The sequence below is a fragment of the Manihot esculenta genome, chromosome 8 (assembly GCF_001659605.2).
Source record: "Manihot esculenta cultivar AM560-2 chromosome 8, M.esculenta_v8, whole genome shotgun sequence".
In the NCBI taxonomy this organism is placed as follows: domain Eukaryota; kingdom Viridiplantae; phylum Streptophyta; class Magnoliopsida; order Malpighiales; family Euphorbiaceae; genus Manihot; species Manihot esculenta.
In genome coordinates, this window is record NC_035168.2 from 9,522,900 (window position 1) to 9,594,988 (window position 72,089).

The following is a 72,089-nucleotide window of genomic DNA, read 5'->3' on the forward strand; positions in this document are numbered from 1 at the left end:
TAAACCCCAACTACAACACACAGCAACAACACAAATCCAACATACATTGCTCAAAACATAATATTAACTCAAAAACCTAACTATGAGCTAAACATGCATTCTACCCCATAGATCTTGCATAAAACTTACTTTAAACATGAAATGAGCTTAAGATCGGCTCTTACCTCTTGAAGATCAAGAGAGAGACGTCCTAAACTCGGAGGTGGGAGATTTTTGAGTTCTTGAACCTCAAAGCTCCAAAACTTGCTTAAAACTCGAAAATCTTCAAAACAAAGTAAAAACTTGTGAAAATCTTGAAAGATTTGAAGGAAAGGACTCAAAATCGGTGAGGGACGGCGGAGAGCTCACCTTGGCCGGAAATGGGGAAAAAGCTCGCCCGTTTTCGGTTAAGGGACCCTTTTATAGTGGCTGGCCAGGCCACGTTCGGGGGCCGAACGTGCCTCCGCATGCATGCCATGTTCGGCGGCCGAACCTGGACTTTCCTCACTTATGCTTTCGGGGGCCTAAAGGCGCTCCCGAAGGCATGCATGTTCGGCGGCCGAACTTGAGGTTCGGCGGCCGAACCTGAGTTTTCCTTCAAGGTTGTTTTTATGCAAAAACTCATTTCCATTTTACTTAAAACCATGAAATACCTTAAAACATTTTATGAAAATATGTTTCTACCCTACTAGAGGCTTCCGACATCCGAGGTTCCACCGGACGGTAGGAATTCCGATACCGGAGTCTAGCTGGGTATTACATTCTCCCCCCCTTAAGAACATTCGTCCCCGAATGTTCCTCAACTAGCACATAGCATGGCATAAAACATAGCATACATACATAGCACATAAACACATAGAGATCTAACCTTAGAAGAGATGAGGGTACTGCTGGAGTATAGACTCCCGTGTCTCCCAAGTGCATTCTTCCAAATTGTGGTGGTTCCACAGGACTTTCACCATCGGGATTTCCTTGTTTCTTAGCTTTTTGATCTGGGTGTCTATGATCCGTACTGGCTGTTCAACATAAGTGAGATCCTCTTGGACCTCCACATCAGGCTCACTAAGAACCTTGCTCGGATCTGACACAAACTTCCTCAACATCGAAACATGGAAAACCGGATGGATTCTTTCCATTGAAGAAGGTAAATCCAGCTTGTACGACGCATTCCCAATCTTTTGCAAGATTTCAAAGGGTCCGATGTATCGTGGGGCTAGTTTACCTTTCTTCCCGAAGCGAACCACTCCTTTCATAGGAGACACCTTGAGCAATACCAGATCCCCCTCCTGAAACTCTAACTGTCTTCTGCAGATGTCTGCATAACTCTTCTGTCTGCTTGCAGCAGTCTTGATCCTTTCTCTGATTATGGGTACCACCCTGCTGGTGATCTCAACAAGCTCAGGCCCTGCCAAGGCCTTTTCTCCAACTTCCTCCCAGCAAACAGGTGACCTGCACTTCCTCCCATATAAAGCTTCATATGGAGCCATCCCGATGCTAGCATGATGGCTGTTATTGTGGGCAAACTCCACCAAAGGTAGATGCTGCCTCCAAGAACTGCCAAAATCCAGCACACACATTCTGAGCATATCCTCTATGATCTGGATGGTCCTTTCTAATTGTCCGTCCGTCTGGGGGTGGAAGGCAGTACTGAAATCCAACCTGGTACCCATGGCATTCTGCAGACTCCGCCAAAACCTGGAGGTGAACTGGGGCCCTCTATCTGACACTATCGAAACAGGAACCCCATGCAGCCTGACGATCTCATCCACATATACCTGCACCAACTTGTCCACAGAGTAGCCACTCCTGACAGGAATAAAGTGAGCAGATTTGGTGAGTCTGTCCACAATCACCCATATGGAGTCCACTCTGTTGGACGCCGCCGGTAACCCCACTACGAAGTCCATAGCTATATTCTCCCATTTCCACTCTGGAATAGGTAGCGGGTTAAGCATTCCAGCCGGCTTCTGATGTTCCAGCTTCACCCTCTGACACACTTCGCAGGCTGACACAAACTGTGCCACTTCTTTCTTCATCGTTGGCCACCAATAAACCTTCTTCAGATCTTGATACATCTTGGTGGTTCCGGGGTGAACGCTGTATCTTGCATTATGAGCCTCCCTCATAATGTCTCCTTTTAGCCCTATGTCATCTGGTACACACAATCGACTCCCATAGCGGAGGATCCCCTTACTACCAAATCTGAACTCACTGTCTTTGCCTGACTGAACAGTCCTGGCAATCTTCACTAACTCTGGGTCCTCATGCTGTTTCTGAGCCACTTGCTCTAGAAACACAGGTGTCACTCTCATCTGGGCCACTAAAGCACCTGTACCAAACAACTCCATCTGTAGACCTTCATCAATGAGCTTGTAAAACTCCTTCACCACTGGTCTCCTCTCTGCCGTGATGTGGGATAGACTGCCTAGTGACTTCCGGCTTAGGGCGTCTGCCACGACATTTGCCTTACCCGGATGATACTGAATCTTGCAATCATAGTCACTCAGCAGCTCTACCCATCTCCTCTGTCTCAAGTTCAAATCTCTTTGACTCAGGATGTACTGCAGGCTTTTATGATCTGTGAAGATCTCACATTTTACCCCATAGAGGTAGTGCCTCCACATCTTGAGTGCAAAGATTACTGCTGCCATCTCAAGGTCATGCGTGGGGTAATTCAACTCATGCTTCTTCAGCTGCCTAGAAGCATAAGCAATCACCCTCTCATTCTGCATCAGTACACAACCCAGTCCCACACGGGACGCATCACAAAAGACTGTAAAGTCCTCATCACTAGATGGCAGAGCTAAAACTGGTGCTGAAGTCAACCTCTTCTTAAGCTCTTCAAAACTCTCTTCGCACTGGTCGGTCCACAGAAACTTCTGATTCTTCTTGGTTAGTCTGGTCAGAGGAGCTGCTATTTTCGAGAAGTCCTGAATGAACCTCCTGTAGTAACCTGCCAAACCCAAGAAACTCCTGATCTCCGTCACTGAAGTGGGTCTAGGCCAGTTAGCCACAGTTTCTGTCTTCTTGGGGTCCACCTCAATCCCATTCTCTGACACTACATGCCCCAAGAACGAAATGCTCCTCAGCCAGAACTCACATTTAGAGAACTTGGCATACAAGCCATGTTTCCTCAAGGTCTGCAAGACCAACCGCAGATGATGGGCATGCTCCTCTGCATTCCTGGAATACACTAAGATATCATCTATGAAGACAATAACGAAGTGATCCAGGTACTGGCTAAACACTCTGTTCATGAGATCCATGAATGCTGCAGGGGCGTTGGTTAACCCGAACGGCATCACAAGGAACTCAAAATGCCCATATCTGGTCCTGAAGGCTGTCTTCGGCACAACCTCATCCCTTATCCTTAGCTGATGGTACCCCGATGTCAGATCTATTTTGGAGAAACAACCTGCTCCAGCTAGCTGGTCGAATAGATCGTCGATCCTTGGCAATGGGTACTTATTCTTGGTAGTGACTTTGTTCAACTGCCTGTAGTCGATACAAAGTCTAAGGGATCCATCCTTCTTTTTCACTAACAAAACTGGTGCACCCCAAGGTGAGGTACTCTGTCGGATGAAGCCCCTTTCTACCAGCTCCTGCAATTGCTCTTTCAACTCCTTCAACTCGGCTGGGGCCATCCTGTAGGGAGGGATAGAGATCGGTCTAGTTCCAGGCACCAACTCTATCTCGAACTCTATCTCCCTAGCAGGTGGTAAACCTGGAAGCTCATCTGGAAAGACATCCTGAAACTCTCTGACAACTGGCACCGAGGCTGGCTCCCTGACCTGACTACTAAGCTCTCTCACATGAGCCAAATACCCCTGACATCCCTTCCTAAGCAACCTTCGAGCCTGAAGAGCTGATATCAGACCTCTAGGTGTACCCCCTTGTCTCCTCTGAAGACGACCTCTGACCCGTTCTGATCTCTGAACCTGACTACCTTGTCCCTGCAGTCCAAGGTAGCACCATGGGTAGATAGCCAATCCATCCCTAGAATGACGTCAAAGTCTGTCAAATCTAGAACCACAAGGTCGGCGGAGAGACATCTTCCCTCAACAAAAACTGGACTGTACTGGCAGACTGACTCTGCCACTGACGGGTCACACTTGGGTCCACTGACCCATAGGGGACACTCTAACCCAGAGACTATCAGACCCAACCTCTCAACGGTTCTCGGAGCAATAAATGAATGAGATGCACCCGGGTCCATTAATGCATACACATCAGAACACCCAATGACGAGATTACCTGACACCACGGTGTTGGATGTGTTAGCCTCCTGCTGAGTCATGGTGAAGATCCTGGCTGGAGCTGATGGACCTTCACCTCGGGAACCAGAAGAAGAGGCTGCCCCACTCCCTCTACCTCTGCCACTACCCTGAGTTGTGGCTGGAGCTGCTGGCTGTGCCACACTACCAGAAGCTGTCTGCTGGGGCTGGCCCATAAAAGGTGCTCTAGGAAACTCCCGAGCCATGTGTCCCTCCTGTCCACATCTGAAACATGAATTGGTCCCAGCTCGACACACTCCTCTGTGCGGCCTCCCACACTTTTGGCATTCTGAACCGTCTGAACCTGAGCTCGAGCCACCGCCGAATCCCAGACCGGATTTCAACTTACTCCATTCTTCGGTTTCTTAGTGGTGTTATTCCACCTCTTGCTACTTGATCCCTGAGAAGAGAGACCTGGCCCTCCTCTGCCTGGGGTCTTAACCCCTGAAGACTGGGTCACTGACTGCTTCACTGACCCCTCAACTATAGCACTCGCCTCCATCCTTCGAGCCATATCCACCACAGTGTGGAAACTTTCTCTCTCAACTGACTGAATCAACGAGGAGTACCTGGAATGCAGCTTCATAACATATCTCTTGGCTTTCTTCGAATCGGTATCTAGAGCTTGCCCTGAAAAAGGCAATAGCTCTAAGAATTTATCCGTGAACTCCTCCACACTCATGTGTTCTGTCTGCGTCAGCTGTTCAAATTCAATCATCTTCAGTTCTCTGGAACTGTCTGGAAAAGCCCATCCCGCGAACTCATTCTCAAATTCCTCCCATGTCATGCCGTCTAGTCTCGGGTCCACATAACACTTGAACCATTCCCGTGCCTTCTTGCACTTCAAGGTGAACCCTGCCATCTGAATGGCCCTGCTATCATCCGCCCCTAGCTCATCAGTTATTGTCTTCACTACTCTTAGATACTCAAAGGGGTCATCCCCTGACTTGTATTTGGGAGCATCCAGCTTAAGGTAATCTGTCATCTTTACCTTGCTCCCACTGGCTGAGCTAGGTCTGGGAGGTTGAGTAACTGGGGCTGCTGGTTCTGTAGGTGGTGGAGGTGGGGGTGCAGCATTCCCCGAGGTGGGGTTTGCCAGGTTTGGATAGAAGGGTGAGGGTGGATAAGCTGGGTACTGTGTGTAAGGTGGATAGAAAGGTGGATAAGGCATGTAGGTAGGATAGGGGTTAAAACTGGAATAATCCGATGTACCTCCCATCGGATACCCTGAACCCTGTGGGAAGGGTGGATAATGGGGTGGAAAACCATACCCCGAGGCCTGAACGCCTCCCTACGACTCCCCTGTCCCCTCTTCCTCCATGCTAACATCCAGATTCCCATCCCTCCTCTGATCCTCTTCCATAACTTCCCTCACATCTGAAGAACTTCCTCCTCTATCTGTCCCCCTTTTGCTAGCATCAAAAGACCTTCTAGGGTCCCTTGACACTCTTTCTCTGTTTGCTCTACAAGACATTGCCCTAGGCAATGTAGGAGGACAGGCGCTCGTGCCCTCATCCTCAGGTGGCACTCCAGTCAATCGTGCAGATCGACGAGTTCCTCTCATCCTATTTTCTGAAAAACAGTACACACCACACAAACATTAGCATCATATGGTTCATGTGGGCACACATGAACCCTCATCACATATACATCATTTAAATCATAGCATCAATGCACATGTATATAATCATGGCATTTCACATCATTAGACAAGACAGGACTCCACATCCTATCCTAGTGGACATGATCTTTCCTATTGTGCTTGACCTTCTATAACATCTATAAGCCCGATACTCTAGGTCCGACCCTATGAACCTAGAGCTCTGATACCATTCTGTAACGACCCGAAAATCGGACCGCTACCGGCGCTAGGATCCAGGTCGACTTAAGGCCGCAGGGACCCGTAGCAAGCCTAACATTCAACCTGAAAACCTGATTAATCCCATACATGATCAAGAAAATACATAAAAATTTAAAACTTTTCTTTCGTTCATATACCAAACTCAACCTGTGCATGCACTATACATAAGCATAATCATAATCATGACCCCTCAGTGGGATCTCATCAATGCCCCAATGGGCGATACATCATAAGTTGAGTTGGTTTGCATAATCATCATAAAATATCTAAAATCATGTTTTAAAAGGGATATCTTATACATATAGTCAAGCACAACCTCTAATCCTCAAAGTCATTACATGATTAAAACTGTACTTCATAACATTAATACATTTATCATGTCCACACTATCTATTACATACACATGACTTCATTACTCTTACGGACCTCCTGGTCTACCCTGTACCTGCAATCCTGGGGAAAATGGGAGAGGGGTGAGCTACTAGAGCCCAGTGAGCAGAATAATAAAAACATTTAAATCATATGGCATCATGGAATGCATCACATCACAGCTAATCACATCAAGGATGAACTTGTCACCAATAGCCCTCTACATAGTCCAACTGTGCCAGAACGTAGAATGGGTCCTGGTCTTTCTCTTACATGGTGCCAGCGAACGTAGAATGGGTTCCACTGGTCTTACATTCCGTACCGTACATATCACATCGTCACATCATGGATCGAGGGCTATGGATCATCCAACATTCATCCACATCAACATTAAAATGTGCAATGCAACATATTCATGGATTCTAATGCAAACAACCTAAACATCACATGGCATTCATGATGCATGAACATGCTCAAAACTGTATAATCGATTTACTTAAAAACATAAAGGTTTATTCCACTCACCTCTGGCTAGCTCTGACAAAGACTGATGCAGCTAACTTACTGCTGGGGTCCTCGGTTCCTCGGGTCCGAACCTACACAGGTGGACTCAAATGAGGGACCAAACAACTAGAACATAACTCTAAAAACATCCCCCAAAACCCCCCTAAAACACCTCAAAACAATCATGCAAAAACATGCAAAGGAAGGCAGAACAGGGCAGGTTCGGCGGCACCTTCGGCGGCTGAAAGTCCCAGACAGAGACGAAAGTCTCTTTTCGGGGGCAAATTCGGCAGCCGAAAGGCCTGCCTCCCCAGCCATGTTCGGCGGCCGAAAGTTCCTTCGGCTGCCGAACCTGGTTTCTGCCAAAGGGCAGAAACTTGGCTCCTTTAAGCACATTTGCCTCCAAAACTTCCAATCATGCATTTAGCTCAACCAAAACATGCAAATATACATACATTGGCTCCTAGGGGCTTCAAACTAACTTAAACCTCAACTACAACACACAGCAACAACACAAATCCAACATACATTGCTCAAAACATAATATTAACTCAAAAACCTAACTATGAGCTAAACATGCATTCTACCCCATAGATCTTGCATAAAACTTACTTTAAACATGAAATGAGCTTAAGATCGGCTCTTACCTCTTGAAGATCGAGAGAGAGACGTCCTAAACTCGGAGGTGGGAGATTTTTGAGTTCTTGAACCTCAAAGCTCCAAAACTTGCTTAAAACTCAAAAATCTTCAAAACAAAGTAAAAACTTGTGAAAATCTTGAAAGATTTGAAGGAAAGGACTCAAGATCGGTGAGGGACGGCGGAGAGCTCACCTTGGCCGGAAATGGGGAAAAAGCTCGCCCGTTTTCGGCTAAGGGACCCTTTTATAGTGGCTGGCCAGGCCACGTTCGGGGGCCGAACGTGCCTCCGCATGCATGCCATGTTCGGCGACCGAACTTGAGGTTCGGCGGCCGAACCTGGACTTTCCTCACTTATGCTTTCGGGGGCCTAAAGGCGCTCCCGAAGGCATGCATGTTCGGCGACCGAACTTGAGGTTCGGCGGCCGAACCTGAGTTTTCCTTCAAGGTTGTTTTTATGCAAAAACTCATTTCCATTTTACTTAAAACCATGAAATACCTTAAAACATTTTATGAAAACATGTTTCTACCCTACTAGAGGCTTCCGACATCCGAGGTTCCACCGGACGGTAGGAATTCCGATACCGGAGTCTAGCCGGGTATTACAATAATTCTTTGTATATAAATAGTCATATAAACCAATTGTAAAGATTAAGAGTGAAATACAAAAATTCTCTAAATTTTCCCAAAATTCTTCAAAAATCAAACCCCTGTATAAGATAATTTGACAAAAATGCTCCTCCTTGTTTCTCATCTCTCGAGCATAAATCATTAAAGTCTCCTGAACAAAGCCACGGAAGAAAGTTTCTACGAGATAAAGCTCGAATAAGGTTCCAAGACTGACGTCGTCGTTGTGATTTCGAAAACCCATAATAACTAGCAAACCTCCATTGAGCATTACCTTCCGAAACAATTGAATCAATAAAATTTGAAGGAAAGCCAACCCCAGAAACAGACATATGACTTTTCCACATTAACAAAAAATCTCCTCCCAATCCTTGTCTATTGACTGAGAAGCAGCCATCAAAATGTAAAAAATTATGAAAAAATTCCATACGAGAACTAAGAGCTTTTGTTTCCATCAAAAATAAAATGTCCGGCTTGTAATTAGTAGCCAAATCCTTCAATGCATTAACTGTCCAAGGATTACCGAGTCCTCAGCAATTCCAACACAGGACAATCATTACTTTCTGTTATCCCAATCTTTGACGGATGAACCGCTTCACTATTGCCTGTCAAATTAACATTCGCAGAGGTATTGTTAGAGGCATCCTGTTGAGAGGAATGAAAACATGTAACAACGTTATGTTTAGTGTTTCTTAGCCTTTTTTTAGCATCATCAGTTATTCGGGCTGCACTCTCCTCATCAAGCTCAAAATCGTCGATCAATTTAGCCAACGTCTCGTTATAATAACCAGAAGGGAGGTCTTTAATCAGAACCCAAAAATTAGAATGAGTTAGAGAGATATGGAGATGGTTTTCATTACCTTGTATCTCCTTCCAAACAAGGAGGAATAGATTATACAACCAAGGGTCCACATTCACTATATTTTCAAAATCAATATTATTAAAAAACCGAAACAGATATCTTTTTACCTCTAATTTCATAATAGATACCCCTGTAAATGATGCCATAAATCTGCCAAAGAGGTCTGCATATTCTGAAAATTGATTGGATTGTATGTGATAAACATCCCCACCATACAGAAATCATAAGTGATTATCGGAATATTTTTGGAGCTCTTAATAGGAACAACAACATTTTCTTCTTCATCGATAGTCAATTGACGCAGATCGTCTTCCATGAAGAAGGGGAAAGAAAAAGTTAGATTTAAGGAAGAGGAAAAAGCGAAAGTATCGAGTCACAGAAGGAAACCAGTTCTTATATTCTTAAAACTGAATCCTTAAATTTCTATATTTAATTCGGCTAAATTTATAATTCTTACGCCAATTAAAGACATTAATTCAAAATTAGTGGATGGTCAAACTTTTAAAAATACAATTTTTGCTAAAATATTTTTTTATAAAAGCTTACAACTTTCTTAAATATTATTTAGTACCACTTAAAAATCATTAAAATTATAAGTATTTTTTAAAAATTTTGAAACTATAAATATTAAAGTATTTTAATTAATAGAAGTTAAAAAATAAAAAATATTAAAAATTAATTAAAGGAGATATTATAGATAAAAATTAATGGAGATTTAAATATTTTTTTAAATAAAAAATAAAATATTTAAATATTTACATTAACTGAGGACGAATTAATTTTAAAAAAATTTAAAATTATAATTTTTAAAAAATATAAAAATTGATTTATTAATTATATTAAAATTTAAAAACTCAACTCTAATTTATCTATTTTATAAAGATAATAAAAATATCTCCACATTTATAACTATAAAAATAAATAAAAATTTTTAATTTAAACAAACTGATTATTGAGAAATTTAAATTTTTAATTTTTAAAAATATAAAAATTAAATTATAGTTAGAAATTTTTAATTTAGACGAATGGAGATATTTAAAGTTTTAATTTTTAAAAATATAAAAATTAATTTATTAATTATATTAAAATACAAAAATTAAAATATAATTTACCTAAATAAAATGGGTATGATACCTCCCTGCTTAAGCAAGCAGCGGAAGAGACTTAGGGATATGGACGGCAATATAAAAGGCCGAATCAGCGTATTGTCCTCTCACATTATGGCTTCCGAGAAAGAGGCTGCTCTCGCAGCTGTTCCCTCCGATTCTCCCACCATGTAAGCCAAACACCGTTTTCTGTCGTTCTCTTTCGCTTTTTTATTTGCTTTTAGCCTGTGTGGATAATTTTCTCCTAATCACCTAAATTGAATGTGGGAGCGTTTTCTTGACTCTTGTGAATTGAATTGGAGGGTTTGTGTACTATTTTTAATCCTTTGATGGTTCAAATAGTTTTCTGTTTCTTTATAATCTTTTCTGGCTATTTACTCTCATTCACTTGTTATTTGTGCTAATCGAACTATTTTTCTTCCTCTTGATATTTTTGGACTGCTAAACCACATGTTAACTGAAGAATAGAAATGCGTGTAAACCTTTTGAAACATATGTATTTAAGTTTTCGAAGGAATAACATGATAAGTAATTTATACTCTGCCTTTTGAACATCACACGATGATTTCTTGGGTAGAATGAGTGTTTGAGTACCCTTTGGTGTTCCTGTTTTAGTGGCATTGTCCGCTTTTGTACCAAGACTTTGTATGTGCTCTGTGAGTGAAGAACAGTATTTTGAATCAGAAAGAAATGCAATGTGGGAAAAAGGGTTTAAAGAAATGGATAGACAAGTAGACATAATGGGATCATTACTATCAAAACCACTATCGGAATTTTGATAGGTGCTTTGGAAGAAGACTATAGTTGAGTTTATTCAGCTTTTCTACCCCACCCCAAGATTTGTAGCCTTTTATATATCCCATGAGACCTAGCTAGGATTTTTATTTTTTTTTGGGAACAAACAGAAGTACTATCTAGGATATATTAATGTTTTCAATTTATGGTTCACTTCCTGATTGAGTGAAGTCTGGTAATGCCTAGTGTTTATGCTTAAATTTGTACTTCAAATTTGTCAAACTAGAGTAAATTTTTTATTGATTTAGGAGTGCTGACTGGTGAATGCATTTTTGGTCTTTTTTCCCCCATTTAGCCTGCAATTTATGTTTGAATGGTTTTATGACTAGGCTTATTACTCTTTTCTTAATTTTTTTGTTGAATACTCTTTTCTTTGAACCACAACCAGAATTGCTCTGTTGTTGTGTCTGTGTTACAAATTTCAAGTAGTAAATAGATCCCATACTTATTATAATATTTGTTTGACCTGCAGTTTTGACAAAATTATCAACAAGGAAATCCCATCAAATGTTGTTTATGAGGATGATAAGGTACTTGGATGTTGTTTGATTTGTTGCTGAAAGTTCATTCATAGGAAAATGTTTAATTGGTGACTAACAGAAATATACCATTTTGAATGGTATTTATGAAAACCTTGATTTTTCTTTTTCGATTTCTTGATTTGAAATTTTTTTCCTTTTGTATGATTTTGGTGGATTATTAGTTCTTCAGTAAAATGCGAATAATAGAGTAAAAAAAGAGGTGAAAGAAGTGTTTAATCAAAATATTAGTTAGTAAAATTTTTTACTGAAAAATTGCTTAAGGTTATTGTAATTTTCCTTTTTTTTTATCGGCAACGTGTTTCAACTGTTTGTCAACTTTGGATCCTATCAACTCAAAACCAATTCTATGTTTATTGCCTTTTCTTTTTTGTCTTAAATATTTTTCTAATTGAGATACTGCTTTAATGCTTTTGCTGTTTGGTCCTTTTTTATTTGTTTTCTCTTGTCAGGTCCTAGCTTTTAGGGACATATCTCCTCAAGCTCCTACACACATTTTGATCATTCCCAAAGTCAAGGATGGCTTAACTGGGCTGTCTAAGGTAGGTTGCATAGCTTTAATTTCGTAACCCCTTTGGAACATTAACAACTCTAGCTCTTTGGAAATTTGCATGAAAATGCTTCCTTAGTTAATTACTTTTATTTTGCTTAGTTTTGAAATTTGAGTGGAGTGACCTATTATAACAATGCTTGGTCAACAACATATTGAATGCGTGGATTATGTTTTGCCCATTGGCTATTGGTGGCACTCACAATTTAGGAACCAACTGAAGTATATATGATGTACTAATTTATTGGACCCAAATTGAATTGATAATTTTGGTTAACATTCATTTTTGTTAGTCGGTTATACCAGTTCAGTCTATTGGATTTGCATTCTTAGGTTGCTTTCTTTCCTAGCACTTTTTGAGTGCTACTTGCAATTTTGCACCTACTTCCCTGCTAAGAGATAAACTCACTATGTCCACTCTTCTTCTTCGAATCATTGAACGTGCACAATGTTGCAATCTGTAAAATAAGGGAAGAAAAGCAAAAAATTCAACCATGGACCTGTTTCTATCAAACTAAATTCGAGTTGTGAACACAAAATGAGTGTGAGGGAGAGACAGAGAGAGTCATGGTTCAGATTTGGACTACCAAGAGAAAAACCCAAGTGAAGCTAAGGTTTTGGAGCTATAGTTTAAAATAATAGAAACAGAGAGATCACCGAGTAATTTCGAATCTGGAAATTAAAGAACACTAGCTGGAGACATTTGTAATGGAGAATTGTGAGTAAAAGGTGCTTTAGAATGCAGGTAGAACACATAGATGGTAAAGGGATAAGAGTTGCCTAATTTTAGAATACGGGTGGAACAATATATATGGGAAACATAAACACGCACAATGTTCTCTGGTCTAATCTCATTTAATTGTTTCTCAATCAAAGCAGCCAATAATGCTGTCGCTTTTTTATTCCTTTGATGCATCTATTGATTTTAAAAATACGCCTTTAGACAAGAAACCAAGAAATTAATCAAGATTCTCCCTCTTCTGTCTGTCCACTTATCACATCAATTTACATCCATAATTCTTCCATTCTTCTTTATGCGACTAACAGATCATTTGTATTCTCTTTTTCCTTGTTAAGCAACCTAACTCTAACCTCATGATAACTTGGAGGTTTCATGTCCCTCCTGGTAATCATGGTTTTAAATCGTGATCGCGGCCACGTTTGTGTTCGCAGGTAATGAAAATAGGCCTGTAACGGCTGTAATGTAACAGTAACAATCTGGTGCCACACAAATTTTCAAAAAAATTTGCAAAGTTCATAAATGAAATGATATTAATTAGATCTAATTCTGAACAATGTATACAAATGCATAATAGACATGTGTAATGTAGATGATTTAACTTAAGTTAAATATCGTATAGTTTAAAATAAGAAAAATTAACATAATCTTTATAGATTGAATAAACTAATTGCTTAAAGTACAATTTTAACTCAAAACTAACACTTTAATCCACAAAAACTTTTTTTAAAAAGGAAAAAAATAACAATTAAAAACTAAAATAGATAAAATTTAACTAACTTTTTAGAAGAAATAAGCTTGGAAATAGAGTAGTTTATGATGGATCTAAGCTTATATGAGAAATATACAGGGAAGATTGAAATTTGAAAGAGAACTTAAAAAATATAGTCTTTGAAATTGCTGAAAAGTGTAGAAACTAATGAAAATGAATATAGAGAGCAGAAGAGGAAGAATGTAAAAGAATTTTAATTATTGGTAACGGCCGTTATCGTTACGTAACGGTTGTTATCCCTGCAAATCAAGGGAGCCGTTGTATAACGTGATAACGGGTAACGGCTCTTCCCAAAAATATTATATATTAATATTTTAATATATAATATTAAAATATATTATCACATTCTTATAACCTTCAACAAGGTGTTACTTCATTCTATTAACGCCCCCTTTTATAATCCTCGAGCAATAAATGTGAAGATTGTTTGTGTTGTGTTCAGCTACTTGTTTTGCATGTGTCCTTGTAGGGTCTGTTCTCCTACTGCCCAGAGCAGCACTAGATCCACTTGCTGTGCTATCGGCCATTTAATATAATTAAAATAAAAATTTGTAAACAAATTAAAACATGATTACGATAATTAGAAAATTTAATCATCAAAATAGTAAACCTGATAATTTTGGAATTGCAGAAATGTAATGTTGTTTTTAAGTAAACCTAATAATTTCCCACAATTAAAATAGTAATTCAATCTTCATAATTAAACCTTCATAATTAAAAATATATTTAATTATATTAGAATAATATATTTTAATATTATTAATATTTTAAAAAAAGGTACAGCAAGGGCACTTATTTAAAATTTTTTTTAATATCACAGGCAGTAGGCTTTGTCTAGCACCTTCCGCCTTTCAGGCATGGATTTTTTTAAAAAAATAAAAATAAATAATTTGCCACTGGACTGGCATGCGGCAGGTTCTGCTGCCTGTCGGATTGGCAGCAAGCTGATGAATTTTGATGAGTTTTGGACTAGTGCACCACTCGATGGCAAATGTATTTCCCTCCACACCTTATTGGCAATATCTTTTATTTATCCCACTTTTTGGGTAGAAAGCCCGGGTTTTCGGTAAAGCATAATTAATGGAGAAATGGTGCAACAATTTCTTGTTCAATAGAAAAGAAGTTCCAGTGAGCAGGCAACCTGGGTAAGTTGTGTGGATTTCTAGGATCAATTTCCTTATTTTAATCATAGGACAAGGTTGCTTATCTAGAGGGTGGCAATGTAGCGAATCAGGCTATAGAGAAAGGCCGGGCCTATAGGAAGCCGGCTCATGGAAGGTCTACACCAGAAAGAGTAAGGGCAAGCAGGGGAAGGAATAGGGTGAGTTCTCCAGAAGAATTTGGAAATTGCTGATGGAAGCGTTAGCGATATTCTCGCCAGTTGTGGAAATAGCGGAGAAATGGACATGCTGAGAAGATTCTCTTATATAGGCCTATAAATATATGGAATGAGAAAATATAGAGCATGTCTGGTATATATAATATATATAAATGTTTTTTTGGCAATATTGCTGAGCCACGATTTCTCTCTGTAGTTCTTGGAATATCAGTTGTATTATTAAGTGAATAATATTTTGAAGTAAATTAAAGAGAGCGTTATTGCTACCCTTTCCTTTATTTCATTCTCTGTACAAGCAAAGTAATTTGGGCTCTGTCTATTTCCTTGGTCTATTACGTTTTCTTTAAGCTCTTTCTTCTATCATAGGGAGTCGAATGTGGAAGCCTTATATTAAGGTAAATGGCATTGTGGTTATACTGTTTACAATTTTCTTTTGTTGCCACCATCTAAGCCTTTCAATACTCACAGCATTGTTCCATTTGTGGCCCTGAATGCGCTGGTACGTTTAAGCACGTGCTTCAAGAAACAAACTTGAAGTTCTACATTCTAACAACTTGACATGTTCGAAGAGCAAAAGTGAACCATATGTTGTTCCTGCTCTATGTCATTATAGAATCCACCTTAAAAAAGAGGAAAAAATTCCTTGCCTCTGAATTATCTGTTAGCTGTTGAATAGATAGATTTGGTGGGCCCTTTTTTGACCCTGTGAAAGCTTCTTAACCTAATTGTCAGCTTTTTATTTATGTTAGGTTGTTTTATGCCCATTCTAATTATTTTATATCACTTTCTTAGGCTGAGGAGAGACACCGTGATATTCTGGGTCACCTGCTGTATACTGCTAAGCTCATTGCTAAGCAGGAAGGACTTGAAGATGGTTTTAGGATTGTGATTAATGATGGGCCAAGTGGATGTATGTGGTCCTCTTATTACTAGCTGAGGCATCAAGCATAATAGCTATTAATTTGTTTTTTTTTTCCCCTTTTTTCTTGCACAGGTCAATCTGTTTATCACCTTCACATCCACCTCCTTGGGGGACGTCAAATGAACTGGCCTCCTGGCTAAGATGGAGCCATCATGTGGACAGACATGTTCAATGGTTGAAATGTATTGCCTAGTGCTGCTATTACTATTGAACTTGTATCTCAGAAAGAATTGACCTGCATTTGCAATCTGGCATGTTATTTAAATAATGTGAAAAACTGGTGAAGCTATAAGACAGTGAAGCAGTAAGTCTTTTGTCGAACTTAATTGGGAAAGCATGTCGATTGACTGGTTTTACTTTACATTATTGCTGTTGAATGGCGCTGTTTTTATTACTAATTAAGATAGGTTTCATCATCAAAATCCTTTGTCGAATATTACTTGAAAAATCTAGAGGTACTCTCAACTCTCTTTAGAACCAATTTGATATTTATACTGTTGTTTTCAGATTCAATATATCTTTGGTAGAGCAAATTTTTTGTTCATTCATCGCGTGGATTGACACGATAATATGATCACTCATTTATTAAACTGATATTCTCAACACCCAAGACAATGTATTCATCTGCTTATTAAAGTAAGCGCTTAGCCGAGGTCTCTGTTAGTCCTATTCTTAGTATGTGCAACTGTCATTGGCTTCGGTTACGGGAAGGGGATTTTTTTTTCTTGCTTTTTTTTTTTTTTTTTTTTTCGTTTGTTGGGGGTGGATTTCGGTGTTCTTGATGAGAAGAGATGGGTTCTGTCATATGCGTAGTGATGAGTAGCTTTTGTTATTCGATATGTTTGATTATCATATTCAAGGATTTTCCATTTTTCATTCAGTATTTTTTTTACGCATTTTTTAGTCATTGTTTCTGCATTTTTCTGCATTTATGAGAAAAGATGCTTAAATATGAGAAAGAGCTAAGCCTAATTGAGTAGGAATTAGACTTCAGTCTCCCATCTCTTTGGCGGTTATGACTCCAAATTTAGGATATTTTCTGCTCTTTTATCTTAATTTTATCTTTAAAATTGATCCCTAAAAAAGAATTTAAGTGAAGACATTTAAAACTCGAGTTGTCCTATGTAATATTGCTATTCTAAAAATTGGTAGAATGAGAAAATTTTTAAAATTTAAAATTAGAATTTTTTTAATTGTAGAAGCTGACATTATTTGAATTTTAGAAGTACTTTTAATTGAGTTACTGGTTTGGAATTTCATAAGAACAGGTGAAATTTCGTCGGTTTCTCCACTTAAGGTTACATTTTATTTTCACAATTTAAGAATAAATCGGAAGAAAATACTTTTAAAACTATAATCTGGATGAGATTAAGTAGTATTAACAATCAACGCTTACAGCAATAAGGTGATAACTTCTAATGTTCATATTGATATTTGTTAGATTAAACGATGTTGTTGCGGCGTTGGATTAGAGAAGCTGAGCGTTTCTCTACTGGGCCAAGTGACATGGGCCGCATCCAAGTTTCAAATAAAGTTCAGAACCTTCAACATGAACAGCTTCAAGGAAGATTCTAAATGCTTCTTTATCTTCCCCACGTCATTTTCTATAGCCGCGAAAAAATGCATGTCCAAGATTTCCAGAAAAAATTACAAACATTGTCAATTAATTTTTGGCTACTTTATAAATATTTTTTATGTTTTTTATTTATTTTTTCTGTATCTATAACAATCATTTATCTATTTATACAATCTTAGGATGAATAATGGAGAAAGAAGATGAACAACTCAAGGGACACTCTTGCATGTGGGCTGCGAGAAGTAGGGGTTAGAGATTTCTTTCTTCTACTTAGAAACCCCTAATCCCACCTTTTCATAAGATAATCATCTTACATGATATTATTCGAGGCTAAGAAAGTATTGGCCTCTGTTAACATATATTCTGATGATTAGGTAATAAATTATACTGTTACAGGTCCAAAAATTATCAATCCATCTGAGCTGAAGAAGCAAGCAAAGGAACTAACGCATGTATGTATTGATTTTTCTTTACTTGCAAAATAAATTTCTTCTAAGCTATCATTAATTCTATTCTCGATCCAGTATTTAACTGAAGTAACAAATCGGAAACTTTTTTCCATTCATTTTCACACCTCCTTTGTCATTTTCGGTCATTGTCAGCAAAATTTATCTAGCCTGTTGAGCTTGTTCATTATTTCCAGGTCTTAATGCTACGAAATTGATTTGAGATAACAGATGACCTTGGAAATGTAGATGCAGAAACTTTAATCAATAAACTAGTGAAGGCAGGAAAGCATGCAGAGCTATGGCCTGAAAAAGCTAACCACAAGGAGAAAAAGGAAGGAAGGAAAGCAAAGAATAAGGAGAAAGATAATTTTATGGTAGACAATAGATCAATTAAATTAAAGACATTTAATGTAAAAGAACTATTTGATTGCCATAAAATAAATATGAGATTATAAGTACAATACAACATGTGGCTTTAGAATATAGGCAAAGAGTGGATTATGAGGAAATATTCTCACTGTAACTGCTGCAAACCATTCTCCAACACGTCTTCCTTAAGCTACATCTTGAATTCCATAATAATCTTGTGATCAAGGGGTGGTTAGTTTCAAGTCAAGCTGCACTTGAGTTTCCAGGTGAAATGGGTCATGGATTTCGACTGTGTTATGGATTTCGGCTTTGTGTTGGGCTGCATTTAGGTTTCAGGTGAATGGGTCAAAAGACCTAGTTTATAGCCGACTAAATTGATTTTAAATAGTGTTAATTATAAAACCCATTGATTTAATAGGTCTATAATAAAATTAACAAATTAACATGGGTGCAAACACTCCCATTTTAACTTTCATGTTGGCGGTAAATGTCAGTGCAGCAGCTACAGAAAAAAATTAGAATAGGTATGAAGACTGCAGCGATTTAATTTTCTAACTTTCCATTTGCTTTAAGTTCATTAGCAATCAGGATTTGATTTTGTTTCTGGTATTTTCAGTGTTCTGGTGTTGATTCTCTTTCTACTTTGTCAATAGAGAATTACAGTGGACATCATTGCAAATTTTATTTGTAATTCTATATAAATAAGCCTTTTTGGATTTATACTTCAATTGAGGTCTTCATTTGGTTGAAGAGGAGATAGGGTTCTCCACTAAAAGATTGAGGTTTGCACTACGAGGACAAAGCTCGTTCATTGACAAGGTCCTAGATCGGAGGCAGAAGTGGCAAGACATAAAGAGCAAAGAGATACAGGACAGCCAGCCGGGAGAGGAAGAAGCACGAGCAAGAATAAGGAGACGAAGAGGAAGAAGACGAGTGTCACGAGTAAGACAATTAAGGAATGAAAGAGAAAAGAGATGGTAACAAGGAACGGCTGGAAATGCAAATGCTAAATCAGCAATAAGTAAACAAGGATTTTAATGTTACTTGAAATTTAAAGTCGAGATATTTGTGTTACAATTTAATATTTAAAAAACCGCATTGTTACAGAGCCACAAGTTGTTCGGGGACGATGAATTCACCCCAGGTTATCATGCAAGTTATGGGCTAATTTAACTGAAGATCATCAATTTCCTCTCTTCCCCTCCCTCCCCAAACCAACGATTGTTGCATTTATTACATCCCTCTATCTGAATACATCTTGCCATTTTTGAATCACAAGCATCTTCAAATTAATATGGCAGATAAAAGAGGACTTCTGATGTTTCTAAGACCACCCTGTACATTTCATCTCCTGTGCATCTAATTTTTCTTGCGGTTTAAGACGAAATAAAGCTCCTCACAATAAAAGTTTCTTCCAGTCACCAACTCCCGGAGGAATACTTTTCATCTAACACATTCTTGACGATAATTCAGGAAAAATAATTAAACAGATAGCCTGTAAATATTCCCCCAGTAAATGGTCATCTTTTCTGATCACCAATACCTTCGCAATTGCATTCCACCAAAGTATCCATGAGGGATGTGCAGAGAACGACCCCTTTTAAGATATCTTCAGTTCTTTCCTGTTAACTCCTTACAGTTTCCGAGTTTATGAGACCACTTCCGGTAATGGGATTGCGTTGCTGCCCAAAATGTCTTAAAAGTTCCATCTGGCGTTCATTAGTATGAGGAAGGCACGCCCGTAAAAGTTCCACAGGCATTTCAAATTTTGTAGCTGCACGTACTTCTACATCAATACTTTCTGTGCTAGTTGGGTCCTTTGCATAGAGTGATTGCAGTATTGTATCATATTTAATCAGGCAATACTTGGTAAGAAGATCAAAAAATTCATCAAATGATGCCTGCCAGAGAGCAAAATTAGGTCCACCACAGTTGGCTGCCGTATGGGGATCATTTAATAGTTTAGTTGCCTTCTCAAGAAGACACTTCAAAATAACAGAGGCACCATCTCCAGCTGGACTACCAAGAGGTCTAAATGGTGGCTGCTCAGAAGAACAAACAACCGCAACAAGGCAAGCACTCAGTGCATGAAGATCCATGCTGTTAACAGACGCTGAGACAGTCTTCACAAGATTCATAGTTGCCTCAGCTGCTCCTGTATCTGAAGAAACACTGCCAAACAAAAACCTCAGGTGACGGAAAATAGCCATACAGACAATTCGGGTGAGTTTGCTACCAGGTAAAAGAAGCTGAAGGAACTTAGAGATAAACTTTCGACCCTTGGGAAGAGAAACTATTCTAAGGAACACAATATCATCCTTGGGGGCCAGGCCTACTGTGCTGCCACTTTGGCCAAGTGGATCAACAAGCTGAAGTGATGTGGCTAATCCTTCAAGCAATATCTGACGCTTATATCTGAGTTGAGACCCACCATCTTGGGGATGATTGAACTGTAGAAACCGATCAATATCCTCCACATCAAGAATAAGACATAGGGCATCTTCAACAGCAATTCTAGCAGCAAACATTGGTTCCTGTTCTAGAGACCTCTCAGATATTTCTTCAGAGTTTCTGTCAGCAGAACCAGGTGCATCAACATCAAGAAGAGGCTGTAGCTTACGTATGGAAGGCACAGGAATCCTCCCAACAGCATTAACATGTAGATGAGATTGCTGGTCTGTGCTGTTACGACCTCGAGAATGAAGCTCTTTCATATGAGATGGGCAGAAATGTTGTTTTGCTCTGGATCCTCCAGATCTTTTGGTAAGACTAGCTTGATGATAATAATCATCTACATATGGGTCATTGTTATGTGTGGCAGCGTGCTGCATTTTCAGAATACTTTCTATCTCTTCAGCTGTCATGTACTTTGATCTAAATTGAAAACCACCACCATCACTTTTCTGACTGCTAGCATCAGAGCTTTGTTGAGAGAGACGAGTATTCTGTCTGCCCTTTTGCGATTTGTGTTTTTGATCCGATAATCCAAACACCATTTTATGTGCTGATGAAGGGTGGGCATTATAAAGGTGGGATTGCACTGCTGCAAAATGAGCCAAAGATGGCTGGATTCCAGTATGCAGTCTCTGCTGCTGTGGTGACATCAGCTGTGCAGACATTAGACCATTTTTATGGGATAATTGCTGCTGCAATATGCTTTGTAAGAGGCTAGATTGATCTACTTGGAGTAGACCAGCATTGTTAACCCAGTGATTTTGTGGCCTGCTACTAAAAGAATGGCCAGGAGAGGTGATTGCAGGCATATTTCCATGGTAACGTAACCCATGATGCATGCCAGCCAGATGAAGATTAGAGTTGGACGAAGGGGAAAAGTTGGGAGCAGAGAAGGGCTGTGGTGCACTAGTAAGAGAGGAGTTATTCAAGTGATCATGTGAAGCCTGTTGGTTTCTGCCACCTGGAGGGGGGAAAGATGTGAAACTTGATTTGGGTACAAGAATTGGTTCACTTGAGAAGCGGTGCAACTGTGGTTGCTCCTGGGGATACGAGGAAGTTCTGTACAAAAGTTTTGATTCTGAGAAACGAGCAGATGAAGATTGAGGCTGTGATGACCATCTCTTGGCTTCCTGAGCATTTTCAATATCAAACATTTGCTGATCTAACCAACTAGCAAGTTCTTCATCTTGTGCCCAATCAGTGGCAGATGAACCTGAAAACAATAAGCTGTGAGAACGGCTGAGATCAAAGGAAGGAATTAAAATTGATGAAATCTTTGAAAAGAACAAATTCCTAGAAACTTGCACACAAGAATTAGTTAACTGGGTCCTGATGCAAGTAAGAAAACCTGAAATTACTCATAAATATCAGAAAATTTAGTCCACAAATTACATTTTACTTGATAAAATTGTACAGCCATACACATAACCATTAGACACAGGAATGATTTGTATTGGATGACGATATGAATATAATGCAAAATATTGGAATAATTTCGCAGGGTTCACCCATAAAATTTCATTATGCACACAATAAATACCAAAATATGTTGATAGAAGAAAAATGAATATAGAAGTACACAACTACAAGCAATGAGTTAATCTATTATTCTGGAAGAGAGTAAATATCCTCCAAGCACCAAGTGGTTGGTCTACCTTTTAACATAGATGTTTAGGAGATCAATTTCTAGGACTACTAACCCCTTCAAAAATTTTCCTATGTACCAAAGCAAGCAGAAAATAAACTAACGTATCCTTTTACTGTCTCACTAAAAATGCACAAGCTTTTCCACCAACCTCAATGTGTATAAAGTAAAAGAAATGGCTCATGATACTGAATACTGATACTCATGCAATTGCCCAAGAATTTCATCTAAAATCAGAAACTAGAACAACACAGCTCAGAAAAACCTATGCTGATAAAATTGGTGATATCATTTCTGCTAATATGATTCAAATAATAAATCCCACCAAAGGTTTGGATTAATGTATAACTGGGGTTGGTTTTTCCTTCATATGTGCTGCCCTTATCCTATTTTCACTCAGAGAGCACATTTCAGAACGGACTATCTCCTGCTAGCACTGTTTCCATCACCCTAATCATATGGAACCTTCTGGACAAACGAATTACAAGTCAACAGGCTCATAAGATGGTTGGAACCCATTTAATTGAACAAGAACAAAACAGGTTGTCTATTCGTGGGGTAAAAGATATCAGGAATGCTAAAATTTCAGCTGAATAAATAAATTGCTCCATATACTTCTACTGAAAAGCCCAATGGCACCCTCAATTTTAATTTGGACCCATTGCACCTGTCTCATTTAATCATCAATAATCCCTTGCATGTTCAGCTGTATGGTAAGTGTAACACGCACACATAGTAATGAGACAGATTTATTTTAGACTCACCTTTTGAATTCCCTCTTTTTTTGACTCTTTAACCATTGACCATTGTCTCTCCCGTGACTTCTCCTCCCTCGCACAGTTCCTCTTCCTCGTCCTCTCAATATTCTTGGAGAAAGATAATATTTTGTTGTTGTATTTCACAATAGAGATTACAATCTATTTATACATAAGAGACGGTATCTAAATAGGAAGAAAAATCAAATTTATGATTATACAATCCTAAGATTAATTAACTGATATATCTATCAATATTTACTTCCTACATTAACATATTTACTTTCTATAACTTATAACACTCCCCCTCAAGTTGAAGCATAAATGTTAATCATGCCCAACTTGTTACATATATAATCAATTTTAGCCATAAGAACAACCAACCCAAAACAATCAAAATAAACAAAGGATCAGAAGAACAGAACCCGTAAACAGTAATTCATGAACAGTGCCCCGATGTCTCCAAATGTTACCCTTTATGGGTAACCCAAATGCGCAGAACCCTAAATCTCTAAATATTACTCTTTATGAGTAATTCCGATGAACAGAGCCTTAAGTCTCCAAATGTTACTCTTTATGGATAACCCAAATGAACAGAGTTTTAAGTCTCCAAATTCCCTTTACGGGTGACCCCCATGAACAGAGCCCTAAGTCTCCAAATGTTACCCTTTATGGATAATCCAAGTGAACAGAGCCCTAAATCTTCAAATGTTACCCTTTATGGGTAACCCCGATGAACAGAGCCCTAAGTCTCCAAATATTATCCTTTATGAGTAACCCAAATGAACAGAACCCTAAGTCTCCAAATGTTACCCCTGGATAACTCAAAATGAACAAGCCCTAAGTCTCTAAATGTTACCTTTATGAATAACCCAAATGAACAAAGCCCTAGGTCCCCAAATGTTATCCTTTATGGGTAACCTGAATGAACAGAGCCCTAAGTCTCCAAATGCTACCCTTTATGGGTAACCCAAAATGAACAGCGCGCTAAGTCTCCAAATGTTACCTTTATGAATAACTCAAAATCACGTTTTACCTATCTCAGCCGCTACTGAAGACGTTGGGATAATTTTAGTAATATGGGTCTTATTGTCAAATATTACCCTAGATAGGTAACACAAAAGAATAGGAGCCCTAAGTCTCAAAAAATTTTAAAACTTGACGAGAGAGAGAAAAATTAAATCTCTACGAGAATAGCTCTGATACTATGTAGAAAGATAATATTTTGTTGTTGTATTTCACAATAGAGATTACAACCTATTTATACATGAGAAACGGTATCTAAATAGGAAGGAAAATCAAATCTATGATTATACAATCCTAAGATTAAGTAACTGATCCATCTATCAATATTCACTTCCTATATTAACATATTTACTTTCTATAACTTATAACAATTCTTAATGACGGATACAAATAGAACAAATCTAAGATTTTATCTCATGTAGATGGAAAGCAATAAATGGTTATTTCATTTGCAAAGAACATTAAAAGTTATCACTAGTATCAACGTAGATGAAGGAGATGGATTTCTTTCAAGAGTCTTGCACAGTGGGAAGGAGGAGTGCTCACTACCTAAAATTCTTATAGAAAAATGAAATCACTATCATGCAATTCTTGTACATTAGCTCTCCTTGATTTGTAGCCATTGAATTGGAGTGCAAAAATTAAAACCAAAATTTGCATACATATACTTGTAATGCTGATTTCTTGAGTTCATGTATGCTTTAGGGCATTCCATTAATTTTATCATAGAAAGCTATTGTGAAAAAGATCATACAATTCAACTGATGGGCAACGAAAACCCATTTCAAATTTCTCTTGCATAAATGGGGCTAATTTGGGCAAGTTTGGGGCCTGTTGAAAGGAAGGAGAATACTCTAACAAGCCACAACACCTCCCAGGTTTACTCCAGAAAGGCTATAAGAGAAAGCAAGTGAGAGTGCGTGTGACATGCGAGACAGCTGGAGTGAAGGAAGAGTACTAAAGAATATAGCATGCAAGAAGGGAGCATTCTGTTTTGAACCCTTTTCTCCGAGAAAGGCAGTGTGGAATGCAGCAGAATTTCCATGGGGCTCCTTGAGTCAAGTTCTCCTTCCATTATTTGAGATGGCACTGACTGCATTAGCACTCTCTTCACAGCAAAACACTCCTTCAAATTATTCTCTATTTCCATTTTTTATTCATTATTATGTTCTGTGTGGAATTCCTTTCTCTACAAAATCAGTCCACCTGCCTAGTTGATTACCTAAACCAGAATGGAATCTCGTCTTGCTCAGGTAGAGAGGAATGTTTTGACCATTGAAGAAACTCTAGCTGCTTTTCACCATGACTCTTTATACTTCAATGCATAATTGCCTCTCTGACGAAGAGTAAAACTATGACAGAAGAGAGTAACTCTTCCATTCCTATTGGCCAAAAATACACTGATGTGGGAACATCCATCACTCATCCTACTCTCCGAGCTCTGTTACTTGATGATAGACCCTTAATGGCAAAAAAGGTTGAAATGCCTACCTTTGATGAGACAAACCCAATGGGTTGGATTGCAATTTGCAAGAGCTAAACAATATTTTGAACTACAGGCCACATCTGAGGAGTTGAAAGTTTCATTGCCTTTTGTGTGGAAGGCACTAACTTTCATTGCCTTTGTTGGCTAAGTCGCCACCACCTACTATTGACTTGGAAGAATTAACTAGCAAGCTCCATATGAATGTCTAACCGCCTTATGCCAAACAAGGCCTGTGATGGAATAGGGATGACTTCATTTCTCGTACATCCCTAATAAATGCTTGGTTTTCTCCTTAATGGTCTTGACGAGGATATTAGGGTTGAAACCATCAAACCAACGATCTTTGCCACACCATGCAATTTTCTAGGGAGATTTTGAGTGTGAGATGTATTTCGCTCACAAGCACTAGGATCTCATATTCAGTAGGTGATACAATGAGGCAAAGAACTCCACCCTATGGATTTGGCACCCAAAACGATTTGGCACCCAAAACAAGGCCCATCTCACCATTCCCACTTTCTTCTCTCAAGCCACAACCACAAAACACATCATGATCTATCCAACTATACCCATTTCCCCCTCATTCATTAGAGAACACTTCTCCTTTGATGCCGTTGGTTTCCCAGCTCCATGCCCCACCTATGCCTCAACATTGCAGCATCCATCAATATGATCACCTAGAGTACTTGGAACTCAAAGCTAAGGGTTTATGTTTTCATTGTAAGCAACCTTATTCCCCTTTACATGAATGCCCTAACAAGTCATCAAGAGCACTGCTTGCAAGTGAGGACGAACCTCCATACGACACAGCTAATTCGGAAGCATTAGTTGTTTTCCATGATTCTAGGTCCTCCCTTCTTTGAATAAAGCTCATTTTGCCCAAGCTGAGTTATTTTAAATTGGAGGTATTTCTCACCAACAAATAATGAAATTGTGCAGGTCTGTCAACACATCTCAATTATTGTCATGGTCATAAATGGTGTTAGGTTGTTAGCATATTTTGTTCCTAACACTTTCTCTCTCAGGCATAACCTCCTTATTACTTCCACGTGCAATTTCAGTCTTCTATTAGAAGATGGCCATAAAGTCCAACAAATAGGTGTATGCTAAGAATGGGGATTGAACTAAAGGGCACTAATAGGCAGCAAATTGATATTTTTCTCCCTCTAAGTGGAGTTGATTTGGTTTTGGGATCATACCCCCTTATGCATTGGGCAACACACATGCTACAATAGCCGAGACAAAAGATCATAATTCCCAAAGGTGAACTAACTCCAAAAATCTATCCTCAATTCATTCTATAATTGAACTTCATTGTAGGTGCATTTAACATGCATTTATCTACTCTAATCTTTTAAATCCTCGAACCATTAAAGAGTTTCTCGACCAATCCATTTCCCACCCCCCAAACTATTCTTCAAGATTAGTAAGTTTTCTCAATTTTGAATTTGTTCATTTGGAATCTTAGTCCTTCTCTTCATTTTATTTATTAATTTTTCTTATCAATGAATAGATCTCTTATACGACTTAGATATCTCATATTTCTCGAGAAGCTTTTGATTCTTGAATTAAATTGAATTATGACAAGGAATCTAAGTAGTAGTGTTTAAAAGGGTTAAAGGTCTTTTGTGTACAAGCTCATGGGAATTCCTGAGAATGATTGGAGACTCTTGGGGAAGTACAAGTCAATTAGGGTAAAGTATCTATTTCTTGCCATGACACTAGGTAGATTTGTCTTCAAGGGGATCCCTCTTTGTGTCACGATCAATAAAATGTTGATTTTATGGCTCTCATGGGAATTGGCACCTCTATTATTATCTTAAATCTCAACAACAAACTTCATAGACTTTTTGGGATGATTTTGCAAATGTATTTGATGAACTCAAGTCCCTGTGTCCACCATGTTTGGTGGATCATCAAATTCCTCCATTGTAGATAAAAAGTCAACTATGTAAATATTCTCTTCCTTATTTAGATAGCATAATTATAGAAATAGATTCCTATTTAGGATTGATATTGGATAGTTAGTTATAGAATCTCTTTTATATAAATATTGTAACTATTTTCATATTGATACACAGAAAATATTCTCTACATGATATTAAAGCTTGGTTGGGAAAATTTGCCATTTGATTTATAGGTCATTTTGCAGTAAAGAATTGGGTAACCTAATTAGGGTGACATTTTTGTCTCATTACCAACCCTAAAAGTTAGGCCGCCAATTGGCCAATTCCACCTAGTCCAATCATTAGAGGACCCACGAGTGTGCCGCCACCCCTCGTTGCCAACATTGCCTTGGAAAGGGAAGGATCTTCCAACCATCGGTTTAGTCATTATGTGCCTTTGCATAGAACTATGTTCTTTGGTATGTTACCGTACCCTTTGATCTTCTGTTTACACCCAGAGTATTGTTCTGTGCTGTCTCATTCCATAACCTTAGTGCACGTGGTTTTTGTTTTGGATACCTGATCGTGCAATTGGATGCTTGTCTTGTTAACTTTGGGAAGATATTTTAACATAGTTATTATTTTAAGTGTGGGTATTCTGCCTTTTGCGAATCAATTTGTTAGAAAACTATTGATTGCTTAGGTAATTCCGGTGATGACAAAAATCACAAAACATAAACTTCAAAACACCTCATCAAGGGGGAGAACTAAAATTAGTGAGAATTTCCTTAAGGTAAGGAGACATCAACATCTCATCCCTTTAATTTAAGAAATTTATTATATGTTTTCCTAATATAAATATAGACCATGTATTGTATAAATAAGAGTAAGAGATTTTAATGAAATGTAATTGTTCACTTTCCTTTATCTTTCTCCTAAACTCAACATGGTATCAGAAAGCGCAAAATTGTTTGGGCTCTCCTTTCTTTCCCCTAAAATTTTGGGCATCTTACTTTTTCTTATGCTCTTTCTTATCCTTCAAAGTGTGGGGTGATGTCCCTGCTATTATTTTTCTTCATTAAATCCAAGGGGTGAAGGCCCTACTCTATTCAATTATTTTATTAGAGCCAATGATTGATGCCCCTACTCTATATATCAATATTTCTTACCTCCTCTATTTATGCTCTTCCTTGTCTTCACCAGTTTGGATTTGAAGTCCCAAAGGCTTTAAAGGTTGCAAAACTGGGTTTGAAAACATAGGAAGCAAGACCCTCCAAGCCTCTTCAAGAGGCATCCGGAGGAAAAAGGACCTCCTCTCTTTACAATATCATAAAAGAGAGAAGGAAAAAAATAAGAAGAAGAGGGAGAGAGTGTTTGATAATAAATCCATAAATTTTTGCAAAAATAAAATTAATGAGATCTTTTCCTTAATAAGAATGAGTCCTTTTCATGAGAATCTCACGATCATAAGAAAATCATGATACTAATTACCAAAATCTTAAGATCGGTTTATCATTTATTGATTTAATACCAAAATCTTAAAGAGTGATTTATTATTTATTGATAGCATTCTATATATATTGTGCATCTTCAATTATAAATATGAAATTTTATGTATTATGAAAAATAAACACAAATGAAAAGTGTACCCCTTTTGAGGTTTTGTGCCCATGAATGTACCAAGTAAAAAATACTTCTCTGGTTCTTTTCTCCTTTCCTTTTTATAATTCTAAATGTTAACATTATCAACATAATGATATATCTATAGGCACATCTGCTTATGGTTGACCAGGAACTATTTGAGTTTTACATCTAGCAGCAGCAGCAGCAGCATTCTTGAAAATTATCATATTCATTTGGGCATATGATTTAAATAAAACTATCTATCGAAATCAGTTCACATTCACAGGATAGTATCAACTTTCAATTAAAAAAGAAAAGAAAAGAGAGAGAGAGAGAGAGAGAGTTTTGACTCACTTTCCCTTGAAAAGGATCCAGATCCTCTATCTCCAATAACTCCAACATTTCTTGGTCCTGTGACAACTCTGTTCAACTGTGCAGAAGACATAATTTCAAAAGGCCATCAGAACAGCTTCATAAAGTATCCCGAATCTCTACCCATTAGACAATAAGTGCAAAAATTAAGAACTATCAAGAACATGATCAGCAGAAGCAGCAACATGAAAAAGAAAAAGAATAATATCAATGTCCAAGCAAAGATATTCGCTTCATTAGGTGCATCATACCATAAAAGTAAAGTTATCAGAATTTTTTATGGGGAATAGATAGAGAGGATTAGGAGTGTAAACGAACCGAGCCGAGCTTTGAAGACGTGAAACTTGGTTCGTTAAAATTTTTCGAGCTCTAGTCGAACACAAGCTTCACTCGTTTGGAACTCGAGCCAAGTATTAATAAGCTCAAGCTTGGCTCGTTTAGCAAACAAACTTAGAGGAGTCGAGTTTTTATCAAATTTAGTCTCGAATAGTTCATGAATAGTTTAATTTATTTACATGTATAATAAGTTTTAGTTTAAAACTAATAAGTTTAAAACTAAATCATTTTAGTTAAATAAGCATATATATAAATTAGCGGGTAAACTTATAAAGATGAGCTCTTAAATCGCAATGATCCAAATATATGCAAGTTTTAGAAGAGTAATTAAACTATATAGACCTGAACTTCAGAAAATTTAGATTTGGCTCATGGAAGTATATGAAGGATTTGAGTTTATTTCTTTTATGATATTAATCTTGACCCGTTTAACAAGACTATTCATGGGTCTGCTCATAAACTCGGAAACGAATCAAATATTATAGAGCTCAAGTTTGGCTCATTTACTAAACGAGCCTAAAAATTAAGTTCGAGCTTAAGCTCGGTCAAGTTATCGAGCCGAGCTCAGGCTCGATCGAGTTATCGAGCCGAGCTCAGGCTCGGTCGAGTTATCGAGCCGAGCTCAGGCTCAGTCGAGTTATCGAGCCGAGCTCAGGCTCGATCGAGTTATCGACTCGAGATCGGTCGAGTTATAGACTCAAGCTCGGTCGAGTAGTAGCTCCACCCTTAAAGAGTATAACATAGATTAGCCATACAATCGATCACAACAAATTTTTTGTGATACTTTCTGACGATAATTGATTGTCAGAGTTTAAGCATCTTAGTAATAATACCAAAAGTCAGTAGTCACCCAAAAAAATAAATTAAAAAATTAAATAAAAAAAAGGAAACTGATGATAAAGAGACCTTACAGTCTCTATATTGAACAAGAAGACCAATATCACCATGAGAACCCTGGTGCAAAGGAATAAGAAAGAGCAGCTAAATGACACAACATTGGCTGCATTACTTCTCGTCATCACCATGAGTCTGCAAGCTAAAGCCTCAGAGAGAGATAAAGGAGGAGGAGAAGGAAGAGGAGGAGAGGAGGGAGGAGGACTTCCATCTTAACAAATGCACCTCTAATGATCGTTCTAGTGCAGTGCAACTAATGTGAACCTTATGTTTACCCAAATGAATTATGAAACCATAAATCACTTAGGGCTGGAATTAGGGCAACTTTAATAGATAAACTATTTAACATCTGAAGAATTTTGGGAAAATTTTGAGTATTTTTGTATTTCACTCTTAATCTTTACAATTGGTCTACATAACTATTTATACACAGAGAATCATATCTAAACAGGAAGTAAATAATCAAATAATAATTATAAAGATAATTAAGGATCCTAATTAGATCAAATCAAATCTCTAGAATCAGCTAGGATTAGTTAAATAAGTCAACACTCCCCCTCAAGTTGGTGCAAAGATGTCACACATGCCCAACTTGCAAATCAGATTATGGTAGATCTTGTTGTTAAACCCTTTAGTAAACACATCCGCAAGTTGCCCCGTAGAAGTCACATGAACTAGGCTCAAGACACCGTCTGTTAATTTTTCTTTAATGAAGTGCCAATCAATTTCAATGTGCTTGGTTCGGTCATGTTGGACTGGATTTTGTGCTATACTTATAGCAGCTTTATTGTCACAATACAAAGTTATCTTGTCTCTCTCGGACAATCTCAACTCTTCCAATAACTTCTGTAACCATAAGAGTTCACATACTCCTTGGGCCATTGCTCTGTATTCTGCTTCCGCACTTGACCGAGCAACAACACTTTGTTTTTTGCTCTTCCAGGTGACAAGGTTCCCCCCACAACTGTGCAGTAGCCAGAGGTAGATCTCCTGTCATCGAGAGATCCTGCCCAATCTGCATCTGTAAAAGTTTCAATTCGGAGATGACCATGTTTGGAGTAAAGAAGCCCTTTCCCTGGCGCAGACTTTAGGTATCTCAAGATGCGAAGTACAGCTTGCATATGAGTCGCGAGGGTCATGCATGAATTGGCTGACTAAGCTAACAGCATAGGCTATATCCGGTCGAGTGTGTGAGAGATAAATCAACCTTCCTACCAATTTCTGATATCTCCAGTTCCTGCTTTCAGCTTGTGATTACTTTCAATGGGAGATTCTGCTGGTTTACACCCCATCATACCAGTTTCTTCCAAAAGATCCAGAATGTACTTTCTTTGGGAGATGAAAATTCCTTTTTCTGATCTAGCCACCTTGATACCTAGAAAATATTGCAGTTTTCCCAGATCTTTGATTTCAAATTCCTGGGCCAACAACCTCTTAGTTGAGCCATTTCCTCTTTGTCATCACCTGTCACCACTATATCATCAACATACACAATAAGAAGGGTGATCTTACCCTTATGATGTTTGATAAACAGAGTGTGATCAGCATTGCTTTGTTGGTAACCAAAGGACATCATGGCTCTGCTAAACCTGTCAAACCAAGCTCTGGGAGATTGTTTTAGCCCATACAAAGCCTTTTTTAACCTGCACACCTTTCCTTGTGTCTTCTCATCAGCGAACCCAGGAGGAATTTCCATGAACACTTCTTCCTCTAAATCTCCATGGAGGAAAGCATTCTTCACATCAAACTGTTGCAAGTCCCGGTCCAAGTTGGCTGCGCAAGATAACAAAACTCTTATTGAGTTCATTTTTGCAACTGGGGCAAATGTCTCTTGGTAATCCACTCCATAGGTTTGGGTGAATCCTTTAGCAACCAATCTGGCCTTAAACCGTTCAATTGTGCCATCAGCTTTATGTTTCACTGTGAACACCCATTTACAGCCAACGAGTTTCTTCTCAGGTGGGAGAGTGACAAGCTCCCAAGTCTCATTTTTAGCCAATGCTTTCATCTCTTCAATCATTGCTTTCTTCCATTTAGGATCTGCAAGAGCTTTCTTCCAATCCTGTGGAATAGACACAGAGGAAATAGACAAGGCAAAGGCTCTATAGGAAGGAGATAAAGATTCATAAGAAACAAAGTTAGAAATAGGGTGTTTAGTGCAAGATCTGACCCCTTTTCTTTGTGCAATAGGTTTATCTAAGTCATTGAAACATTCAAGAGTTGTGGGTAACTCACCAGAAGAAAGAGTTGTGGGTAACTCATCAGAAGAAGATTCATGACTGGGTAACTCACCAGGAGAAGATTCTTGACTCTGAGTAGACTGCATAATGGCTTCTTCTGCCTTGTCTCTCCTTGAATACCTTCTCAAATCTGGCTTGTCCAAACGACCAGTTTTCTCTCCCTGATTGGACATCTCCCCCTGTCTACTAGAACTCAAACTTTCTAGTTGAACCATATCATTCAGAATCACAGAATTCGGGATTACCTCTTCTTGCTCATTATTCTCCCCCTGAAGAGGTGAGTGGGTGGTGCTGAAGTAGGGTTCAGTTTCTCGGAAGGTAACATCCATACTAACGAAGTATTTCCTAGAGGGAGGATGATAACACTTGTATCCTTTCTGTGTTGGAGAATACCCAACAAACACACATTTAAGGGCCTTGGGATCCAGTTTTCCTGCCGTCCTAGTATGGACAAAGCAAACACACCCAAATACTTTTGGTGGAACAACATATGAATTCTTCCCTTGTAGAACCGCCAAAGGACTCATAAAGTCAAGGGTCTTGAGAGGCATTCTATTGATAAGATAAGCAGATGCAAGAATTGCATCTCCCCAATATGCTTTGGGTAGATTCATGGTGAACATAAGAGATCGAGCTACCTCCAATAGATGCCTATTTTTCCTCTCAGCAACGCCATTTTGAGCACTAGTATAAGGACAACTAGTCTGGTGTATTATCTCATTACTCTCCAAATAAGCAGAAAAGCTACTATCCATGTATTCTCTTCCATTGTCAGTTCTCAAAATTTTCACCTTAGTATCAAATTGAGTACAAACCATCTTATGAAAGGATTGAAAACAAGAAAAGACATCACTTTTAGCTTTAATCAAATAGACCCAAGTCATTCGAGTACAACAATCAATAAAGGTGACAAACCATCGATTACCAGACAAGGAGACAGTTTGAGTAGGCCCCCAAACATCAGAATGAATAGTCGCAAAAGGAATTTGACTTTTATTATGACTCAAAGGATAGGATGTTCTAGTGTGTTTAGCATACTCACAAGCATCACAAAATAGAGAATCAAACTGAGTTCTAGCAAACAAATTAGGATAAAGTTTTTCTAAGGCAAAGAATGATGGATGCCCTAACCGTCTGTGCCACTGTATTATTTCTTGATTGACATCCTTATTTTCTCCAAAACAGGCTTGAGATATCGAAGAACCTGGATCACCCTCCAACATATATAAGCCATCATGCAGTCTACCATTGCCAATCCTCTTTCCTATGTGAAGATCCTGAATAACACAATGATCAGGAAAGAATTCAATTTTACAATTAAGGGCATTGGTGATAGCACTAACAGATAAAAGGTTGACAGGAAAGTGAGGAACATGGAGGACAGATGATAATTTAATATTGGATGTGCAAATAACAAAACCTGTTCCGGATATGGGAGTAAGGGAGCCATCAGCAATTTTGACACTATCTTTGGTTAGGGAGGGAAAATAATTGAGAAAACCTTTAGAAGAACCTGTCATGTGTCTATTCGCACCAGAATCGATAATCCATGGAATATTATGAAGAGATGAAGCATTACCTGACTTTACAAAGTCAGATGTGGCACTAAAGAATGAGGAATCAGAGTTAGGAATCGAGACTCTTTTACCTTCTGCTATTGACACCCTTTTACCTTCTGTCATTGACACCCTTTTACCTTCTGTCATGGTAAAGGTTTATAAACTGTGACAGAATAGGAAGTATCCAAGGTTGTACACACAAGAGAGCCCAATCGATTCACCAAAAAGACCGAGTAGCAGCACGGGAAGGTCGGAAAGATGATCGGAATCGTCGCTGGAGTGATCGGAGCAGCAAAGCAGTGACAGATGATGGGTCACGCGCCGGGAAGCGACGGGTCACGCGCCGGGAAGGGGTGGCGCGTGAGCCTCACGCGCAGGCTTTTCCGGCGTCGGAGCTGGTCGATCGGCCGGCGGCAGTCCGGCGGTTCTCCTGGTGCCGGCGGTGAGAGAAAAAGAGGCTCCTAGATGGGTTAGTACCAAAATTGGTAGATCTAGGGTTTTGAAACCCTAAAAATGAAAAATTGAATTTGGACCCAAAAAATTTTGAGTATTTTTGTATTTCACTCTTAATCTTTACAATTGGTCTACATGACTATTTATACACAGAGAATCATATCTAAACAGGAAGTAAATAATCAAATAATAATTATAAAGATAATTAAGGATCCTAATTAGATCAAATCAAATCTCTAGAATCAGCTAGGATTAGTTAAATAAGTCAACAACATCATATAATGAGATCCCATCCACACGTGTACAAAATAAAAGCTCTTCAATTCTAGAACCTAAATCAACAGTGCTTACTCATCAAAACTCTTGCACACTGATAAATGAGATACATTTTACACGCGCACACACACACATGTATGTATGTTTAATCATAACATGCATATTTCTTCAAATAATTCAAATGACTTAAATTCAATTGCCAGAAGATTAATAAAATTGAATATATATCTTTCTTTTGTCCATACATTTGACAGTCTATGGTACAGAGAAATTTCAACACTAAGTTCTTGAGGAAAAAATTGAATACCTCAACAGATCAAATTTTTTTCCCACTGTTAGAATACAAGCATAGAGCAAATACCAACTAAACAAGGTCAACCAACATGAAGTGTGGACGACAGTATTATTATCAATATATAATACATGCTACAGCATTTTGCCCTATCCGTCCAAATATTTGGCTGAATAATGGATAGAGCATCCATTATTTGGTACATCGTATCAGAACATTAATGTTAAAAGTTCCCAATGTTTTTTATAGGAAAAGAGAAGATTTCAGAGATTAGACATACATAAATTTCAAATCAAGAATGTAGATATTCATTTTATGAATGAAAATCAAATCAAATCATAAGATTCAAAAAATAAATAAATTCAAAGTTAATGAAAAATAACATATGTTCTAAAAAATTAGTAAAATAAATATATATCACAATGACATATTTGATAAGTATAGAAATATTATTTAGCTAATTAGAACTATGCTTTCTAATCGAATAATATATTCTTATTATGTTATATATTTTTATATATGAGACAATTACTATTTAGTTCACGTGATATGAGAATAGCCATTAGTTAGTCATCGGCTTTGAAAAATACAATAAAACATCTATCGAGGTTTTCTACTAATTAGTCATTCCATTAATTTTAACCGTTAAGTATTGAAAAAAAATCTAAAATATCCTCCACACAAAGGGACTAATTAAGACTTTTAAAATCTCAACAACATTTTAATGTATTTTTCAAAATTGAGAAACCTATAATGTGCTTTCTCGTTCTACGAGGACTAAATAATAAAGACTTAACAGCTAAAACTAAAAGAGGAACTAATTAATTGATCTTTTAAAACCTTAAAAAAATTTAATGTATTTTTCAAAATCAAGAGACCAACTAACGAGTTTCTCCATATCACAAAGACTAAATAGTAATTTTCATAAATTATTAACTTAAATTATTATCATTGCAGATGTGCTTAAACTCCCATTTAAATATAATCAAATAATTGAACAATTAAAAAAGATACCAAATTACATTATAAGGATAGTATATTAATATCAAATGCCATAATTGGGCAACTATGAGAAGTAAATTAACCAAAAAAAATGAAGAGGGAGTGAAAATAGAATTGTTGGCGGAAGAAAAATAATTAAGGGAAGTTTTTATTTGTACTTTCATAGCAAAAATAAAGTAATAAATTTTGAAGCTATAATGTCTAGTAACTCTTTAGAAATGAATCGATCGAACCAAGTGAAAAAATTTATCAATCCATATTGATTCACCTGATTTACTATTATTCTTTCAATTTAGTAACATTTTAGGTACCTTTGTGAGTTTATAGATTCTAATTGCTAGGATGGGGAATTGAATCAAGAATCATAGAACAATCAATGAAAAAAGAACTTGATGATAGGTTAACCCTGGATTTTCTTTCTCAAAAATACTCATTGCTTGTGCCAATAGCAAAATTAAGGATTCAACTTCTGGCTCTATATTAAAAGAAGGCCACCAACACTAAAAGAACAATAGGCTGCAAAGTAATAAGGAAACAGCAATTAAATCATTTCTACATTGGCTGCATTACTAAACACAATGTCCATCAAAATGAGTTTGCAAGAAAAGCCTTGGAGAAAAGTTGGGGGGAAGGGGGAATTCCATCTCAAAGAATGTATCTCTAATAATAATTCCTTTCATAGTGCTGCTAAATGTTAAATTTGGGCCGGGCCTAACTCACCCCAAAAGCTAGCTCAAGGGAGAGGATTGCCTATGGACCATATAAGGGGCACATTACCCCTTTCCACAACAGATGTGGGATTCAACACACCCCCTCACGCTCAAAATTTTACTAGTGCGTGACATATTCATGGGAGGCCCAACATCGAATGGGGAGACTCTGATACCATGTTAAATTTGGGCCAGGCCTAACTCACCCCAAAAGCTAGCTCAAGGGAGAGGATTGCCTATGGACCATATAAGGGGCACATTACCCCTTTCCACAACCGATGTGGGATTCAACACTAAATTTACTCGCATGTTGACCCAATAAATCACATTGGTTTTGAATTAGGCACAAATGGATAAACTACCTAAAATCAGAAGTCAAGATCCCATCCACATTGTGAATAAACTACAACCACTTCTATTCTAGGACCTAATTTAACTGTGATCAAGCCAATACATATAAATATATATGTACATATACGAGTGTTTGCTTCTGCCATTAACATCTAAATAATTCAATTGAAATTCATGTCTCCTTTCCCACCCTCCTGAAATTAAATATTATGCGACTATCTAGCTATAAGCCTATAACCAGCATGTTTCTTTAAACAATACAAATGAATTGCATTCCTAATGATTTTATATCTTTGTTTTTGTTCATGCATTTGACACGCTATGCTACAGAGAAACTTCAAGACTAGGCTCGAGGAAGAAAATTCAATAGATCAAAAGCCAATTGACTGAAAACGTCTACGTTATTGTGTATTGTAATCCAAACATTTAAATTTTGAATGAATTGGCCCAACATTTGTATTTGGGAGTAATTTTGGCTAATTTTGAAACATCAAAATGTGAGATTTCAAATGTCATGCCAAATGTAGTATTTTTTTTTTTTAAGTATAAAATAATTCCACATATAAAAGTAATATTAACTTATATTTAACTATAGTTAATTGATTTATTTAATTCTAATGACAATAGTAATCTAACTCATAGTTATCACAGGCGCGCAGCCAGCCCAGCTGCGAGGCGGGCAGTTTTGCCCCGGCACAAGGCCCGCTTGGGTGCACCTCAGATAAGCCAGTCACCCTTATTTAAAGGGACCAGATTTATGCCCTTTCAATCCTTCAGCTTCAACAGCCACCAAGAGAGAGAGAGAGAAGAAGAGGAGAAGAAGATCGACAACCACAAGCACCAAGTATGTTTGTTCTAACTTGTTTCTTCTTCCTCGCCAGCTGCTGTTGTTCTTGATGCTTCTTTTTTTTTCCTTCCTCCTTTTCTTCTTCTCCTCTTCGCCATCTGCTGCTACTATGCTGCAGTGCTACTATTTTTTTTTCCATCCTCCTCCTCCTCTTCTCTTCCCCACCAATTGATACTATTTATTTTTCCTTCCTCTTCTCCTTCCTCTGTTTCTGCATAAATGAGTTGCTGCAGCTGCTGTTATTTTTGTTCCCTCTTTTCTTCTTCTCCTTCTTCTAATCTTCTTGAGTGAAATGTTAAATATGAATTTTATATTATGTGCTGTGAATTGTGATACTAATATGCTATAAATATGAATGTGAATATGTGTAAACATGTTATTAAGTTGTTGTGTGCTGATAATGTGTGTTGTGACTGTGAATAATCATTATATCTATCTATTGATTAAAAAAATTAAAAAAAAGCCAGATAGTTTTGACTAAATTTATCCAGGATCAAATTATTTAATTGAATTTTCAACATTTTCCTTGAATAATCCAACTTGGTTGTCTTGTGATACGAATATGAATGTGATATGCTATGGAGTATGAATATGCCATACTGAAATTTCTTGACTTGCTTGACTGAATGTTTTTATTAGTTGCTGATGGAATGTGAATTTTTTTTAGGAGTAATTGAAATGTTGTCAAGTTTATTGACTGAATTTTTATTTTATTATTATGAATATGTTGCCAACGGAAATTGGAATGTGAATGTGACTATAGGCAGCTTTTCGATTGAATGAAATGTTGCCGATTGACTGAATTTGTTTTATGAATCTTCATTGGATTTGGTCTTTTTTAAGCACTTAAGCTTGCTATTTTATTTATATAGGGTGAGTTAGATGAATTCCGAAAACTCTACTGCTGCCTTTGGCTCTCTGAGTGAAAGTAGTGCCAAAAAAGATCATGGATGGAAGTATGTGTATTTGCTAAAGCCACCGAGTACAAATGATCTTGTTAGTAACTTTTGTGATAAAGTTACAAAGGGAGGGATATACAGAGCTAAGCAGCATTTAGTTGGAGAGCATCGAAATGCTTCCATGTGCAAAAAGTGTCCAGCACATGTGCATGAAGAACTACCAGAGTATATGCGGAAAAAGACTGCAATACAGGAATTAGATAAAGGTCCTTTCGTTGATTTTGAAGATATTGAAAGGCATGGTGATGATGAAGACGAAGATGAAATTGTTGCAATTGCAAATGCAAAAGTCTCACACGAAGGAAGTAATAAAGTTCCAAATGCAAGCGAAAAGCCAAAGATAAAAGGTTCTATGGATGTGTATTTTTCTCAAGATGCAGAAAAGGCTGTGAGAGAGAAAATGCAAAATTGAAGCAAACTACCATAAATGCAACATGTAAAAAGGAATTGCGAGAAAAGGAATATAGAGATATAGCTCGATGGATGTATGATCCTGCAATTCCTATCAATCCTGCCAACTACCCTAGTTTTCAAGTGATGCTGGAATCTGTTGGGTAATTTGGCGTTGGTTTGAAGGCACCTAGTTATCATGAATTGTGGTTCCCTTGTTGAATAAAGAAGTAGCTAATGTGAAGTATTCATTGAAGTCCCATGAACAAGAATGGGCAAAATTTGGTTGTTTGATAATGGCTGACAATTGGACAGACAAGAAGCAAAGAACCTTGATTAAATTCATTGTGAATTCTCCAAAGGGAACCATTTTCATTGAATCTACATATGCTTCTTAGTATGCAAAGACTAGTGAGAAGATGCGATAATGCTAGCAATTGCATGCTTGCAGATAACTTTAATTTTAATAATAGAAGTATAATTTAAATTTTATATCAAGTAAAGAATGCATTTTAATACTATAATATTATATTTGTTTTGTTTATATGGAAGATGTTAGAAATTAAGTATCCACATTTATAGTTGCTCACTGTGTTGATTTGATTCTAGAGTATATTGGAAAAATAGCCAAGTTTCACAATACAATTAAAAGAGGAGTGGCCTTGAATAGCTACATGTATGTTCGTCTGGGGGTGGTGAACATGTTACGACAATTCCTTGGTGCAAGGGAATTAATTAGACCTACTATCACAAGGTTTGCAACATCATTTCTCACCCTTCAACGCATATGTTAAATTTGGGTCAGGCCTAACTCACCCCAAAATCTAGCTCAAGGGGAAGGAGTGCCTATGGCCCATATAAGGGGCACATTACCCCTTTCCACAGCAGATGTGAGATTCAACATTCCCTAACGCCTAGAATTTTACTGGTGCGTGACATATTTATAGGAGGCCCAACATCGAATGAGGAGGCTCTGATACCATACATATTTATAGGAGGCCCAACATCGAATGAGGAGGCTCTGATACCATATTAAATTTGGGTCAGGCCTAACTCACCCCAAAAACTAGCTCAAGGGGGAGGAGTGCCTATGGCCCATATAAGGGGCACATTACCCCTTTCCACAACCGATGTGAGAATCAACACATAAGAACAAAATTAACTTGAGAAAGACAAGAAGTGGACAAAAGAGGGATCTGGCAAGAAAGAATGTGGTTTTATTATGATACCTAGCTTTTAGAATAATGTTGTTTATATCTTGAAGATATTTGGCCTATTAGTCTGTGTCCTAAGATTAGTTTATGGTGAGAAAAGGCCCGCCAAGGGATATATATATATATATATATGAAGCAATGGATTGGGTTAAGGAGGCAATTGCAAAAACATTTGGTGAAAATGAAGACTAATAAAAGGAAATCTTTAAGATTATTGACAAAAGATGGGAAAGTCAACTCCATCGACCTTTGCATGCAACTGGATATTATTTGAATTCAAAATATTTTTATTCAAATAAAAATATTGAGCAAGATGAAGAAGTGATGACTATTGACTGGTTTATACCAAGTCCCGCAAAGGTTGATTCCAACCCAAAAAGAGCAAGATAAAGTCATGAAGCAATTGCTTTTGCATCAAAACGGTGAAGGTATATTTGGGATGCCTACGCCAATTAGGAATAGGACATTGATAGCTCCAGATAAAATAATTTCAATCATACACACTTTTTTTTAAAATAAGTAGAATATTAATAGATGTGTTATTTTATCAATAGCTGAATGGTGGAATAGCTTAATGGCGGAAGGCCTATGGAGCTTCAACTCCGAATTGAGAAATTATGCTGTCAAAGTACTTAGCCAGAATTGGAGCATCTTTGAGCATGTAAGATAAAGAACATATTGTTTTATTTCACCCTTAGAAGTTACTACTAAACCTTTAATTTGTTCTTTTTTATGAATTAAAATTACTATATTTGTAGGTTCATAGTAAAAAGAGAAATAGACTAGCTCAACAACGATTGAATGATATGGTGTTCGTGAACCGCCGATATGATGCACATGAACGCATTGATCCCATCTCACTGAAAGACGTAGATGATAGTAATGAATAGTTGATGGGTCAAATGCAAGAAGAGTTAGATAGAGATGAGCTTGTTTTTGAAGATGACAATTTGACATGGAATATGGTTGTTGAAGCTACTGGAGCAGAAGAGGATGCCTAAAACACTAGGACAAGGAAAGGAAAAAGTGTTGCATCATCTATAGCCGCTTCAAAACCTACACCAAAGGAGAAAGGAAAAGCATCAGCCACTACCACTAGTTTGAGAATTGGTACTCCTTTATACCAAAAAGATGAGGAATATGAGGTGGATAAATATGAAGAAGATATGTAATTAGAAGAGGAGGAGTATCAAGTGGATGAAGCTATTGAAGATGATGATGAAGATTTTGATGATACTCTTGATTTAGATTGAGAGAGTAGTTTTTTGTTTTTGATTAGTTCCTAGTAGTGTTTTAAACTATACACTAGTGTGGTTATGTTTTGGAAGTTTGATAAATATTATGTTTAGGATTAGGATTGTGCTTTGTGCCACTAAATATTAGCTTCTTAACCTATGAATGCTTTCTTTTATCTTATTTAGAATGCAAAATTTTGTTATTCTATGACTATTTAGTATTGTGAATTTGTGATACCGTATATATCATGTTATTTGAAGTTTTGGGGTGTGTGTGTGTGTGTGTGTGTATATACATATACACTTTGCGCCTTGCTTCGCTCAGGCGCGCAATTGTGCCTTGTGGCTTGCACCTGGGCTCCAAGACCTCTTGGCACCTTGAGCCTTTAATAACTATGATATAATTGTTAAATATGCAGTCTACAAATTCAACAATAAATGGATTTTGTTTTGCAGCAATAATTATGAAGACTTTATACCAAATGTATCATTCTTAATTATTTTATATATATTGTTACTTCAGATTAAATAACACGTATACTATAAAATATTTATAATTATTGTTGTAACAAAAAGAATCCATCACGGTTAAAGATGTAGGTTGCATATTTAACAATTGAGTTGCTTATCTTTAATTTTAATTTTGAAAATTGACCAAAATTAGAACCCAATACAAACATTGGACCAATTTATCCAAAATTTAAACGTTGCCTTTCTTAGCCAATTGGCTTCAATCAAAAGACAAAGCTTAAAGTAATACCAGCCAGTATTCCTGTCAGTATCTAATAGAATTTACTACACTTTTACCTATCCCCCCAAATGATTGGGCAAAACAATAGGCAGATGTCATCCATTCCATCCTCAATTGCTAAACGCCAATACTTGTAATATATAGTTACATTGTCAAACTAATAATCAGCTTTCACAAGTAACAATAACTTCTAAACAGAGGACTGTTTACACTACCAATGAAGCAATATTTATTTGATTTATACAACATATAAATGTCAGAATTGGGAGGGAACATTTGAATGGACAACCAACTACATAATTAAAATATAACATCTACATACCAACATCCTACTTACATTATAAAACTTAATCATACATTACTAAAATTCCCATAAAATCTAAATTTAAATGTATCATAACGTCAAGCACTAAGCTTCACAGGTTAGTAAAAGTTCCACAAAATGAACGTATAGAATAAAAGATAAGATAGAAACAAACAGATAGCACAAAAAATATCATATCTAACATAATATGAACCACTAACCTTCACAAGTTCATAAAAATTCCAAAAGGTAAATGAGAAATACTAAATATGTCATGTCCCTAATTCTTAACAAAATATCAACAAAGATTTAAAGTAATATTTTATTAAACAAATGGAACGTTTAGCTTCAGTCCTAAATTTTGAATTCCTTAAACTCAAATGTTTTCACTAAATGGAGAATGAACATTTAATTTCTTCTACATTCCAAAATTAAGTGTTGAAAAGCACAAAGAATCACACACAACACTCATGGATAACAGCCAGTTCATGCTACAGAACATGGGCAAAACAAATATGGACAACTCAAAGTTTATACACCACACAATTATATAGTTAGGAAACGTTACCTTCGCAAATGTACTTGCTAGATCATCCATATCAGATAAACATTCTAAGCCTGCACCCTGGAATTGAATAAAAAGAAATATCAGAATGATTACAGCATATTTCATATCAAAAAGGAAGACAAAAAGAACTTATTGCTCTTACAAGAAAATAAAATAACAGCTCTAGGAGAAGTGCCACGTGTGCAACAGTCCTAGCAAAATAATGGTACATGACCAAAAAAAATAACTCATAGCTCATCTCTAAATTATACAGCCTTGGTTCAACTTTAGGGACAAATTACAATCCTAGAAAATAGTATTGCTCTTTTCTCCCCAATAAGTGCTCCCAAACCCTTTCCAAAATTAGAAGTGTTAATAGTATTGGAAATTTTGAAAATGTAATGATTAGCCTAGAAATCAGTAGTTATGATGAAACAACTTTAACTATTGAATCACTTTGAATACCGAAATGAATGTCACACAATCACAAGTATGCCAATTAATAGTAATTGAAGCTATTAACAAATTCAATAAACAGTGGGCTCTATCATCTCTAAATTAATTACAAACAATATTTACGTGTGAAAGTGCATTATAACTTCTCAGTCAAAATTCTAAATAAGAAAAAAAAATCTATGAATAGAGCAGCTAATAGAATACAGTATCCTCCTCTGCAAATAGCAAAGTGGGATTAGCGAAACAAAGCAAACAGCATAGTTAAATGTCTGCACTAAGGACCAAGAAAACAATTTTATATTCCACACCAATCACACAGATGAAACCCCGATCCCTTAAAAAATTCAAATTTCTTTCAAATCAAAAGTACCAAGATAACAGCAAACCTTTTCCATAATTCCAAAAGCTCCACTTTATATCTGATATGCCTTCCTAGTGTACAATGGGGCCTGGAAAATAAAGTAGGAAATTTAGGGTTAGGAACTAGGAAATTAGGATTTCAAGATATCTACAACAAAATTAGCAGATTGTATGTTTTCTAGGGTACTGCTCAGTTAGCTAGAATAGGAGGAACATGTCACATGTGTTTATGGGCAAATGCCAAAAAGCAAGAATTAAGATAGTATAGAGGTGAGATTAGACTTTAAAGAGAAAGAAAATTTTTTTTGTCTCAAAAAAAAAAATGATAGTATGCCTCCATCAGTCTCCACACCCCAAAGTTTTGATGCCACATAAGATTGAGTATAAGGGAACATTTAAACCTATAACCTTGTGGTTTACTATTTTCTTACACTTTTTTTAACATATCATGTCTCAATGCCAGAAATGTCATTTTCCTATTTTGAAATTTTATTTTTTTAATGTTTTATTACATGCAACTTTTATTTACTAATATTTTAATTATTGATATATTAATATTTACTTCTCATTTGAGAATGCATAAGTACAAAATAATAATCAAATTCAATTGTTACCTTGCTCCTTATAAAATGCCAATTCATATTAATTGATGTTACAACAATTGTTAGCAGAGTTATGAGTCAAAGTTGAAGTAAATTTGTATATTGATTAATTAGATTCTTATAAGTTCTAATAATATGCCACAAGTACACTACTATATCCTATAGCACTGTTCATACTGAGATTTTAGGTCTACAAAAGCATATTTAAAAAAGAGGGAGGGAAGTAGCACAAATTTTATATATTGAAAAAGAGGGTATTAAAAAGCATTTTATTATTTTTCAGTTAACATGTTCAATAAAGAAATTTTCTCAAGCACTGCAAGCCTCCAATAATATGTCAAACATACTCTATGTCATTGTTCATTTTACAAACTGAAAAGTTAACCTTAAAATTGTCATTAACTTTTTTTTTAATAGTTGTGCTTGTTATTCTAATAAGTTATCATGTTGATTGATGAATCCATCTTATGATTTTTAGCTGTCGAAAATATTTTCTTATTAGCACATTGGAATTACTAGACTCAATCTTGGTCAGGCTCGTAAATGATAATTGGTATACTATATTTTTTAAAAAATAAATAAAAAAAATAAAACCATTAGGGAGGGGGGTTTTAAGTATTGTAACATTAATTGATCAATTTATAGCTATGCCACTCCAAAACAGGAAGATGTGTATGTTTTACTTAGTTGCTAGGCTACCAACCATAAAACATAGAGCATTCATGTCACACTTCCGCTTACTAGAGTAACTTCCTAACTATCAAATGCATACTTGGTGTTTGCTCCAACTAGTAGCTACATGCCTACATTATGATTTATACACCAATCAGGAAAGTAAGGGTGTGATTGGATGAGGCAAGGGAAGGGTAATTAATAGAAGAGAAAAATAGGGTAAGGAGATGTAAGGATAAAGAGGGGCACAATAAAAAAATTGGCGTGTATGGAGGGGGGTGGACCATGGAAAGGTAAGGAGAGGTATTTTGTGTTTGAGAAGAGGTGAAAGAAGGGCATAAAGAGAGGGAAAGAGAAGTAATAAATAACTTACCCTCACCTCACCTCACCTCCCCCTCCTTGCACCCCAGATGATTATGGATTTGGGGGGGCAAAGTAGGGTAAGACTTACCCTTCCTCACTCTTATCCTCCATCAACTCACTCCTTTCCAAATAGAGTTACATAAATTACTTAACCCTCTTTAACTTAAATTATCCCACTTTATTTTTACTTGCCCCTCATCCCAACAAAGTGCAAGTGAGGAAGCACGCTCAGGTGGTTATTAGACATGGAGTTGTTTTATAATCAAATTGATCAAATCAGTGTTGTTAAATGCTAAAAAAGGCATGAAGAGAGGCAAGGGGGTTAGGGGCTTGAGGCAAGGCACTGCCTCAAACCACTAGGCGAGAGGTGCCAGAGACGAAGCCTTACTGAAGGAAGGGTAATTTTCTTTTTAAAATGCTTTGAAACAACAAAAGAGAAACCCAGCCTCTCTCCATCTCTTTCAAAGTTCAAACAGCAAATAACACTCCGCAACAGCCAAAAACACCAAGTTCTTCCTCTTTCCTGCTCCTAATGCCAGCAACCAGGTATGTCTCTTTTTTTCTCCCTCTATCTCTCTTCTACCTATTTTTTGTGTTCCTCCCTTCTCTCCTTGCTAGACCTAGGGCAGCAGCATGTCTATTTTTTTTAAATTTTCTCTCCTCTTCACCCTCTTTGTCTCCCCTTCTCCTTTCTCCTTCCTCTTCTCTTCCTCTCTTCCCTCTCTATTGAACTTGGCATAGCAGCAGATTCTCTTTTTTCCCTCTTTTCTTTTTTAATTTTTTTTTCTCTCTTCTTCCGTTCTCTCCTACTCTTCTCTACTCTTCTTTTCTTCTTCCTTCCCTTCTTCTCTTCCTAAAACGGCAATATGACAGCAGCTCTTGCTTTCTTTATAACAGCAACATTTTTTATTGCTTTATTGCTTATTGCAATTATAGATAAGTGTTGCTTTCTTTGTTTATTGCTCAGAGCAATTATAAATAGGTGTTGCTTTGTTTTATTTGTTTCTCCTTAATTTTTAATTATACATACATATACATATATATATATATATACATATGTATATGTAGGCTATGGCTTGCCTCTGGCCCCTCACCCAATGTCACAAGAAACACTGTCACCTCTCACATTAACAATACTAGATCGAAAAGTATTTTAAAGATTGTATAAAAATTTTAAATACAATGTACTGGTAAATATGATAACTAAAAAAATAAAAATGTCATCTATCTTTGATTTTGAGTTCTCAATAACTAAACTCATGTAAATATAATGGGATGTGTAATCCAAAGAAGTTGAACAGTGCAATTTTAATCTAAATATCAGATTTTAAATATTCTTTTCTTTTCCCAAATTATTTTAAATCAGACCATGACCATGTGCAGTCCAATAATAAGATCATCAAACCACCAAAGCCATGTATAGTAAAACTCTGCTTGTACAAAGTAGACAGTATGCCATAAATCAATTATTTATTTGCAGATGTATCACCACATAAAACATGTGATGAGGATGCCTCTTTAAGCTGCAATAGCAGCAGGAGATCGAAGGAGGGAAGTGTTTCTGCAGGTGAGAAAATCAGCAGAAACATTGATTCACATGATAGCACTGAATCATTAAATTGTTTCTGGTGATCATTTTTATTAAACTTCTGCTTAGATCACACCAACAGAAGGAAATCAGAACATGAGTTGCATTCATCAAGAATATCTTATTCTGATCACCAGCATCATTCTGCAATCTGCACACATGATTGAACAGAATGATATGGATTCTCTTCTCCATTGCAAGTGATTGAACATTTGTAAGTCTTTGGGCTCTACAAAAGGATTAACTATTAAAATGAAAAAATATCATTTTCTCTTTCCTATTTCTTGCTTAATATCTTACTCAAAATGAAAGAGGCCAGCATTTCTTTGGTTGGTTTGCAATTCAGTTGTAGTTGTGCTCATATCTAGGTGGGATAAGACAATAGCATCGCAGTAACTTTTTCAATTTCCTCTTAATTGATGATCTCAAAGATGTTCATTTTGTTTTGTTGATTCTAAAAGTTTTTCATATACCCCTTATTTGGAATCAAAAATTTCACAAAAATTCAATTCAATTCTTTTTTATCAATTTTGTTGTTTGGAATAAATGAAATCATTCCTTTTTTAACTTACAAGATTTTCATTTTTAAAGGAAATGAAATCATGCATGATTTTATAAGAATTCATTTGAATTCTTTTCTTGGATAAGCAAGGAAATATCATAACACAAGACAAATTACACTCAGGCCAATAAGTCATATAATAAAGCTAAGACCAGTAACAACCATATCCAGAAGATAAATATAAGCAGAACCAAAGCCCGAATGACCTGAAAAAAGATAAGACACCTGGAGCTATTAAAGTAGCAGTTGAAGGACTGACCCAGCAAAAGCAAAACAGATGGGAGGTGCAACACAAGATCATGAGAATAATTTAGTAGCTGTAAGACCAGATAACGAAATTCGAAAACCTAAGAAATTCTCACAAATAAATAAATTCTAAACGATTTGGTTTATGCTAGTTTTAATTTTATGAATTTTAAAGCCCGACCTCTAACTACACTTCATTATCACAAACATCTCTCTTCTAAAAGCTTTAGCCACTTCATTATCACAAATTCTTGCAAGGTCTAAGCTACATCGCCAAGTTTCCTATCTCTAAGTTCATATTAATGTGATCGATTCAACCTTAATATTTTTCTCATGCTCCTACTCGTATCAAAAGCAGAGGAAAATAGCAGACACCAAATCAATATCTATAGTAGGCAAAAGGAGAAATTCAAACCTGTGGAAACGCGATTGATTCAGGGACAGCAACTGAATCAATCTTGACTTGCCAGAAACACTAGACTGAATCAGTAACTCACGACGAAACCAGTGAAACAGCAACAATCGACTGAATTGCTCTCGCGGAACCACGCGAGCTAGTGAACAATGACCTCGGCGACAAGGACTCACAATCCCCTTCTCTTGATCCAACAAATTAAGAGAGATGAGAAGGGAATAGGCGCAGCTGTAAGTCGACGAACTAGGGAGGTCAGAGAAGAGGCCCCGAGGGAATACAACTAGCTAGGGATTTTGCACATTTTGGGTTAAAAATATGAAATGGGGTTTTAAATATAACAAATAAATATATATACATATACATATCTATCGGGAATATTAGCATTGCAAAAATATTCCTACTTAAATATAAAAATTATAAATTTTTTTTATTTAAAAATTTTTAATTTAATTAGATAACTATATAAATTTTTATATAAATTAAAATTAATTAAAACTTATATTGATATTTTAACAAAAAAATTATATATTGGCATTTAATCCTATTAAATTACATTTTTATTACAATCTAAAATAACGTTGAAAACCTAACCCAAATAAAAAAAATCATATTTAAAAATTAATAAAAATCTGAATAATTTACTGAAATTTTTTGAAATTTATGGACTTTTTGCAAAATTAGGGTCGGAGGAAACTTTATTTGGGTATTTGGGGTTAGAAAAAACTTATTTACGGATTTGGGGTTCGCCTGCTAGCTGGCAGGCAAAAAGAGGATCTGGCGCCTCTTTGACAGGCGCCAGGCTTTGGCGCCTCTTTGAGAGGCGCCAAGCATGGTCAACGAGGCGCCAGCCTCTACCTGGCGCTTCGGGAATTGACAGACAGAGGGCGTGGGCGTCTCGAAAATGTGAATCACGCGACCTCAATGCCTGGCGCCTCTTAAAGAGGCGCCAGCCCAACCCCTATAAATCCCCTCCCCCACCATTTTTCACCCGTGCTCATTTTCACTCTCTCTTGCTTTTAATTATTTCTTCACCTGCTGATTTAGTTTTTTATTTCTTTTTTCCTTTTTGCTTCGGTTTTAAGTAATTAATGGCATATATTTATGTTGTTTCAAAAATTTTACGAAATAAATTAGCTAAAAATAGAGTGAAAAAATGTGCAAAAAATTATATAAATTAAGAATAAACTATTGTAGTAATTTTTTTCAACATATTTTATGGCTTAATTATTGTTTGCAAGAAATAATTTATTCTGGTTATAATATGCAGAATATAGAAATGGTTAATATTTTGATTGAAACTGTTCCGTTGTGTTATTTTAAGATTTTAAATTTTATTTGGTCAAAACCCGAAATAAAAAATTATTCTGATATAGTCAATTATTATTTTCGTGTTTATGAAAAATTGGATTATACACCTTGGATGCGTCTGCAATGTAGTCTTCCTATTTCGCAAAAAGAATTCTGTAAAAGAGAGAATAGAAGACTAAGAGGTACGTATCTAGTTAAGTTTAATATTTAATTTAATGTATATTTGAAACAGTGACTTATTAATTTCAGGAGGAGGCGAACGGACAAGCTACGAAGCAAATATGTATGATTATTTAGAACAAAGAAGAGGAAGAACATTTAAATCCGCTAAACGTTGAAGCGAATGGCGCAAATTTGGAAAATGTAAAAAGAAATAGATAATTTAAATTTTATATAATTAGTTGTTAGTATTTTAAATTTGTAATATCTTTTTTATTTTAAAATATTTATTTTGTTGTGTTATGTATATTTAATATTAATATATGTTTTGTAAATTAATGAGTAAAAATTGTATTTAATCAATATGCATGTTACGGTTTACATTAAAATGTATAAAAAATAATGTGTAAATAATTGATTTTAAATAATAAAATAATAAGGTTTAAAATAAAAAAACATATTTAATTTAATTGTAAATAATTATGAATGTATAAAAAAATTTAAAGTGTATTTAAAATTACAATTTAATTTACATATGTAAAATTTTAAATTTTTAATAAAAGAACCATATACTATTAAATTATATTTGTTATTTTAAAAATTCGAGAGAAAAAAAAATTGAGAGTTATATTCATTTTATAAGCCACATTGCCATATAACTAAATTATAATTGATTTTTATAAAATTTTTACTCATCAAATTATTTTAATTTCAAATATTGCAATTAAATAAATTACTACAACACCCATAAATTGCAAGAAAAAAGTGCAAGTTAATGCCAGCAAAATAAAATTTTAATTAATATGTCTATTTAATTTAAAAATAAAATATAAATACAAAATTAATATATATATATATGTAGAAAATTGTAAAAATAAAATTTATACAAAATTTAAAATTACAATATAAAGATATGTAAAAAATATAATAATTAAAGAATATATATATATATTTTATGTTTAAAAATAGGATATGAAATTGATCCAAAGGCCCTAGCGCCACTTAAATTGGCGTCAGGCCCTCTGCATGGCAGAGAATCTCTGCCATGAAGAGAAGTCCTTGGTGCCACTTAAAGTGGCGCCAAGGACCGGTCCCGAGACCGGTCCCGAGGCGTGTGGCGTCTCGGGACTGGTATAAGACCTCAGCCTGGCACTATTTTGAATGGTGCCAGGCTGGGCATGTTAGTTCCGAGGCGTCTTCTGCACGCCTCGGGACTACTGGCATACGACCTGAGCCTGGCGCCATTCAAAATGGCGTCAGATTGGGCATGTTAGTCCCGAGACGTCTTCTGGACGCCTCGGGACTACTGGCAGACGGCATTCTAGCGCTACTTAAAGTAGCGCTAGGACGCGGCCTTGCGCCATTTAAAGCGGCGCCAGGGTTTCTTTTATAACCCCAGTTCTACCCCCGATTACATCTCCCTTACTCACCTGAGAGTAAACCCCCGATTACATCTCCCTTACTCACCTTACTTACTCTCAGTCTACTGAATTAAAAATTACAATTTTTTCATTCACAATCTCAATACACCCTCTCAATCTTAAAGAATTTGTCAAGGTTAGTGACATTATTTAATATATTTATTTTTTTATGATATAATATATTTATTTTAATGATATAATGTATTTGGTATTAACTATAAATTTAAAGTTTATATTGCAGTTTCATAGACAATCTTCACTGTAAGGCTATTAGATATTCGCCAGTCAGAACAAACAGGTATGAGTAATTATATTGCAGTAAATTTGAGAACGTTAATTAGAGACTTATTCTATTTTTGTTATGTTTTTAAATGTCGACTAGATTTGTCAAAAATGAATTGCCCGACTTATGGCATTGTACACTGGGATGGCTATATTATTAGAACCGAATTAGATTACGACTATGTTGGTAGTCAGCACAATTTCTTCCATATGAAACGAAGGTTGACGTATGAGGATCTTCTTTTGAAAATAGTTCGTTGTACAAATTTGTCAGACCATAATCAATTCATATGCAAGATTGAATATAGAAAACCAATATTCATTGATAACGATTACAAATTTGAACTAATTCAGCTGCTTAACGATGACGATGTAGAGATGATGTTCGATTACGTATGTACAATAGGATCTGAAAGTATAATTTTTTATGTCGATGTGGTCAGAGATATTCACAGAAATCAGAAAGATGATTGTGCCGGTCCCTCTTATACTGATGATTTAGGGAATTCACAATTTCCAAGTCGTCCGAATAGTGAAGAACAAGATGAAATTATAATATGTCCAAGTAATCCGTTTTGTATTGAAGACTTTAACCTTAATAGTGTTGATAATATTGTCAATGAAGTTATGGATGAAGTTGATGAATATGTCGATTCAGAGAGATTATCTGATTCTGACATTAACGAGTATGAAAGTGGTTGGATTGAGGACGACGAATTATTATCAGGTGATGATAATGTTGTTGCTCAGTATAGTAATCATATTTTGCCACTTGTGCATCCACCCCCATTTTCATAAATAGATTTTGAATTAATGCATGTAGACCCGTATGCAAAGCCACCGTCTGATATGTTTTGGAATCCAAATAAGGAGTTTTCTGTTGGGATGATTTTTTCGAGTAGAGATGCTGTCATGGAAGCAGCGAAGGAGTACCATTTGCGTAGACATCATCAGTTTTGTTCTGATGAGACTAAGAGAAAAACATATAGTATTAAATGCAAATATAAAAAACATAATTATAAATGGCATTTGCATGCATCAATGAAGGAGGGATCTGAGGTCTGAAGAATTGTATCGTATGATGGGCCGCATACATGTTCCAATCCAACGGTTGACAAAGACCATCCTCAATTGGATACTAAAATTGTCTGTCAATTTATTATGCCTATGATAGAAAAACAACCACACATTAAAAAAAAAACCCTTCAGGCAGAAGTTAGAGATAAAATTGGATATGAACTATCATATTCAAAGACATGGAAGGCAAAACAATTTGCAATTAAGAAAATTTTTGGTGGATGGGATGAATCTTATGGAAGGCTCCGTAGGTATATGAATGCAGTGTGTCACTTTAATCCTGGTTCAATCTTCATAATTGAATATGATTCCCACTACATCAACGATCGTTTTGATCGTACTTCTTGTGTATTTGATCGCATATTTTGGGCTTATCGTCAATCTATTGAAGGATTCAAGCATTGTCGACCAGTAATTTTTGTTGATGGTACATTCCTATACGGTAAATATAGTGGATGTATATTGTGTGCAACAGGGCTTGATGGAAATAATCGGATATTTCCATTGGCTTTTGCAATTGTTGAGAAGGAGGATTCAGATAATTGGGGGTGGTTTATGTCTTGTTTGAGAGCTTATGTCACAGAACGCGAAGATTTATGTGTTATTTCTGAGCGTCACATTGGAATTAAGAAATCAATGCAACAAGATTGGTGGCAACCTCCAAGTGGACATCATCGATACTGCATACATCACATTTTGAGCAATTACAACACAAAATTCAAGAATGCAACAATGAAGGAATGTTTGCGAAAGGCTGGTAAAACTTCATTTGCAATTACTTATTTTAAATATAAAATTTTAATGTACATAACCTATTCATACTGAATAATATATTTTTACCGTAACAGCCAATCATAACCAAAGGAGGAAATTCTATGACGCGATGAATAAAATTAAGGAAGTAAATCTCGAGACCTTTGAATGGGCTGTGAAGATTCCTTTGGAGAAGTGGACTCGTTCCCACGATGGTGGGACGCGATACGGATCAATGACGACTAACACCATTGAATCTGTCAATGGAATATTAAAAGGTTTTCGAGCTTTTCCTATCACAGCAATGGTTGAAAAAATATTTTACCAATGTGCGCATTATTCGACACTAGAAGAAGTCAATTTCTTCGGCACAAACAAGATGGCTATAGATTCACCCAGTCAACTGGGGAAATTATACTAAAAAATGCACAGTCCGCAAATGACCATTGTGTTACTACATTTAATAGTGATGATTTAGTTGTTGAAGTCAGAAGTGCAAAATCAGGTCAAAAACAAGTTGTAAGGCTTATAGAAGGGACCTGCCTTGCTTGGCTTTATAAAGAGCTTTGCAGGGCAACATCACCACAAGTGCAGCAAATTGGCGGGCCACTGCATATTTTACAGATTTAGGCATGGGACAGAATAAAAACAATTGCCCCTACCATCTCCCAGATAAATCCCCTTCCAGATACATCGATTGGTAGTCGGTATGTGCTATAAATTGTGTACTACTATACTATCAAAACATTTTGTTACTAATTCCAAACTATAAATTGTATAGGTGGAGTAATGCTAGAAGTATTACTGAAGTTACAACTAGGGGTGAGCAGTATTCGGTTCAAACCGAAAAAACCGACCGAACCGAACCGATTTAAAAATTTGGTTCGGTTTTTTATACATTTCGGTTCGGTTTGGTTTTTAATTTTAAAAATTTCGGTTATTTCGGTTCAGTTCGGTTTTGATCAGAAAAAAACCGAAAAAACCGAACCGAACCGATTAGTGATAATAATATATTTTTTCAATAATATAGAGAAATTAAATCATATTAAAATTAAAATATTTTAATTAAATTTTAAAATATTAAAAATAAAGTGTAAAAAATAAAAAAATTATTAAAAATCAAAATCGATCAAACCGAACCGAATCGAATCGAATCAAATCAGATCGGTTCGGTTCGGTTTCTGATCAAAATCGGTTCGGTTTTCATAAACACTAAAATTTTGGTTTTCGGTTTATTCGGTTCGGTTCGATTTTGAACCGAACCGATCGAATGCTCACCCCTAGTTACAACGCATGTGCTTGTGCAACTTCGGTACCAACTTGATCGCATGGAAGCCGAAGAGGTCATCACTCTATACCTTTAAATTACATGTCTTTTCAAATTTTACAATTCTAACCTTTTACATTATCTTATCTACACAATTTATATGGGAGCCATACTCTGATGTTGTGGTGGACGGTATGCCAGATTACTGTCTACAGGGAAGACAAATATAGAGATCGGTTGTCCCACTGATTTGTTTTCATATTGTGGAGTGGCATCAACCTGACAGGGTGCTGAGGCAGTTTGGATTTTCTCAGCCCATTCCACAACCACCCCGTCAAACAGCTGATATGCATTCAATAAAATTAACTTCATCAGCTATGAATTGGATGACCGAGAACCAACATTAGATTACGCTCTGGGAATCAAGGCACCGACGGATTGTCGCCAGCAATATTCTGACCCAGCCATTACATTACCATTCATAGTACATGGAATGGTACAGAATGATTGCACGTCGGTGGGTGTCTCAAAGGGGTGCATCAATCGGGGCTGTGGTAATGGGCGAGTCACTATGATTTATATACTAATTATATAAATATTTACATTACTTAACTTTGGGGGATAGATATCTTAATAAATACATTTTACAGGAGGATGGTCTAGAGAACTGCCGCTTATAGGCGAGTCAAGTTCGTCACCCAACAGTAGACAAGATTGAAAATACGGTCAATTCAATGTTTACTTCGTTTGTTTGATCGCATTTCCCAAATACCACCTCCACAGCCGGCACCACCTTCCCAACTGCTCCACATGATGTACAATCAAGGGAGACGGAGATTCCACGGCCTACGCCAAACCCTGGTGTAATGCAAATACCATCACCGGTTGCATTCCATCCATACGGCTCATACACAGAATTGGGCCAGTCTTCACAAATGCCCACTTATGGAGACGATTTTCAGAGTCAGTATACAGGATGGACACCGGGGCCTTCTTCTATGCCTTTTCAGTCATTTACTCCAACTCCTCCCAATTACGATCAGACTGGAGGGGAAGGCATGGCTAGCACGTCGTTCGACTTCTTCTCCCCTGTGCAACCACATACTCCATCAAAGTTTGTTTTTCCGGCATTCCCTCGACAATCACTGGATGATCCCTCAAGCCGACTTAGCTTGTTTTCTTCGGATTTTCCTGAGTTATTCTCTTCAACCCCTTATTCAGGGGATTTCGGCTTTCCAACTCAGGATCTAGTTGTTGGGGAGAGTTCAAGACCTCGATCTCAACCTCCTGATTTAAATATATCTATGGCTGACGATGATGTTGGAAATTCTCAAGAAGCTCAACAGGAGCCATCATTTGATGGGCGTCGATACAACACAAGACACTCAAATGAGAGGAGACCACGACATTGTGGCACCGGCGGTCATTTATATGGTCATCATTAGACATATTTGAGAATATTACTGTGAATTAATTTATGTATAATTAAATTTAATTGTTAATTAATATCATTCTTATTTCGTAAATTATATTTAGTTACATCATTATTAAATTCACTTTTATTTTTTCATTACAAATTATTAATTTTATTTAAATATAGTAATTAAGTTTGTACATTCATTATAATTTTAATTTAAATATATACAAATACCATAATATTAATTTTGTAATTATAATATATTCAAATAATAATATATAATATTTTTATTTTAAATATATTATTAATAATATATTTTAAAAGACAGTGTGAGGGCCGTCAAGCCAAGCTTGGCGCCTCTTTGAGAGGCGCCAGCCTGACCCTGGCCATTCGCCGAGATAGGCTTGGCGCCTCTCAAAGAGGCGCCCAGCGTGACCTGGCGCCTCTCAAAGAGGCGCCAAGGTACGCTTGGCTTGCCGCCTCTCAAAGAGGCGCCAAGCGTGTCCGGGTGCCTCTTTGAGAGGCGCCATCCTGCCAGCTGGCAGGCGAACCCCAAATCCATAAATAAGTTTTTCCCGACCCCAAATACCCAAATAAAGTTTCCCCGACCCTAATTTTGCAAAAAGCCCGAAATTTATAAACTCACAGAATAATTTTTTTTTTTTAAATTTTAGTAATAAATTAAATTGTCTTTAAATTTAATTTTTGTACAATAACATGGTACTTTCATTAAAAAAATACATATTATTATTAATTATCTATTAAAATTATTTATTTTTTAATGAACAAATACCTCTGAGTAATAAATATTTTTTTTAATAATAGTTATTTTTATTACCTTTTGAAGTAATAAAAAAATTGAAAGATTATTATTTTAATTTTGAAGGTTAGTGAATTTGTGGGTTTTACCTATTATTTTTTTAAGAGAAAATTAATTCTTATTATATAAAAAAATTTACTAATTAATTTTTTAATTTTAAAAAATATATTAAACATTCATGACATTTTAAAAAATCTGTTAATTAATTCTTTTTTTATTAATTTTAACATTAAATATTTTATTATTTAATTTTTATAATTTTAAAAAATTTATTAATTAATCTTTTTGTTTCATAACGACCCCAAAAAAGACCGTCACCGGCGCTAGGATTCAGGTCGGCTTAAGGCCGCCAGAACCCGTAGCAAGCCTGCTATACTCTCTGTGTACCTGTAAACCTCATACATGATCATACATTTTCAGTGAAAATAAAACTCTTTTCTGAACCAAGGCTTAACCTGTGCATGCACTATCTCTGTACTCTGTACTCATGTACTCTGTACTCTGTATCCCTGACTAGAGCTTGCTCTAGATGGGTTAATTCATACCTGTTAAGCCTGGTTTTCACATACAGGAAAACATATATACATATACAGATCATGTATAACACATACATCACTAGGTCTAGGTCAAGCAACAACTAGTACATCTCTTTAATATTACATGTCCACTCTAAGCTATTACAGATCTCTTCACTTTTTCTGTACTCTGCTGGACTGTCCCTGTACTGTCCCTGTACACTGTACACTGAACCTGCAAAACTGGGGTTAAGGGAGTGGGATGAGCTCTATAGCCCAGTGAGTAGAACAGTAAAACATCTCAGTAAAATATGATCTCATGGAATGCACCATAACACAGACAAGCCACATCAAGAGTAAACCTGTCACCACATAGTCCCAGTAACTCTGTGCCAGGGCGTAGAATCGAGCACCTGGTCTTCCTGTCATATATATATATGTGTATATAACACCTGTGAACTTACCATTGCCAGGGCGTAGTCAAAGGCTCCTGGACTTTACTATATACCTGCCAGGGCGTAGTCAAAGGCTCCTGGTCTTTGCTATACGTGCCAGGGCGTAGTCAAAGGCTCCTGGACTTCCTGTCTGAGACTATTGGATCATTCAGCATTCACTCACATCACCAAATAACAATGCAATGCAACATAGTCGTGAATACTAATGCAATCAACCTATGGCATAAACATGATGCATGAGATATGCTAAAAACAGGTTGTGGTTCAATTAAAAGTCATAAGTTTAGTTCCACTCACCTCTGGCTATCTGGACTGACTGACTCTGCAGGTTTACCTCTGGAGCAGTACTCACTGCTGCTCTCTCTGGTTCCTCTGGTCTGTAACACATAAAGAGTCAAATGAGGGACCAGACTAGCTTATGACCAACTCTATGAAACTTCCCCAGACTCCCCTAAAACTCACTCAATTATCCATGCAAAAACATGCAAAAGAAAAGCTGGACAGAACACTTTCGGCGGCAGGTTCGGCGGCCGAATGTCCTCTCCAGAGACGAAACTCAAGCACCTTCGGCGGCCGAATCTCAAGCTTCGGCGGCCGAACCCTTTCGGGGGCAAGTTTCGGGGGCCAAAACATACTCCAGAGACGAAAGTCTCTAACCTTCGGCGGCACCTTCGGCGGCCGAAGTCCCCAAACAGAGCCGAATCATGCAAAACTCACGGGGGCAAGCTGTGGCAGCCTAAGCTACCATGCAAGAGGTTCGGCGGCCGAATGAACCTTCGGCTGCCGAACCTGAGTTCCTCCAGAACTCAGCTTCAACGGCAAACCATCTCCTCCTTCCCTTCACCACGGTCTAACGTGTATCCTTCACGTATTCAACACACATATACTCAAGTATATGATCACAGGGGTCCAAAACTATCTAATACCCCAAACAACAAATCAAACATAACACAGAAACATATATTCATGCATATATCCGCAAACCTCCCGTTGAAAACCTAACCATGCATCTCTCTCTTCACAATCTCCCATAAAACCTTCAGAAAACATATAAAAACATAGGCAACACATCACTTACCTCCTGGTGAGTGATCTCAACAAAGGAAAACGGATCAACTCTCTTCACCCTCACTAACTCTCCAAAGCTCACTTTTGCTTCAAAACCTTCACAACGTGGTAAATGAGCAAACTCCTGCATGAGCTGCTCAAAACACCTGCAGATGAGTCATAGAAGATGTGGCTAATTCATGGCAAGAATCTGAGGCCAACATCTGTCAAAAGCCATGACTCAGCTTGGCTGGCCAACTCATCGTCGGCTGCCCAATCACAGGCAAGACCATGCAACATTCGAAGGCCGAACTTCCCTTCGGAAGCCAAACACTTTCGGCGGCCGAACTTACTTTCGGCGGCCGAACTTGGCTCACCTGCCTTAGGTCATTTCAACTCAAAACTCACTTCCCTTACCCTTAAAACATCTCATAAAACACATAATAGCACGTAAGAACATATAACACACTTCGACATCCTGGATTCCACCGGTAAACAGGAATGCCGACGCCGGACTCTAGCCGGGTATTACATTATGCCACTATCACTAGAATCCCTACAAATATGGAATCACCTATCCACTAGCCGATAAGCTTCTAATTCTAAGGAAAACAACTAACTAACATTTCCTTCTTATAGCATAAAAACAATGAGAATATAAAGTTCAAAATATGCAATTCTAACACACACAAGCTACTTGATATTCATTATTTCACTCGTCAGTTAAATTAGACACTAATTTAAGCGTCGAAGTGGTTGTCACAAGACAAAAGCTACCTCACATTTTCTTTTTGCATATTGTCAACTCACAAAGGGAGTGTTTTCAATAATATTATTTAGTTCCATTATCGAGATCTAAGAGTTACCTTTCTCATTTGGAGAATCCAACTCACCTAACATTCCCTTTATCCATTCATTTTACACTTTTCGTTGTTCTTAATGGCCAAAAGCTCATGGGCTATTTCTAAATCTATTACAAACAGGGAAGCCACTACTCCCATGCCATTGAGAAGCGAGCAAAACACCTCTCCAATTGCGACGGAGATAGATCTTAGCTTTATGAACAGTGAATGGATGGTACAATACATCAAGAGGTTATAAGTAATGCTAGAATGTGACAAGGCCAAGGAAGAGGCTTCCTAAGGAATTGCTAGGGCAAGGGAGGAAACATCTCAAGGAACTCCCAAAGCTAGGGGAGAGGCACCTCACACGATCACAAGAATTGAGAATGTCAATTCCAAAGGTAGTAATAAGTTAAAAGGATGAAGAGTCCTTAATGAGGCATCGAGAAATGTCGATTGGAAGTTGGTGCAGCCGTTTAGAAGTTTCAAAGGAAGAAGAAAGATAATTTTGTGTTAGGGATGCCTCGCCCTTGTATGAGAAAATCTTGGCAGAGACATTTCTCTAGAAGTTCAAGTTGCTGAGCTTGAACAAGTATGATGGAACAAGTAATCCGAGAAGCCATTTGGCCATCTTTACAACCGTGATGTAGCTACAAAATGCTAATGATTTTGTTTTGTGCCGAGTCTTCCCATCTACTTTAACATGTCTAACTCAAAAATGGTACCAGCACATTAGTCCACGTTCTATCAATAATTTTACTCAGCTTGCTATGGCTTTCAAATCTAAATTTATTACATATATCTCTCAAAAGAAACTATCTTGAATCTCTGAAAGATTTGGGGGGCGAGGGTGAGCCTTTGAAGAGTTTTATTTCATGATTCAACTTTGAAGCTATACAAGTTGAAGATTTAAATCACAAGATAGCTTGTGAAACACTCAAGAAATGGACCATGAACATCAAGTTCATGGATTATTTGATAAAGAACCTAACGGCCTGCTATCAACAGTTGATGGAGAAAGCTCAGAAGTGCATACACTTGGACAATGAGGTCCAGCCTCTTAGAAAAGACAAGAAAGAAAGTTTGGTTAAGACTTAGAAGTCGAATAGATAGAGCCATGAAAACGATAGAAAAAGCTACTCGGCATCCCAGGGGAGGGATGATCGAGGTAAGTATAAAAATTACACTCCTTTGAACGATTCATGTATACATACTTATGTGGATCAGGAAGAATAATAAGGAGATTAAGTGGTCTACTAAGCTTAACCCAGACAAGGCAAGATAGAACCAAGTATTACCGGTTTTACAAGGACTATGAGCATACCATGGAGGAATGCAGGTAGCTTTAGGATGAGATTAAAAGACTCATCAAAGATGGGACTTTGAGAAAGTTCACAAGAAAGGATTGATAGGAGAGAAAGGAAGACCCAAAGGTAAGAAATTTGAGTAACACTCATGATAATAAGCCCATAGGGGTTATTCATGTGATTACACGAGGTCCCAGTTACTGCAAAGGTAAAAACAAACGCCGGTTCGAGGACATACTTTCAGTCATTGTGGGAAAAGCAAGAAGTGATACTTAGCCCTAATAATAAGTTGACCAAGTCATCACATAATGACCCTCTAATTATAAGCATAAGGTTAAACAGGTTTGACATCAAGAGGGTACTTGTTGACATAGGAAGCTCGGTGAATCTTCTAACCCTTGATGTTTATAATAAGTTAGGCTTAAACAAGAATAGCTTAACCAAGGTTTTTCTACCCCTTAATGGGTTTGGAAGACAAAACCATGGCAGTCCTGTATACCATTAACCTTCTACTCTTATTGAATGATGAGAAGTACAAGTGAGAAGTGTATGCAGAGTTTGCGATGTTAGATATTCCACTTGTGTACAATGTCACACTCAGACAACTCATCCTCAACTGCCACAATATCATTATTAACATGGATTATTTGTGTTTAAAGTTGCCAGCCCTAGGAAGAATTATAGTTATCGGAGGTAGTCAAAAGTCTTCTCAATAGTACTATAAGCATTCCACCAAGAATCTGAGAAAGGTGACTGCTCATCAATTTTTTAGAAAAGCCTGAGTCCTATACAATGTTGGAGCCAACAAATCTGGTCAAAGAGGTTGTATTGGAAACTAATAAAAAGGTAAATTTTTTGTATGACTCTAGAAAATGATATTAAAATAACCTTGTTGATCTATTCAAAGTTAGGATAACAACTTTTTCCTAGAATCTAGAAGAAGTAATGGGGTAGACCCATCAATTATCACGCATAGGTTGAACATCGACAATTTGGTCAAACCGATGCAACAAAAGAAGAGAAAGTTCGCCCTTGAAATATAGCAAGTAATAAAAGAGGAGATTAATAAACTTTTGAATGCAGGGTAAATAAAGGAGTCCAATACCAAATGTGGCTTGCCAACATGGTGCTAGAGAAAAAGTCAAATGGTAAGTGGCGAATGTGTGTGGATTTCACGGACTTAAATAAAATGTGCCCTAAAGATCAGTGCCCTCTCTCATTTATTTGTATCTCAAAAAATGTAGTAGTCTCTTTTCTTGATGCTATTTCAGAATACCACCAAATACTCATGGAGTCTGAGTATGTTGAGAAAATAACTTTTATCACTAACGAGGGAGTCTTCTGCTATAAAGTAATCCCCTTCATACTTAAAATTGTAGAGGCAACATATCAAAGACTCGTAATCGAGATTTTCAAATACTTAATTGGTACAATGGTAGAAGTTTACATAGATGACATTATGGTAAAAATTTGAACATTAGAAGACCACTCGAGAGCTATTAAAAAAAGTCCTAAACATTTTCGACAAAACAAGTATAAAACTAAATCCAAAAAAATTCACTTTTGTGTAAAAGTGGGCAAGTTTCTAGGTTACATAGTTTCGGAGAGGGGAATAGAGGCTAAACCTGATAAAATTAAGGCAATTTTGAACATGCAAGCACTAAGGTGCATTAACAATGTTCAAAAGCTTAATAGGCGGGTGACAGCCTTAGGGCGATCCATCTCGTACTCCGTCAAGAGGTGTCTCCCATTCTTAAAGTCTTTAAAAGGGAAGAATAACTTTATTTGAAAGAACAAGTGTGTTAAAACTTTTAATAGTTTAGAAGATTTTTTATCTTCTCCCTCATTACTAAGCTCACCCAAGCCAGGTGAGGTTTTGTTTTTTGTAGCTAACTGTGACACAGGAAATAGTGAGCTTATCCTAGTAAGGGAAGAAGACAATGAACAAATTCTCATCTACCACATCAACCAGGTATTAAAAGGACTTAAAGTTGAACTGTAATACCCGGCTAGAATCCGGCATCGGAATTCCTGTCGTCCGGTGGAATCCGGGGTGTCGGACTTCTAGAGGAGGGTAGGATTTATGTTTGACTAAGGGTTATGATGTGTTTTACTGATTTTTGTTTGTATTATACTAAGTTTTGAGTTGAAATGACCTAAGGTAGATGAGCCAAGTTCGGCCGCCGAAGGTAAGTTCGGCCGCCGAAAGTGCCCAATGTTCGGCTTCCGAATTCAGGTTCGGCCCCCGAATGTTGCATGGTTTTGCATGCGATTCGGCAGCCGAAGCTGAGTTGCTGAGCCAGCAGTTTTGTATCCCTTAGTCAGCATTGTGGACAGGTGTTATCACCAGATCATGGCCAGAAGTTGGTCACGTTTTCCATGCTTTATGTGCTGTGTTTGGGCAGCTCATGCAGATAGTGCACAAGGTTTTGAATGTTTTGAAGCAAAAAGTTAAGTTTGTGAGAGTTTGAGAGTTTGAGGAGAGTTGGTTCGTTTTCCTTCGTTCAGAGTGTTTATCTTCTTGTTACAGGAGGTAAGTAATGCTCTTGAACCTGTTTATGTGTTTTCTGAAGGTTTTATGGAAGTTAAGGGAGAGAGATGCATGATTAAGTGAGAAGTAGTGGTTTTGATGATTTATGCATGTATACATGATTCTGTGTATGTTTGATTTGTTGTTTGGGGTTATTAGATAGTTTTGGACCCCTGTGATCATATACTTGAGTATATGAGTGTTGACTAGTTGAAGTATGCATGTTTGGAGATGTTGAAGGGAAGGAGATGGTTTGCCGTTGAAGCTGAGTTCTGGATGAACTCAGGTTCGGCAGCCGAAAGTTCCTTCGGCCGCCGAACCTCTTGCATGGTGGCTTAGGCTGCCACAGCTTTCCCCCGTGCGTTTTGCATGTTCGGCTCTGTTTGGGGACTTCGGCCGCCGAAGGTGCTTGAGTTTCCTCTCTGGAGAGGACATTCGGCCGCCGAACCTGCTGCCGAAGGTGTTCTGTCCAGCCTTCCTTTGCATGCTTTGCATGAGGTTGAGAGTGAGTTTAAGGGGAGTCTGGGGAAGTTTTATAGAGTTGGTCATAAGCTAGTTTGGTCCCTCATTTGAGTTTATCTGTATCTGTACAGACCAGAGGAACCAGAGAGAGCAGCAGTGAGTACTGCTCCAGAGTTTTCAGAGCCTGCTCAGTCAGTCAGTCCAGTTAGCCAGAGGTGAGTGGAACTAAACTTAAATCGTTTAATTGGAACATGAACTGCTTTTAGCATCAGTCATGCATCATGATTATGCCATAGGTTGCGTGCATTAGTATCCACGAATATGTTGCATTGCATAGTTATCTGTATATGTGAGTAAATGCTGAATGATCCAATAGTCACAGATAGGAAGTCCAGGAGCCTTTGACTACGCCCTGGCAGGTATAGTAAAGACCAGGAGCCTTTGACTATGCCCTGGCAGGTATAGCTAAGTCCAGGAGCCTTTGACTACGCCCTGGCAATGGTAAGTACAGAGGTGTTATATACACATATACATATATGACAGGAAGACCAGGTGCTCGATTCTACGCCCTGGCACAGAGTTACTGGGACTATGTGGTGACAGGTTTACTCTTGATGTGATTTATTTGTGTTATGACGCATTCCATGAGATCATGTTTTACAGAGATATTTTACTACTGTTCTACTTACTGGGCTATAGAGCTCATCCCACTCCCTTAACCCCAGTTTTGCAGGTTCAGTTACAGGGACAGTTCAGCAGAGTACAGAAAGAGTAAAAGAGCTTGTAATAGTATAGAGTGGACATGTAAATGTAAAGAGATGTTATAGTTGTGTATAACGTTAGAATTGTGCTTGCCTTAGTTGTATTGTGTTGTAAAGCTTTTGTTACATACATGATCATGTATGAGTTTTACAGGTACACGGAGAGTATAGCAGGCTTGCTACGGGTTCTGGCGGCCTTAAGCCGACCTGAATCCTAGCGCCGGTGACGGTCCATTTTTGGGGTCGTTACAGATTGGTATCAGAGCCCTAGGTTCACATGATCGGACCTATAGAGACAGTGTCGGGCTCATAGAGAGTGGTCAAGCACAATAGGAAATCATGTCCACTAGGATAGGGTGTTGTGTCCTATCTGTGATATGCCATGAGTTATGCATGTGCTTTATTGTTATGTGTTGTTTATGTGCTAAGTGCTCTGTTATATGCTGTGTTTTCAGAGAGAGTAAGATGAGAGGAACTCGTCGATCAGCCCGATTGACTGGAGTCCCACCAGAAAGTGAGAGACCAGCTGCTCGTCCTCCTGCATTGCCAAGGGCAAGGTCTCAGAGATCTAGCAGGGAAGGTATGTCCATAGACCCTAGAAGGTCTGTCGACGAGAGCAGAAGAGGAACAGTTAGGGGAGAAAGATCAGAGGAAAGGATGGAAGCTATGGAGTTTGATCAGTCGAGAGATGACAGCATGGGTATAGGCAGTTTTGAGGAAGGTATGGGCGAGTCACAGGGAGGTGCTCAGACCTCAGGTTTTGGCTATCCAGAGTATCCGATGGAAGGTATGTCGGAGTACTCCAGTTTTGTCCCATATCCTCCTTACATGCCATATATGCCTTATCCTCCGTACTATCCACCATATCCTATGTATCCATCTTCCCCTACCCATCCAAGTGCAGCACACCCAGAGCCAAATGAACCAGTACCACCACCAGAACCAGTAGCCCCTGTTGTTGACAGACATCAACCTAGCTCATCTGGAGGTAAGGTACACATGACGGAGTACTTGAAATTGGATGCTCCTAAATATAACACGGGAGATGATCCATTTGATTACCTCAGAGCAGTTAGGATGATAACCAGTGAGTTGGGAGCTGATGATAGTAGAGCCATTGAGATGGCAGGTTTCACATTAAAATGCAAGAAAGCCAGAGAATGGTTTAAGAACTATGTGGAACCTAGAATGGACAGCATGTCATGGGGAGAGTTCGCCAATGAGTTTGCAGGGTGGGCTTTTCCTGACAGTTCTCGGGAGATGAAAATAATAGAGTTCGAACAGTTGAGACAAACAGATGAGATGAGTGTTGATGAATTTACAGATAAGTTCCTGGATTTGCTTCAGTATGTGGGTCAAGCCTATGATACTGATCAGAAGAAGGCAAGGAGATATACTATGCGATTGCATCCCAGGTATGCTTCCTTGATTCTTCCAGCAGAAAAGGAGAATTTCCACATGATAGTGGACGCAGCCAGGAAAATGGAAGCTAGTGCAAATATTCAGAAACAATCAAAGGCACAGGCTTCGGGTTCTAAGGCCCCCAGTGTAGGCACTTCAGGCAGCAAAAGATGGGATAGAACAAAAGGAACAAAGAGTAAGTTCTGGAATAAAGTCAAGTCAGGTCTGGGAATAGGTAGTGACTCTAGCTCTGGCACAGCTCCAGTCTGCAGACGATGCGGAAAACCACATGGCGGAGTTTGTCGGTTGGGATCTACAGCTTGTTTTCGATGTGGACAGGAAGGGCATATTGCTCGGGATTGTCCGCAGGTGACTTTTGCACCATCCCAGCAGATGAGTTCAGGCAGTGTGGTACAGCCAGTTGTACGGCCAGCAGCTCCAATCATGCCTCAGAGTAGTGGCAGAGGTAGAGGGAGAGGGGCAGCCTCTACTTCAGCAGCAGGTTCCCGAGGTGGAAATCCGGTAGCCCCAGCACGGATTTTCACAGTGACACAGGAGGAGGCTAACACGTCGAACACAGTGGTGTCAGGTAATCTCATCATTGGGTGTTCAGATGTGTATGCTTTGATGGACCCCGGTGCTTCTCATTCCTTTATTGCTTCGAGAGCCATAGAGAGATTGGGTTTGATCAGTTCTGAGTTAGAGTATCCTCTCTGGGTCAGTGGACCTAAATGCGACCCATCAGTGGCAGTGTCAGTCTGTCGTTTCAGTCCAGTGTTTATAGAGGGTAGATACCTTCCAGCTGACCTTGTGGTTCTAGATTTGACAGATTTTGATGTCATTCTAGGGATGGATTGGTTATCTACATATAGTGCTACTTTGGACTGTAGAGAGAAGATAGTGAGTCTCAGAGACCAGGATGGGTCAGAGTGTGTCTTCAGAGGAGACAGGAGAGGTACACCCAGAGGTATGATTTTAGCCCTTCAGGCTCGTCGTTTGCTTAGGAGGGGTTGTCAGGGGTTTCTAGCTCATGTGAGAGAGCTAGACAGTCAGGTGAGGGAACCAGCCGCAGTACCAGTCGTCCGAGAGTTTCTCGATGTGTTCCCAGACGATTTACCAGGACTTCCACCTGATAGGGAGATAGGGTTTGAAATTGAGTTGCTGCCAGGTACGAGACCTATCTCTATTCCTCCCTACAGGATGGCACCAGCTGAGTTAAAAGAGTTGAAAGAACAGTTGCAGGACTTGGTAGATAAGGGTTTCATCCGCCCTAGTACCTCACCTTGGGGTGCTCCAGTGCTTTTCGTCAGAAAGAAGGATGGATCCCTCAGACTTTGTATCGACTACAGACAGTTGAACAAGGTCACTATCAAGAATAGATATCCTCTACCTAGGATTGATGATCTATTTGACCAGCTAGCTGGAGCAGGTTGTTTTTCTAAAATAGATCTGAGATCCGGGTATCATCAGTTGAGAGTTAGAGAGGCAGATGTGCCTAAGACAGCTTTCAGAACCAGAGATGGGCATTATGAGTTCTTAGTGATGCCGTTCGGGTTGACTAACGCCCCTGCAGCATTCATGGATCTCATGAACAGAGTTTTCAGTGAGTTTCTGGATCACTTTGTCATTGTTTTCATCGATGATATTTTAGTGTATTCCAGAGATGCAGAGGAGCATGCCCAGCATCTAAGGATAGTTCTGCAGACACTGAGAGAGCATGGTTTGTATGCCAAGTTCTCGAAGTGTGAGTTTTGGTTGAGGAGCATTTCCTTCTTGGGACATGTAGTATCAGCAGAGGGTATTGAGGTAGACCCCAAGAAGATAGAGGCTGTAGCTAACTGGCCCAGACCCACGACAGTGACTGAGATTAAGAGCTTTCTGGGACTGGCAGGTTACTACAGGAGGTTCGTTCAGAACTTCTCAAAGATAGCAGCTCCTATGACCAAACTAACTCAGAAAAACCAGAAGTTTATCTGGTCAGACCAGTGTGAAGAGAGCTTTGAGGAGCTCAAGCGGCGATTGACAACAGCACCAGTGCTAGCTCTGCCTGTGAGTAATGAGGATTTCACAGTGTTCTGTGATGCATCTCGAGTGGGATTGGGTTGTGTATTGATGCAGAGTGATAGGGTGATAGCTTATGCTTCGAGACAGTTGAAGAAGCACGAGTTGAATTACCCTACCCATGACCTTGAGATGGCAGCAGTTATCTTTGTACTTAAGATGTGGCGGCATTACCTCTACGGGGTTAAATGCGAGATCTTCACTGATCACAAGAGTTTACAGTACATCTTAAGTCAGAGAGAGCTCAATTTGAGGTAGAGGAGATGGGTAGAATTGCTCAGTGATTATGATTGTAAGATCCAGTATCATCCGGGTAAGGCGAATGTTGTGGCAGACGCCCTAAGCCGGAAGTCACTAGGCAGTTTATCCCATATAGCAGCAGAGCGGAGACCCATAGTGATGGAGCTTTATAAGCTCTTCGAAGAGGGGGTACAGTTAGAGTTGTCTGGTACAGGTGCGTTGATAGCACAGATGAGAGTGACACCTGTGTTTCTGGAGCAGATAGCTCAGAGACAGCATGAGGACCCTGAGTTGATGAAAATTGCCAGGACTGTTCAGTCAGGCAACAGTGCAGAGTTCCGATTTGATAGCAAAGGGATCCTTCGTTATGGGAGTCGACTTTGTGTACCAGATAGGGGCAGTGTGAAGGAAGACATTATGAGGGAAGCTCATAATGCGAGGTATAGTGTTCACCCAGGAGCCACCAAGATGTATCAGGATCTGAAAAGGATCTATTGGTGGCCAGCCATGAAGAAAGAGGTGGCGCAGTTTGTGACAGCTTGTGACGTTTGTCAGCGGGTGAAACTAGAGCATCAGAAACCAGCAGGAATGCTTAACCCACTGCCGATTCCAGAATGGAAATGGGAGAACATAGCTATGGATTTTGTAGTGGGTTTACCAGCAGCGTCCAACAGGATAGACGCTATATGGGTGATTGTGGACAGACTCACGAAATCTGCTCATTTTCTTCCAGTTCGGAGTAACTATTCTGTGGATAAGTTGGCACAAGTCTATCTGGATGAGATAGTGAGATTGCATGGGGTTCCAGTGTCGATAATTTCAGACAGAGGACCTCAGTTTACTTCCAGATTTTGGCGAAGTCTGCAGAGTGCGATGGGCACGAGATTAGAGTTTAGCACTGCTTTCCACCCACAGACTGATGGACAGTCAGAGAGGACCATCCAGACCATAGAGGATATGCTTCGACTGTGTGTGTTAGACTTTGGCGGTTCTTGGAGGCAGCATCTACCTTTGGTGGAGTTTGCCTACAATAACAGCCATCATGCTAGCATTGGGATGGCTCCTTATGAAGCTTTGTATGGGAGGAAGTGCAGATCCCCTGTTTGTTGGGAAGAGATAGGAGAGAAGGCTCTTGCAGGGCCAGAGTTAGTGGAGATTACTAGTCGCGTAGTGCCAGTGATCAGAGATAGAATCAAGACAGCGCAGAGTAGACAGAAAAGTTATGCAGACGTTCGCAGGAAACAGTTAGAATTCCAAGAGGGTAGTATGGTATTGCTGAAAGTGTCTCCAATGAAAGGAGTGGTTCGTTTTGGGAAGAAGGGTAAGTTAGCTCCACGGTACATTGGACCCTTTGAGATTTTGCAGAGGATTGGAAATGTGTCGTATAAGCTAAATTTGCCTGCTTCTATGGAGAGGATTCACCCGGTATTTCATGTTTCTATGCTACGACAGTTTGTGTCAGATCCGAATCAGGTTCTGAGTGAGCCTGAGGTGGAGATTCATACAGATCTCACCTATATAGAGCAGCCAGTGCGGATTCTGGACACACGGATCAGACAGCTAAGGAACAAGGGGATTCCGATGGTGAAAGTTCTATGGAACCACCATAACCTAGAAGAGTGCACCTGGGAGACGCGGGAGTCTATGCTCCAGCAGTATCCATATTTGTTTTGAGGTTAGTTTCCTCCAGTTTATGTGTTATTTGTTTTCGAATCATTCGAGGACGAATGTTTTTAAGGAGGGGAGAATGTAATACCCGGCTAGAATCTGGCATCGGAATTCCTGTCGTCCGGTGGAATCCGGGGTGTCGGACTTCTAGAGGAGGGTAGGATTTATGTTTGACTAAGGGTTATGATGTGTTTTACTGATTTTTGTTTGTATTATACTAAGTTTTGAGTTGAAATGACCTAAGGTAGATGAGCCAAGTTCGGCCGCCGAAGGTAAGTTCGGTCGCCGAAAGTGCCCAATGTTCGGCTTCCGAATTCAGGTTCGGCCCCCGAATGTTGCATGGTTTTGCATGCGATTCGGCAGCCGAAGCTGAGTTGCTGAGCCAGCAGTTTTGTATCCCTTAGTCAGCATTGTGGATAGGTGTTATCACCAGATCATGGCCAGAAGTTGGTCACGTTTTCCATGCTTTATGTGCTGTGTTTGGGCAGCTCATGCAGATAGTGCACAAGGTTTTGAATGTTTTGAAGCAAAAAGTTAAGTTTGTGAGAGTTTGAGAGTTTGAGGAGAGTTGGTTCGTTTTCCTTCGTTCAGAGTGTTTATCTTCTTGTTACAGGAGGTAAGTAATGCTCTTGAACCTGTTTATGTGTTTTCTGAAGGTTTTATGGAAGTTAAGGGAGAGAGATGCATGATTAAGTGAGAAGTAGTGGTTTTGATGATTTATGCATGTATACATGATTCTGTGTATGTTTGATTTGTTGTTTGGGGTTATTAGATAGTTTTGGACCCCTGTGATCATATACTTGAGTATATGAGTGTTGACTAGTTGAAGTATGCATGTTTGGAGATGTTGAAGGGAAGGAGATGGTTTGCCGTTGAAGCTGAGTTCTGGATGAACTCAGGTTCGGCAGCCGAAAGTTCCTTCGGCCGCCGAACCTCTTGCATGGTGGCTTAGGCTGCCACAGCTTTCCCCCGTGCGTTTTGCATGTTCGGTTCTGTTTGGGGACTTCGGCCGCCGAAGGTGCCGCCGAAGGTGCTTGAGTTTCGTCTCTGGAGAGGACATTCGGCCGCCGAACCTGCCGCCGAAGGTGTTCTGTCCAGCCTTCCTTTGCATGCTTTGCATGAGGTTGAGAGTGAGTTTAAGGGGAGTCTGGGGAAGT

At 37.9% G+C, this 72,089-nt stretch overlaps 2 protein-coding genes across 4 annotated transcripts; one reads left to right on the top strand and one right to left on the bottom strand.

Moving 5' to 3' along the window:
* The first annotated feature begins 10,247 nt into the window (after window positions 1–10,247).
* On the top strand, window positions 10,248–16,235 carry LOC110620033 (14 kDa zinc-binding protein). The gene is made up of 5 exons (XM_021763591.2): window positions 10,248–10,388; window positions 11,486–11,543; window positions 12,005–12,094; window positions 15,745–15,862; window positions 15,947–16,235. Exons 1-5 carry the CDS (start codon window positions 10,285–10,287, stop codon window positions 16,012–16,014), a joined length of 438 nt encoding a protein of 145 aa, XP_021619283.1. The 5' UTR covers window positions 10,248–10,284; the 3' UTR covers window positions 16,015–16,235.
* A 3,051-nt stretch (window positions 16,236–19,286) lies between these two features.
* Window positions 19,287–49,459, bottom strand: LOC110620061 (protein PAT1 homolog 2). Of its 3 annotated transcripts, XM_021763631.2 has the most exons (5): window positions 49,140–49,459; window positions 44,718–44,780; window positions 43,897–43,953; window positions 29,498–29,573; window positions 19,287–21,935 (listed from the first exon to the last, which is right to left on the bottom strand). In XM_021763631.2, exons 2-5 carry the CDS (start codon window positions 44,724–44,726, stop codon window positions 19,894–19,896), a joined length of 2,184 nt encoding a protein of 727 aa, XP_021619323.1. In that variant the 5' UTR covers window positions 44,727–44,780; window positions 49,140–49,459; the 3' UTR covers window positions 19,287–19,893. The 3 variants fall into 3 exon arrangements, with proteins under 3 accessions (XP_021619323.1, XP_021619325.1, XP_043814937.1); XM_021763633.2 differs by lacking the exon at window positions 44,718–44,780; XM_043959002.1 differs by lacking the exons at window positions 44,718–44,780; window positions 49,140–49,459 and having other exon boundaries at window positions 19,287–21,949; window positions 43,897–43,955.
* Window positions 49,460–72,089: the final 22,630 nt, after the last annotated feature.

What these genes read in the sequence shown, in the direction of transcription:
- LOC110620033 (XM_021763591.2), top strand. Translation starts at nt 10,285, where the DNA reads ATGGACGGCAATATAAAAGGCCGAATCAGCGTATTGTCCTCTCACATT. An exon ending in TTGTTTATGAGGATGATAAG is followed by an intron (nt 11,544 to 12,004) that starts GTACTTGGATGT and finishes TTCTCTTGTCAG; the next exon opens with GTCCTAGCTTTTAGGGACAT. An exon ending in GCTTAACTGGGCTGTCTAAG is followed by an intron (nt 12,095 to 15,744) that starts GTAGGTTGCATA and finishes TCACTTTCTTAG; the next exon opens with GCTGAGGAGAGACACCGTGA.
- LOC110620061 (XM_021763631.2), bottom strand. An exon ending in TAGCAAGTACATTTGCGAAG is followed by an intron (nt 29,574 to 43,896) that starts GTAACGTTTCCT and finishes TCTTCTGCACAG; the next exon opens with TTGAACAGAGTTGTCACAGG. An exon ending in TGGATCCTTTTCAAGGGAAA is followed by an intron (nt 21,936 to 29,497) that starts GTGAGTCAAAAC and finishes TATTGTTTTCAG; the next exon opens with GTTCATCTGCCACTGATTGG.